Genomic DNA, 72,089 nt, shown 5'->3' on the forward strand with positions numbered 1-72,089 from the left:
ATTAAAGGGTAATATCGGTCTGCAACTAGGACTGTTGATACACCCTCTCTCTTTGACCATATGCTGTGAGCCTGTTTGGGCTGGAACAATCAATTTTTTCAGCGAGTGGTTGTTAGGGCTATATACTATAAGAGGAGGTTTGGTCTTTATACATACGCTTCATTAGACCGTCTCCTATCCCTGACCACTTGTCTGAGCCTGAACATATGTACCTTGGGCCATATGAGCCAATTTTATACTATATCATTAAAATTTCATTTTAATTCGTTCTAATCAGGCAGTAAATTCAGCGAACGAAATACAATTTTATATAAGCTGCAATTTGTTTATATAGTAAGTTACATTAATATATGAGTGTTTATAAAGATCCATGTACACTATAAGAAGATTTTCAGTTCAGTTAGTGCTTCAGGCAACAGCTAGCTAAACATGTTTCTTCTTATACAGTCCGTCCTTGCCAGTGATGTTTTCTAGGAAATAATGCCGTTATCAGTTATGGCTTTGGATTGTGATACATACACGCAGCTAGCGGATGGACATGTTTATATTCTGCCTTTGTGACTGTTGACTTGACTATCAAACAGTAATAATAACTTTAGTCTACCCCCGAGGAAAATGTGTTATATGTTCATTTTCCCCAGGCTTGCTGCCAAAAGCCCATATCATTTGCATTAAATAAGTGTTGTGTATCTCCAATTTCTCTCTAGGTAATAGAGAGTAAACCAATGATTATTATTTGTTATGTGCTTTAATGCTACTTGCACTATCACTCAACGTTAATTAAACAATCTAAATTATCTTAATGTGCATTCATGTTATACATACATAAGTGTCTAGGCCATCTTTATAACATTCTTGTCTCTAGAAAGACATCAGCTTTGATTAATACGTAATTTTTTGCAATCTATTATCACTCAGATACACTTTCCGTAATAAAAAAAAAAATACAGAGCTATTGATTTCTCAAGTACACATAATGATAGAAGCAAGTGGAGTAGATGCCCAACATAGTCTAGCAATATATTTGCCATATACCTTTGCTGGTGTTGTGCATATTTCTAAATAAAGCATATTTATTTTGATAGAAACCATTGATTACAATTGAATTTATCCATAAACCAGCCCTGCATGGTTTCAGAACACCAAAAATGCCATAAGGTACACAGGTCATGGTGTTTATTCACTACAGTACAGGGGCTTTGTGGATAGCACCGTTGCTTTGCAAAACTGAGGTCCTGTGTTTGCTTCCAACCAAGGGCAACGTCTGGATATTTTTGCATGGGTTTCCTCCCACGCTCACAAAAACTTGCTGCCCCTACTGCGTGAGATATTGAGATTGTGGGCCCCATTGGGGACATGGATTGATGACAATCTGTACAGCACTGCAGAATATGTTAGTGCTATATAAGCAATGGGAAATAAAAAAATACTATCTATTTTTCTGGTTAATAATGATATGCATGGTGGTTTTATACATGATTGAAATGGAGACGTTGGTTATAGTGTTGAATACTATTGGACTTTAAATAACATGAGTTGTGAAACATAAAGGCAATGTTTATTGTGGTAATTAAAATAAAGTTTGATCTTTATGTACCCAAATACCACGTTGTTGTCCTATTCATTTCTAAGCTGTAATAAACTGCTCCACAGTTTTTGCCCTTTGTCCAGAAATTCCTTCCGCTGTCTCTTACTGCTTAATATATTAATACTTCCAGTCGACTCTACTACAGAAAAATGGAATAAATAACAGAGGTCGTCTCCCAGATGTAATAGGGCCTTGCAAAGGAGAAGTTAATATACAATAGTACTTTTCTAAGGCGAATAATGTCTGCCTTGGGCTGTTGAAGCCAAGTGCTCATTAGTGTATGAGATACAGATCAATAAAAGCAGACTCCCTACTCCAAGGTATTGCAGCATTACTGAATAGTCTACTTGAATATGGGTCGAGAGTTAAGTGAGACTCTTGACTAGTATTTAGTGGAAAAAAAATAGCAACAACAACTTACCGCTGCCATTATAAATGAGATTTGTAAAAACATTGGCTGATTCTATATTTAGTGTCTAAAATGTAAATTATGGTTTACATTTCTCTAAAACAAATTGTAGATGTTTGTTCCGGTTGAGGTGTTAGTTAAAGTTTGCAAATAAAAAAAAACAAGACTCTGTGCACAGTTGTTAATAAAACATATAAATTGTTATATGTATGAATGGTCAACAACAACGAGTTAAAGGGAATGTGTCACCTATTTTTTTATTTAGTTATTTTTTTTAATTATATTTAAAAATATATATATATCTTCCACTAAGTAAAAAAATCACTTTGATTCCGCCCATTTAACACTTTAAATGCCGCAGTCAATCGCGATCGAGGCATTTAAATGATTAGAGTCATGGGGGCGCCACATCAAACATGCCATTGCGCCCCTCGTGACGTGATAGTGAAAATAATACCATATTTCTTCTGCAGTAGCCGGCAATAACAACTGATTGCTGGAAATTTTAGCTGCTGATTAAAAATTGGTATCAAAACAGAGAAGACTCTATAAATGTTCACATGTACATGACAGGATAACAGAACCTATGCTAAAGACAAAGTATACAGTAGTCTCCATATTAGGGATATAGGTAGTGCAGTAGCCTGAGGGTGGCGATATCCTATCCAAAAGTGCAAGTGCATGTAATTTGGACAAAACAGTCCTTAAGGGGTTAAGGAGGATAAAATGATAATAAATTGCAAACAACTAATCCATAAATAAAATAAAGATAAGATAATTGACGCACACACAGATATATATATATATATACATATACTAAAAACTGTTATAAGATGTGGGACTTCGACTTCCACTTAACAAAATACAGTAGTCATTTAATAGACAATAAATAGGTAATCTAAATTACATTAGTAATTATCAACAACCAAAAAATTATACTTCTAAAGTAAATACAATTGTGAATTATCCAAACACCAATACTTCCACCCTTGAGCTTACATATATGAAAATGCATAAACAGAGATAGATTACCATTATTTGAACTTTCTTAAACCAGACTACAAGGGTGTAAACAGTACATTGAATCCATGTATGAAAATGAAATAAAATATTAAAATGTATAAAATGTTTTAGATGCCAGATGTATCTTAACGTTAAATACATTTGAACAATGAATTCACAATAAATGTAACTGTCTCTTTTGCCAGCAGTGTATAACACGGACAACTGTAGGTCACTAAGCAGTTCAGTACATGCTTTTTATTTTGATTGGATTTGCAATGTAAGTTACTGTAATATGTCAAATTAAAATGCTAAAAAAATTAGCTTTTTAAAAAATGTCTGCCAAATGCTTTCTGAATGAAGGACACACTATGAAATTAGAGACAAATTTCCAAACATCCATTTAAAATGTGTTGGGAACATTTAGCAACAAAATAACATTGAGAAATCTTAATGTCACAAGTTGTTGTATAAGGGCTTTATCACTCCTTGAATCGCGCTTGCTGAAATTAAAATAAAGGTCATTTTAGTCCTGTACAGCTATACAAGAGATATGACACTCCAGTATTGAGTGAAAATCTCTGGAAGGATTTCTGGCAATTTCATACACTTTTGTGCTATGGCTGTGTACAAGCCTTTTGCTTCTATTAATGTCATGTGAGAGAAAAGATTTACAGTCATTTATTGACACGCTTTATTCCCTTTATTAATACATTTGTTGGTAAAGTGTCTTATTTTACTATACTATAAACATAGAACTAGAATGGATATACATTATGTTCTAAAGCAAACACTAAGGCCTCGTTTACATCAGAATTGGGTTCCATTTGGGGCTTCCGTTCATCCATTCCGTCAGAGGAACAGATGAACGGAAAGCCAAACAGAAACCATAGTTTCAATTTACATTACCGTTGATTTCAATAGTAAAGCTTTGGTTGCAAATGTTTTCCATTTGTTTCCGTTCCGTAAGGTCGCAATTGCGATCGGGTCCCATAGCCAGGGGGCTCGTAGCTCCGCACTGCATCTGTTAAAAGTCACTATAGTAACTGGGGCCTATGTAATAAACTGTGCGTGCCTCTTGTTACTATAGTAACAGTATAATTACCCTCCTCGTTCCCAGCGCAGCAGAGGTCCCGATGTTTTTTACGTCAGGACATCACAACGCTGAGCTCCGAGCAAAACGTTGAAACCCCCAGTTGGCGTCAGGACCTTCACTGCACCTGGAGCCGACGAACAGCAGGGTAAGTATAACATTACTGTCTGCTGGGACCCTGTATCTAAGCCTACCATGTGGTAGGCTTAGATACAGGGCCCATCAGACAGGTTCACACATGGTGTGATCGTTCTGCTGGGCCCTGTATCTAAGCCTACCTTGTGGCAGGCTTAGATACAGGGTCCAACAGACAGTATCACACATGGGCCCTGTATCTAACCCTACCACTTTTAGATACAGGGCCCATCAGACAGTATCACATATGGGCCCTGTATCTAAGCTTAGCTTGCAGTAGGCTTAGAAACAGGGCCCATTTGTGATACTGTCTGATGGACCCTGTATCTAAAAGTCGTCATCGAAGTAGTCCTCGAATCCGACGAGGTCCAACAACCGAACCTGTAAAAAAACACAAACACACAAAAAAAACCATATCAGTTGATATACTGAATTGGATGAATGTAGATATGGTCCAAGCTAAATTAAATAAAATAAATGTGCACAAGGCCCTGGGACCAGATGGGATACACCCTAGAATTCTTAAAGAGCTTAGTTCAGTTATTTCTGTCCCCCTTTTCATAATATTCAGAGAATCTCTAGTGACTGGAATAGTGCCAAGGGACTGGCGCAGGGCAAATGTGGTGCCTATTTTCAAAAAGGGCTCTAGGTCATCCCCGGGTAATTATAGACCAGTAAGCTTAACATCCATCGTGGGGAAAATGTTTGAGGGGCTATTGAGGGACTATATACAGGATTATGTGACAAAAAATAGTATTATAAGTGACAGCCAGCACGGTTTTACTAAGGACAGAAGTTGTCAAACTAACCTAATCTGTTTTTATGAAGAGGTGAGCAGAAGCCTAGACAGAGGGGCCGCTGTGGATTTAGTGTTTTTGGACTTTGCAAAGGCATTTGACACTGTCCCCCATAGATGCCTAATGGGTAAATTAAGGACTATAGGTTTAGAAAATATAGTTTGTAATTGGATTGAGAATTGGCTCAAGGACCGTATCCAGAGAGTTGTGGTCAATGATTCCTACTTTGAATGGTCCCCGGTAATAAGTGGTGTACCCCAGGGTTAAGTGCTGGGACCACTATTATTCAACTTATTTATTAATGATATAGAGGATGGGATTATTAGCACTATTTCTATTTTTGCAGATGACACCAAGCTATGTAATATAGTTCAGTCTATGGAAGATGTTCATGAATTGCAGTCAGATTTAAACAAACGAAGTGTTTGGGCGTCCACTTGGCAGATGAAGTTTAATGTAGATAAATGTAAAGTTATGCATCTGGGTACCAACAACCTGCATGCATCATATGTCCTAGGGGGAGCTACACTGGCGGATTCACTTGTTGAGAAGGATCTGGGTGTACTTGTAAATCATAAACTAAATAACAGCATGCAGTGTCAATCAGCTGCTTCAAAGGCCAGCAGGATATTGTCGTGTATTAAAAGAGGCATGGACTCACGGGACAGGGATGTAATATTGCCACTTTACAAAGCATTAGTGAGGCCTCATCTAGAATATGCAGTTCAGTTCTGGGCTCCAGTTCATAGAAAGGATGCCCTGGAGTTGGAAAAAATACAAAGAAGAGCAACGAAGCTAATTAGGGGCATGGAGAATTTAAGTTATGAGGAAAGATTAAAAGAATTAAACCTATTTAGCCTTGAAAAAAGACGACTAAGGGGGAACATGATTAACTTATATAAATATATTAATGGCACATACAAAAAATATGGTGAAATCATATTCCTTGTAAAACCCCCTCAAAAAACAAGGGGGCACTCCCTCCGTCTGGAGAAAAAAAGGTTCAACCTGCAGAGGCGACAAGCCTTCTTTACCGTGAGAACTGTGAATCTATGGAATAGCCTACCGCAGGAGCTGGTCACAGCAGGGACAGTAGATGGCTTTAAAAAAGGGTTAGATAATTTCCTAGAACAAAAAAGTATTAGCTCCTATGTGTAGAAATTTTTCCTTCCCTTTTCCCGTCCCTTGGTTGAACTTGATGGACATGTGTCTTTTTTCAGCCGTACTAACTATGTAACTATGTAACGCATTAGCAACATTTGTGGTAGGCTTAGATGCAGTGCCCATGATTGATCCTGACTGCTGGGTCCTGTATCTAAGCCTACCTTGTTACCAAATTTTTTTGTATTCGTGTTTGTGTTTTTTTTACAGGTTCGGGGACTTTGTCGGATTCGAGGACTACTTCAATGACGGCTTTTTTTATTTTCAATAAAATGGTTAACGAGGATTGTGTGTTTTTTTTTATTTCAATAAAATATTTTTTCCATTTTTATGCCCCTGTATTTTTTTAAACTTTATTACTACAGCCTTAGTAATGGCCGCTGGCTGATTGACAGCATCCACTACTAAGGCAGGGCTTAGTGTTAGCTGGTGCAGTTCTAGAGTACCCACCACCACCAGGGGTACTGGGAAGAGCTCGGGGACTCCGCTCCTAGAGGGAACCCTTGACGTCACTGTTCATATATGGACATACCAATAATCCAAAATTTTAAGTAAGAGCAGAACAGACCTCACAAGGGTCGATTGGTTGCCAGCCTCCAGGAATCCGACTTGTGAATCCCTCAAATGTAAACGAATCAAAGAGAAGAGGCAGCACTCCAGATGGATGATGTCATAAAGCATTTTTTATTCACCCATATGTGAAAAGGATACAACGTTTCAGCTGCTCAATGCAGCCTTTGTCAGGCTTGAGAAAGGCTGCATTGAGCAGCTGAAACGTTGCATCCTTTTCACATATGGGTGATTAAAAAATGCTTTTTGACATCTTCCATCTGGAGTGCTGCCTCTTCTCTTTGATTCAAATATGGACAGAGATGTCAGGGCCTCCCTCTAGGAGCGGAATCCCCGGCCAGAGCAATCTGATCGGCAACACTCTCGTCAGGGACTCCGCTCCTAGAGGGAGCCCCTGATGTCACTGTCCATATATGGACAGAGATGTCAGGAACTCCCACTAGGAGCGGAATCCAAGACCAAAGCACTGTGTCCAGGAATTCCGCTCCTAGAGGGAGCTTAGGTAGCACTATCTACAGGAGGGGGATCTAGTACTATCTACAGGGAGTGGTACTATCTACAGGGAGGTTGGTGCTATTTACAGGGGGTGGTGCTATCTGAAGGGGCTGGCGCTAATTACAGGGAAGATGGTGCTATCTACAGGGGGATGGTCCTATCTACAGGGGGATGGTCCTATCTACAGGGGGATGGTGCTATCTACAGGGGGTGGTGCTATATATAGGGTGTGTGGCACTATCTACATGGGCACTGTGGCACTTATCTACTGTGGGAACTGTGGCACTATGTGGGCACTGGTGCACTGTCTAAAGTGGGCACTGGCACTATCTACAGTGGGCAATGTGACACTATCTACAGGTGGATTGCGGCACTATCCACATGGGCACTGTGGTGTTTTCAGGGTATTGGGACAAAAAAAAACCTTATGAATAAAATTCATAATTTTTTTTAACGCCCATGAAAAACAGATGACAAATGGCGGTTAAAAAGATCAGATGCCTGTAAGATTTATGCATATTTTGAGACACACTGATGCAAAACAGTCATGAAAAACTGACAGTTGATCCATTGTTAATTGCTCTTTTTTCACGTCATGTGATTATAGCCTTTATAGCCTTATAGCTGTTAAGGATCTGCCAGGCACAGCTTCTGTATCCACACCCATAGGTAATCAGTCTGCACCTGCTTCTATGTCTGTGAGACTGACTCAATCTTCCACCACTCAGGATGGCAGGCTTAGGAGTGGGAGAGCCTATCACAGTCTGGCCAGACGGAGCTAGCTCCCGCCCTCTGTCTATTTATACCTGCCTTTCCTGTTCCTCCTTGCTTGTGATTCTTCTCTGTTGGTTTCCTGGCCCTGCTGCAGCTTCTGTACTATTTGACCCTGCTTCATATGACCCTGGCTTACTGACTACTCTTCTGCTCTGCATTTGGTACCTCGTACACTCCTGGTTTGACTCGGCTTGTTCACTACTCTCCTGCTCTGTGTTTGGCACCTCATACTCTCCTGGTTTGACTCGGCTCGTTTTCTACTCTTGTTGCTCACGGTGTTGCCGTGGGCAACTGCCCCGTTTCCCTTTGTTCTGTGTTTCCTTGTCTGGTTGTCTGTCGTGCACTTACTGAGTGTAGGGACCGTCGCCCAGTTGTACCCCGTCGCCTAGGGCGGGTCGTTGCAAGTAGGCAGGGAATGAGTGGCGGGTAGATTAGGGCTCACTTGTCTGTTTCTCTATGCCTGTCATTACATAATCACAAGCCCATATACCTACTCTACCCTGGTCCCTCACACCACTATGGACCCCCTGGAGACCCTGGTTCAGCAAATGCAGGGTCTCTCCCTACAGGTCCAGGCACTGGCTCAGAGGGTCAACCAGCCTGATGCTACCATGGTAGTGCCCCTCACCTCACCTCTTGAACCCCACCTCAAGTTGCCTGACCGGTTCTCAGGGGACCGGAAGACTTTTCTCTCCTTTCGGGAGAGTTGTAGGCTCTATTTTCGTTTAAAGCCACACTCCTCAGGTTCTGAGAGCCAGCGGGTGGGTATAATTATGTCCCGGCTCCAGGAAGGGCCCCAAGAATGGGCCTTCTCCTTGGCTCCTGACGCCCCTGAACTTTCCTCCGTTGATCTTTTATTTTCTGCTCTCTGACTCATTTATGACGAGACTGACAGGACTGCCTTTGCCGAGAGTCAGCTGGTGACCTTACGTCAGGGTAAGAGACCTGTTGAGGAGTATTGCTCTGACTTTAGGAAGTGGTGCGTAGCTTCTCGTGGAATGACCCTGCCTTAAGGTGCCAGTTTAGGTTGGGTCTGTCGAACGCCCTGAAAGACCTGCTAGTTAGCTATCCCTCTTCTGACTCCCTAGACCAGGTTATGGCTTTAGCGGTACGACTTGACCGACGTCTCAGGGAACGACAACGTGAACGTTTATGTGTTTTCTCCTCTGACTCCCCCATGATGCCTCCCGAGGTACCGTTGCTTCGTTCTTCCACGGAAGACTCGGAGGTACCCTAGCAACTCGGGGCCTCCGCGTCCCCCCAACAACGTAGAGAGTTCCGCAGGAAGAATGGTCTCTGCTTCTATTGTGGGGATGACAAGCATCAAGTGAACACCTGTCCTAGGCATAAGAATAAGCAGTCGGAAAACTTCCGCGCCTAAGTGAGCATCGGGGAGGTCACTTGGGCGCACAGGTATTTCCCGTAAATATGAAACGTAATAAAATCTTGCTTCCCTTTCAGGTCTCTTTTGGTGGTAGGTCTACTACCGGCAGTGCCTTCGTGGATTCAGGGTCTTCTGCTAATATCATGTCTGTGGAATTTGCTATGTCTCTAGCTATGCCTTCGATTGATTTGCCTAAACCTGTCCCGGTAGTGGGTATCAACTCCACTCCTCTTGCTAATGGTTATTTTACACAGCATACCCCTGTTTTTGAACTCCTTGTTGGCTCCATGCATTTGGAGCAGTGTTCTGTACTGTTGATGCAGGGATTATCATCCGATTTGGTTTTAGGCCTTCCCTGGTTGCAGTTGCATAATCCCACATTTGACTGGAATACTGGGGATCTTACCAAATGGGGTAATGAATGCTTGACGTCATGTTTTTCTGTTAATTCTATTTCTCCCCCTGAGGAGGTGAACACGCTACCTGAGTTTGTTCAGGACTTCGCTAATGTTTTCTCTAAGGAGGCCTCCGAAGTGTTTCCTCCTCATAGAGAATACGATTGCGCTATCGATTTGGTACCAGGAGCTAAGCTCCCTAAGGGTAGGATATTTAATCTCTCTTGTCCCAAACGTGAAGCCATGAGAGAGTATATCCAGGAATGCCTGGCCAAGGGTTACATTCGCCCCTCTACTTCTCCGGTAGGTGCTGGCTTCTTCTTCGTGGGGAAGAAGGATGGTGGTCTTAGGCCATGCATTGACTACCGTAACTTGAATAAGGTCACTGTAAGGAACCAGTATCCTCTTCCTTTGATTCCTGATCTCTTTAATCAGGTTCAGGGGGCCCAATGGTTCTCTAAGTTTGATCTACGGGGGGGCATATAAGCTTATCCACATCAAAGAGGGGGATGAGTGGAAGACTGCGTTTAACACGCCCGAAGGTCATTTCGAATACCTCGTCATGCCCTTTGGGATGTGTAATGCTCCCGCGGTCTTCCAGAATTTCATAAATGAGATTTTAAGAGATTACCTGGGGGTATTTCTTGTAGTGTACCTTGATGACATACTTGTGTTTTCCAAGGACTGGTCCTCCCACATTGAGCATGTCAGGAAGGTGCTCCAGGTCCTTCGGGAAAACAAACTGTTTGCGAAGACCAAAAAATGTGTGTTTGGGGTGCAGGAGATACCATTTTTGGGTCAAATCCTCACTCCTGATGAATTCCGCATGGACCCCGCCAAGGTCCAGGCTGTGGCGGAATGGGTCCAACCTGCCTCCCTGAAGGCGTTACAGTGCTTCTTGGGGCTCGCTAATTATTACAGGAGATTTATTGCTAACTTCTCGGTCATCGCTAAGCCTCTTACGGACCTCACTCGCAAGGGTGCTGATCTCCAACACTGGCCTCCTGAGGCTGTCCAGGCTTTTGAGGCCCTTAACAAGTGCTTTATCTCGGCCCTGGTGTTGGTTCAGCCCAATCGTGGAGGTTGACGCGTCCGAGGTGGGAGTGGGGGCTGTCTTGTCCCAGGGTACCAGGTCCCTCACCCATCTCCGTCCCTGTGCCTACTTCTCCAGGAATTTTCGCCCACTGAGAATAACTATGATATTGGCAACCGCGAACTCTTAGCCATTAAATGGGCATTTGAAGAGTGGCGCCACTTCCTGGAGGGGGCTAGGCACCAGGTAACGGTCCTTACCGACCACAAGAATCTGGTTTTCCTAGAATCGGCCCGGAGGCTAAACCCGAGACAAGCTCGATGGGCGTTATTTTTTACCAGATTCAATTTTTTGGTTACCTATAGGGCTGGGTCTAAAAATATTAAGGCTGATGCACTGTTGCGTAGCTTCATTGCCAGCCCTCCTTCGGAGGAAGATCCTGCTTGTATTTTGCCTCCAGGTATAATCATTTCCTCCATTGATTCTTATTTAGTCTCCGAAATTGCGGCTGATCAAGGTTCAGCCCCCGGGAACCTTCCTGAGAACAAGCTGTTTGTTCCCCTGCAATTCCAGCTAAGGGTACTTAGGGAAAATCATGACTCCGCACTATCTGGTCATCCAGGCATCCTGGGTACCAAGCACCTCATTGCCTGAAACTATTGGTGGCCTGGGTTGCCTAAAGACGTTAAGGCCTACGTCGCCGCTTGTGAGGTTTGTGCTAGGTCCAAGACTCCCAGGTCCCGACCAGCGGGCTTACTATGTTCTTTGCCCATTCCCCAGAGACCTTGGACACATATCTCCATGGATTTTTTCACCGATTTGCCTCCATCTCAAGGCAAGTCGGTGGTGTGGGTTGTAGTAGACCGCTTCAGTAAGATGTGCCACTTTGTGCCCCTCAAAAAACTACCCAATGCTAAAACGTTAGCTACCTTGTTTGTAAAAGACATCCTGCGTCTCCATGGGGTCCCTGTCAATATTGTTTCTGACAGAGGGGTACAATTTGTTTCTTTGTTTTGGAGAGCCTTCTGTAAAAAGTTGGAGATTGATCTGTCCTTCTCCTCTGCCTTCCATCCTGAAACTAATGGCCAAACTGAGAGGACTAATCAGTCTCTAGAACAATATTTAAGGTGTTTTATCTCTGACTGTCAATATGATTGGGTCTCATTCATTCCCCTCGCTGAATTTTCCCTTAATAACCGGGTCAGTAACTCGTCAGGGGTCTCCCCATTTTTCTGTAATTTTGGGTTTAATCCACGGTTCTCCTCCGTTTCACCTGGTAGTTCAAACAATCCCGAGGTAGAGGTCGTTCATCGGGAACTGTGCACAGTCTGGACCCAGGTTCAGAAGAACCTAGAGGCTTCCCAGAGCATACAAAAAACTCAGGCAGATAGAAGACATTCTGCTAACTACTTGTTTATGGTCGGGGATCTGGTGTGGCTATCGTCTAAGAACTTGCGCCTTAAAGTCCCGTCCAAGAAGTTTGCTCCCCGGTTTATAGGGCCGTACAAGGTCATTGAATTCCTCAATCCTGTCTCCTTCCGACTGGAGTTGCCCCCATCTTTTCGAGCACACGACGTGTTTCATGCCTCCCTCCTTAAACGCTGCTCCCCGTCCTTCGCTCCCTCGAGGAAACCTCCTGTCCCCGTTCTCACCCCTGAGGGGGTAGAATTCGAGGTGGCCAAGATTGTGGACAGCAAGATGGTCCAAGGCTCCCTCCAGTACCTGGTCCATTGGAGAGGATACGGGCCTGAGGAGAGGACTTGGGTACCCGCCCGGGATGTTCACGCTGGGGTATTGGTCAGGAGGTTCCACCTACGTTTCCCCAATAAACTAGGTCCATCTAGAAAGGGTCCGGTGGCCCCTCATAAAAGGGGGGGTACTGTTAAGGATCTGCCAGGCACAGCTTCTGTATCCACGCCCATAGGTAATCAGTCTGCACCTGCTTCTATGTCTGTGAGACTGACTCCATCTTCCACCACTCAGGATGGCAGGCTTAGGAGTGGGAGAGCCTATCACAGTCTGGCCAGTCGGAGCTAGCTCCCGCCCTCTGTCTATTTATACCTGCCTTTCCTGTTCCTCCTTGCTTGTGATTCTTCTCTGTTGGTTTCCTGGCCCTGCTGCAGCTTCTGTACTATTTGACCCTGCTTCATATGACCCTGGCTTACTGACTACTCTTCTGCTCTGCGTTTGGTACCTCGTGCACTCCTGGTTTGACTCGGCTTGTTCACTACTCTCCTGCTCTGCGTTTGGCACCTCGTACTCTCCTGGTTTGACTCGGCTCGTTTTCTACTCTTGCTGCTCACGGTGTTGCCGTGGGCAACTGCCCCGTTTCCCTTTGTTCTGTGTTTCCTTGTCTGGTTGTCTTTCGTGCACTTACTGAGTGTAGGGACCGTCACCCAGTTGTACCCCGTCGCCTAGGGCGGGTTGTTGCAAGTAGGCAGGGACTGAGTGGCGGGTAGATTAGGGCTCACTTGTCTGTTTCCCTATCCCTGTCATTACAATAGCCTTCTCCATTCTCCCAGGCTGACGCAGAGAGAAGAAGACTAATTATGGCAGAGCTGCAACAGTATGTATATATATATATAACAACCATAGAACAGAGTAATGGCACCAGGACTTCAGAGTAGATGAAATAGGTTGGATTTATTCCCAGAACCCTTCTCAAGCTACTCAGTATTGAAGTTTGTGAACTGAGTCATCCCCTGGTAACGAGCACATGGCCTAACGTATGGTTTGTTGGAGTGCTTTGTTCATTTGCTTTTGGACTGTGTATATATATATATATATATATATATATATATATATGTATAAAAATTACCCAAAAAGGGTTTTTTCACGTTTTTCATGATTTGTCTGTTCATAATAAAAAATTTTACAAAATGGAATTAATTAAACTAATCTAGATAATAAAAGACTCATAAGTCTTGTAAAAAAACAAAAAACAAAGTAAAAACAGTTGTGATATTCAAAGAGGTTGAAAATATATTATCGTTTGAAGATGTGCATATCAGGGGGCGGGGCCAACAGCTGAACTGCATGGATGCCCGCCGCTGAGCTCTGCACACTCATTAACCTCCTATTTAAGCATTTGCAAGCCTGCTTTATCACACCATGGTGAAATATGGTGGGGGAAAGATCAGAGACCAAGTTGGACAGCAAAAGGCCACAGGATCACAAGGGGACCTTGACAAATATGTAAAACAACAACCCATGGCAGAGACCGCCTGAGATTCCAAGATGGCGCCAGCAGCCGCAGCGAGCCGAGAAGACGCGCGCTTGGAGGCTTCTGAAGGTGAGAGTGAACCGGAGAAGATAATAGAGATCTCCCTCTCCCCAGGTCATTCTTCAAACAAGTTCTTCACAAAGCGCTTTAACCATTAGTCAGAGAACTGACTGACATTAACCCTATCATTACCAAGGGTCATTGATACCCCTGTGTCCTGGTCAAATTTTCCATTTCTGTTATGCACTTCTTTAAACGATAATATCTTTACAACTGCTTTGAATATCCTAACTGTTTTACTTTGTTTATTTTACAAGACTTGTCAGGCTTTCATTTTCTAGATTAGTTTAATGAATTCCATGTTTTACATTTTTATTATGAGCCGAAAAATCACTAAAATGTCAAAAAAATACACTTTTGTAATTTTATTTATATAGTTATCTGTTATTTATCTGTGTGTGTGTGTGTGTGTGTGTGTGTGTGTGTGTGTGTGTGTGTGTGTGTGTCTGCATGTATACATATATACATACATACATATATATACATATATATACAATACCGTTCAAAAGTTTGGGGTCACCCAGACAATTTTGTGTTTTCCATGAAAACTCACACTTATATTTATCAAATGAGTTGCAAAATGACTAGAAAATATAGTCAAGACATTGACAAGGTTAGAAATAATGATTTTTATTTGAAATAATAATTTTCTCCTTCAAACTTTGCTTTCGTCAAAGAATGCTCCAGTTGTAGCAATTACAGCATTGATGACCTTTGGCATTCTAGCTGTTAATTTGCTGAGGTAATCGGGAGAAATTTCACCCCATGCTTCCAGATGGCCCTCCCACAAGTTGGATTGGCTTGATGGACACTTCTTGCGTACCATACGGTCAAGCTGCTCCCACAACAGCTCTATGGGGTTGAGATCTGGTGACTGCGCTGGCCACTCCATTACAGATAGAATACCAGCTGCCTGCTTCTTCCCTAAATAGTTCTTGCATAATTTGGAGGTGTGCTTTGGGTCATTGTCCTGTTGTAGGATGAAATTGGCTCCAATCAAGCGCTGTCCACAGGGTATGGCATGGCGTTGCAAAATGGAGTGATAGCCTACCGTATTCAAAATCCCTGTTACCTTGTACAAATCTCCTACTTTACCAGCACCAAAGCAACCCCAGAACATCACATTACCTCCACCATGCTTGACAGATGGCGTCAGGCAATCTTCCAGCATATTTTCAGTTGTTCTGTGTCTCACAAATGTTCTTCTGTGTGATCCAAACACCTCAAACTTCGATTCGTCTGTCCATAACACTTTTTTTCCAATCTTCCTCTGTCCAATGTCTGTGTGCTTTTGCCCATATTAATCTTTTCCTTTTATTAGCCAGTCTCAGAGATGACTTTTTCTTTGCCACTCTGCCCTGAAGGCCAGAATCCCGGAGTCGCCTCTTCACTTAGACGTTGACACTGGCGTTTTGCGGGTACTATTTAATGAAGCTGCAAGTTGAGGACCTGTGAGGCGTCTATTTCTCAAACTATAGACTCTAATGTACTTGTCTTGTTGCTCAGTTGTGCAGCGGGGCCTCCCACTTCTCTTTCTACTCTGGTTAGAGCCTGTTTGTGCTGTCCTCTGAAGGGAGTAGTACAGACCGTTGTAGGAAATCTTCAGTTTCTTGGCAATTTCTCGCATGGAATAGCCTTCATTTCTAAGAACAAGAATAGACTGTCAAGTTTCACATGAAAGCTCTCTTTTTCTAGCCATTTTGAGAGTTTAACCGAACCCACAAATGTAATGCTCCAGATTCTCAACTAGCTCAAAGGAAGGTCAGTTTTATAGCTCCTCTAAACAGCAAAACTGTTTACAGCGGTGCTAACATAATTGCACCAGGGTTTTCAAGGGTTTTCTAATCATCCATTAGCCTTCTAACACAGTTAGCAAACACAATGTACCATTAGAACACTGGGTGATGGTTGCTGGAAATGGGCCTCTATACACCTATGTAGATATTGCATTAAAAACCAGACGTTTGGAGCTAGAATAGTCATTTAGCACATTAACAATGTATAGAGTGTATTTCTGATTAATTTAATGTTATCTTCATTGAAAAAAACTGTGCTTTTCTTTCAAAAATAAGGAAATTTCTAAGTGACCCTAAACTTTTGAACGGTAGTGTATATATATATATATATATATATATATATATATATACAGAAACTGTTGCAGCTCTGTAACAGTTATCCTTCTTCACTCTCCCCTCACAGGGGATACAGGAGTTAGAAGAATAAAGAGTTAAAACAAAACTATCAGTACCTAATCTGCCCAGATTACGAGCACACTGGCACTGTTATCTCTGGGTAGAAGCCGAGGGAGGGAGAAGGAGGGGGAGGTTCTGACACACGGGGAGAGAGCAGGGGCAGAGAAATAAGTGCAGACTTCTCCATAGTGAACAGCGCTGCACTTGTAAGTTTAGTTTCATAAAAAAAAACATGTTTGTCTTCTGAAACGAAGTCAAAGAGGTGACGGCACTTGTAAAGAGAGCCGACATATAAATTAGTGCAAAGCTGCTCACGCTGAAGCAGCTTCTGCACTCGTTAAACCCTGATGTACGCTGCAAATGTCTATATACGTATAAAGCCTTATGGCAGTCGTGAAGGGGTTAAAGAGGAATTTAGACAAATAGGCCAAAAAGTGGAATTGATAGAAAACACTCAGGCCTCACTGCTGAAGTACAATATTGCAGCTTCTCATAGTTTCTCAGCCTGCCAGGATTATTTAAACTCCTTATGCACTGCTATTAAAGATCAGGAGAATAGGGGACGAAGGATCAATCTCTGCATTTGCGGTATTCCATGGGCGGTAACCTCAGATGACATTTTCATTATTGAAAGGGCGCATAGGTCACTAAGACCACAGCCTAATCCCTATGATCCCCCACGCGATGTGATATGTTGCTTACTTAATTTTCGCGACAAGAATTGATCCTGACTAAAGCGAGGGACTGCGCCCCTCTCACATATGAAGGAATGCTGATTATCAAGACCTTGCCTCAGTTACCCTGCAAAAATGGAGGCAAATGAAACCATTGACTGACTGGCTACGGAACAACAAAACAGCTTACTGCTGGACATTTCCTTTTGCCATTTCATTTATTCACCGAGGACATAGACTTTCCATCTCCAAACGTCCGGATGTCACAGCTGTATACCAACATTTGGACATAGCGCCTCTCCCTATAGAAAATTGGGACATGGTCCGTGATTTGGCTTCCCTACCGATGATACCACCAGCCATGCCGTGGGAGTCCGTGACCACTCCAAAGCAACAACGAATGAAGAAACGAGCTAACCGCCTTACTCCAAGACAAATTATCTAGGAGGGGACCTGAGGGGACATGAGACTTGGCCTGTTTTACGTCTTTGGTGCTGAAGAACACCCTAGAGAAATATTAAAAAAATTAACAGAGACCCAAGCAACTGGCAGGGATGATTGGAATAGACAAACAGATAAATGTGCGGAGCACAAAGAAGTCCCCTGCTATAGAAATATTGTATTAATTAAAATATAACTTTTATTGTTTAGTTTAGAAACAGGTTGTAGCAGATAAAGTAAATAATTGTACAATAGTAGATTGAATTAAAATTGTCAAAGACGGTTAATCTAACATTTGAGATCTGGTGTGTATTGGATCTCAGGAGTGAAGTGTGGCAGGCATGGGCGGCAGCTGCAGAACACCCTAGAGGACCCATTTCCACCTCTGTACTGTGACACGTAACTACCTGAATTGTGGTTTGATAATCTCTTGTTCTCTGGTCTCTCTTTCTCAAACCCTGTTGCTTTCCAGTTTCACAGCTCCCCCTGTCTCATAAATATTTTCCTTCGCTTTCGCTGTCCTATGATATTGTTACTGGATAAGCTGTTGTAAAGTTTTATTTATATCGGACAGCATCAAATAATTGATAGATAAAAATCGGACCTCTCATAACATTATCCCTGTGATTAAAACATCAAGTGGATATCTAATCAATTCCTCTAAAAATATTGCTGAGCAGTTTCGACTTTTGTATAATGACTTATATAACCTGAAAAATGGCACTAGCCCTGATTTGTCTTCAGACAGGCAACTTAAAATGGAATATTTTTTGCATTCTTTACAACTATCGACGCTTTACTTAAAACAATCTGAAATTCTTGCCAAACCCTTTACACTACAAGAACTAGAATCTGCAGTCAAAAACACGCCAATTGAAAAGAGCCCAGGACCAGATGGCTTTCCGATTTTATATTATTCCACCTTTAAACAAAACATACTCACGTATAGTTTACGCGTCTGTAACTTAGCATTGCAAGGATGCCCTCTCAAGCAGTACATGACTCACGCATACATCTCCTTGCAGAAGAGCATAAATCTCCATTGGTGATGTTAGGAACAGACTGTAATGTAGGGGTAGGGAGACAGACAAGTGAGCCCTAATCTACCCGCCACTCAGTCCCTGCCTACTTGCACAATGAGATTGACTGCTGATTCCCTGTTTGACTGGAGCTCACAACAACTCACATTTCTAGGGGTCAAGATCGATAATAATTTGCCCCATTTATATTGTTTCAATTATGCCCCATTACTACACGCTTTAAATTCCTCAATTGGGGAGTTGGATATCCCAGTCCTCTCATGGTTTGGGAGAAAGAACATGATTATGTCACTAAGAATCCTTACCTGTTACAGGTCCTACCTATACCTGTACCCAAGACCTTTTACCTTGCTTTAAAGAAATAGATTGCCCAATTTATTTGGCTAGGTAAGAAAGCGAGAATTGCCCAGTCCATATTATCTAGACCCAAAGAGATGGGAGGAATTGGTCTTCCAGATCCTGAGATATACTTCAGAGCTATTTATCTCTCTTGAGTCATTGATTGGGTTAGAACACTGATGCGGAAGTCCTGGATAGCGGTTGAGAAACACTTAGTTCCAATGTCATTACGAGCTTTACTTTTTATACCTACCCAACATATTTGTGACAAATCCATAACAACCCGCTGACTAATGCCACTTTGTCTACTTGGCACTGGTTTATTAATTTTGGAAACACCCAGTTACATCCCTCTCTATTGACACAGGTTCGGGATCTGGTGGAAAGTGCCCCCCCGGCACTGAGTGATAGCACCCCAGGGCAGACAAAAATGTCTCTACTAAGTTTCTATTACACACTTAATAGATACACAAGGAAAACTATTTTCTTTATCTGAACTGGTGCAGAGCACTGGCGTAGCTATAGGGGTCGCAGCAGTCGCAATTGCGACCAGGCCCAGAAGCCAGGGGGGCCCACGGCCCCCCGCACCACATCAATAAAAAGTTACTATAGTAACTCGGGCCGCGGGCCCCTGTTACTATAGTAACATACTTTTACTTACCTTCCTGGTTCCGGATCGCAGCGGAGGTCCTGACGTCAAGCGCTGTGTGCAGCGCATGACGTCACGGCGCTATGCGCCGCGCACAGCATCGAGACGTCAGAACTCCCGCCGCGGCTGAAGAGGAAGGTAAGGTTAGCCCTGACTGGCGGGGTCCAACTCCCGGGACCCGCCAATCAGCTGTTTTGAAGGGGCCGCAGCACTCGTACGAGAGCTGCTCCCCTTCATTCCGGTCACTTCATTCCGGTCACACTGTGAATCCGTGTCGGCGATTCACAGTGTGAGCGAGTAGTGAAATGAAGGGGAGCAGCTCTTGTACGAGTGCTGTGGCCCCTTCAAAACAGCTGATTTGCGGGTCCCGGGCGACACATCAGCTATTGATGGCCTATCCTGTGGATAGGCCATCAATGTTTAGGGACTGCACAACCCCTAAGCCTACGATGTATCAGGCTTAGGGGGCCCCTGAGACAGGATCACAGATTGTGTGATCCTGTCTGATGGGCCCTGTATCTAAGCCAATCACATGGTAGGCTTAAATACATGGCCCATGTGTGATCCTGTCTGCTTGGCCCTGTATCTAAGCCAATCACATGGTAGACTTAGATACATGGCCCATGTGTGATCCTGTCTAATGGGCCCTGTATATAAGCCTACCACACTGTAGGCTTAGATACATGGCCCATGCATGATCCTGTCTGCTGGGCCCTGTATCTAAGCCAATCACATGGTAGGCTTAGATACATGGCCCATGCGTGATCCTGTCTGCTGGGCCCTGTATCTAAGCCTACCACACTGTAGGTTTAGATACAGGGCCCCAGCACAAAGTAATCTTATACTGTATAAGATTACTGTCTGCTGGACCCTGTATCTAAGCCTACGTTGTGGTAGGCTTAGATACAGGGTCCCACAGACAGTATCACACATGGGCCCTGTATCTAAGCCTAACACATGTGTTACTAAAAAATTTTTGTGTGTTTTCTTACAGGTTCGGTCATTGGACTACGGCGGATTCCAGGACTAATTCGATGACAGCTTTTTTTTATTATCAATAAAATGGTTAATGAGGGTTGTGTGGTTTTTTTTTTATTTCAATAAAATATTTTTTCTATGTCTGTGTTTTTTTTTAAACTATATTACTACCGCCTTAGTAATGGCCGCCGGCTGATTGACAGCATCCATTGCTAAGGCGGGGCTTAGTGTTAGCCGATGCAGAGGCGAACACTAACCCCCTTTATTACCCCGGTACCCACCGCCACCAGGGGTGCTGGGAAGAGCCGGGTACGATCCAGTACCTGACCATCTGAAGTGATGGTCGGCCACTGGGGTGGCCGCAGGCTGGTATTATCAGGAGGGGAAAGGCCAAAAACAGTGGCCCTTCCCACCCTGGTGATGCTAGGCTGCTGCTGCTATATTGTATCTGGCTGGTTATGGAAAATGGGGGGGACCCCACGTCATTTAAAAATAAAAAATAAAAAAAATAATTGGAAAGAACGATGTGGGGTCCCCCCCAATTTTCATAACCAGCCAGATACAACACAGCACCAGCAGGCAGCATTACAAGGGTGGGAAGGGCCACTGTTTTTGGCCTTCCCCAGCCTAATACTACCAGCCTGCGGCCACCCCGGTGCCTGCCCGTCACTGCAGATGGTCGTGTACTGGTTCGTACCCGGCTCTTTCCAGCATCCCTGGTGGCGGTGGGTACCGTGGTAATAATGGTGGTTAGTGTAGCCTCTGCACCCGCTAACATTAAGCCCCGCCTTATTAATGGAGGTTGTCAATCAGCCGGCGGCCATTACTAAGGCGGTGATAATAAAGTTTAAAAAGATACAAGCACATAGAAAAAATATTTTATTGAAATAAAAAAACACAACCCTCATTAACCATTTTATTGAAAATAAAAAAACGCCGTCATTGAAGTCCTCGAATCCGAAGTCCAACGACCGAACCTGTAAAAAAACACAAATGCACAAAAATAATCAGTAACACATAAAGAAGCAAAATTATTATTCTCACCTATTCTGGGTCCAGCGCTGGAGCCGCAATGTCAGCGAGCTTGGCCCTGTATCTAATCCAATCATGTGTGATACTGTCTGCTGAGCTGTGTATCTAATCCAATCATGTGTGATACTGTCTGCTGGGCCCTGTATCTAATCGTATCTTGTGTGATACTGTCTGCTGAGCCACTGTATCTAATCCTATCATGTGTGATACTGCCTTCTGAGCCACTGTATCTAATCCTCTCATGTGTGGTACTGTCTGCTGGGCCACTGTATCTAATCCTATCATGTGTGATACTGCCTTCTGAGCCACTGTATCTAATCCTATCATGTGTGATACTGTCTGCTGAGCCTCTGTATCTAATCCTATCATGTGTGATACTGTCTGCTGAGCCACTGTATCTAATCCTATCATGTGTGATACTGTCTGCTGAGCCACTGTATCTAATCCTATCATGTGTGATACTGTCTGCTGGGCCCTATATCTAATCCTATCATGTGTGATACAGTCTGCTGGGCCACTGCATCTAATCCTAGTATGTGTGATACTGTCTGCTCAGCCACTGTATCTAATCCTATCATGTGTGATACTGTCTTCTAAGCCACTGTATCTAATCCTATCATGTGTGATACTGTCTGCTAAGCCACTGTATCTAATCCTATCATGTGTGATACTGTCTGCTGAGCCAATGTTTCTAATCCTATCCATAGTTTATAGGGTCGTAGTGCTATAGATATGCTATGCTGTCTCCTATACACAAATTTTTTTGGGCGGACACATATGTATTGGGGCTATTTCCCCTGACATTTTAAGCCCTGAGGGTATGTTCACACGGCAGCGTCTGTTACGGCTGAAATTACGGTGCTGTTTTCAGGAGAAAACAGCACCGTAATTTCATCCGTAAAGGCATGTGCAGGCGTCTTTCGATGCGTCCATTACGAACGTAATTGGAGCTGTTTTTCTATGGAGTCCATGGCTCCATTTACGTCTGAAGAAGTGACAGGCACTTCTTTGACGCGGGCGTCTTTTTTACGCGCCGCCTTTTGACAGCGGCGCGTAAACAAAAATTACCGTTGGCACAGAACATCGTTAGACCCATTTAAATGAATGGGCAGATGTTTGCCAACACTTTTGAGCCGCATTTTCGGACGTAATTCAATGCTAAAACGCCCGAATTACGTCCGTAAATAGGGTGTGTGAACCCAGCCTTAGTGATGCCCCCGGCTGCTAGTGCTGCATTGTTGGGTCACTTAGGAGACCCAGCGATGCAGCTGAAAGCTGCGGACCATCGGCCATGAGAAGTTTGCGGGGGGGGGCCAGTAAGAATTTTTGCATCGGGGCCCATGAGCCTTTAGCTACGCCCCTGGTGCTGAGATTACATATTCCACCCCAACATGTACCTATTCTAACTTCCGTTAGTGACCGACAATACGCCTTTCCAAGGCGGCCATCAATGGGCTTTATTCTGATGCATACGCCTTTTCACGACGCTGCATCAGAATAAATAAACAGAGCAGGGAGCCTTTAAATCTCCCTGCTCTCAGCTACCACAGGTAGCTGAGGGCTGGGGTTATCCCTGCTCGAATGGGTGAAATCGATATCAGTATCGATCTCACTCGTTTAACCCCTCAGATGTGGCGCTCAATGGCGCACATCTAAGTGGTTTTGGAGAAAGGGAGGGAGCTCCCTCTCTCTCCCAGCGACACCCGACGATAATGTTGTCGAGTTTCTGTGTCTTCTATGGCAGCCGGGGGCCTAATAAAGGCCCCCAGGTCTGCCTGTAGTAAATGCCTGCTAGGCCATGCCAGAGGCCTAGCAGATGCCTGTCCGTTTTAAATGGACAGGCAGTAATACACTGCAATTCAAAAGTATTGCAGTGTATTATAAAAGCGATCAGATGATCACATATTAAAGTCCCCTAGTGGGACTAGTAAAATATGGTGGTATCGCCGTGTCCGTAACAACCTCAACTATAAAGCTATTACATTATTTAACCCGCTCGGTGAACGGAAGCAATGGAAAAACTGCTGTTTTCTGTGAATCCTGCCTTAAAAAAATGTGATAAAAAGTGTTTAAAAAGTCAAATCTACTCCAAAATGGTACCAATAAAAACGAAAAGTCGTCCCACAAAAAAAAGCCCTCATACAGCTACATCAGCAGAACAATAAAAAAGTTATGGCTCTTCAAACATGGAGACACAAAAACAAATAATTTTGAAAAAAAAGTGCTTTTTCTGTGTAAAAGTAGTAAAAATACAAAATCTATACAAATTTGGTCTCGTTGCAATCGTAACAACCCGCTGAATAAAGTTATCATGTTATTTATACCACACGGTAAACGGTGTAGCTTTAGGATGCAAAAAATTGTGGCGAAATTTCAGGTTTTTTTCTATTCCCCCCAGTTAATAAAAGTTCATAAATAAATTATATGTACCCCAAAATGGTGCTATTAAAAAAATACAACTTGTCCCGCAAAAAACAAGACCTTATACAGCTATGTCGACTCAAAAATAAAAAAGGTGTAGCTCTTAGAATGCGACGATGGAAAAATGAAAAAAATAGCTTGGTCATTAAGGTTTAAAATAGGGTGGTCATTAAAGGGTTAAGAACTTATATGATAAAGGCCTGTAAATTATACTTGCTTACTTTCCTGGTTTGAAAATATGCTTATAAGAACCATGTATCCAGTAAAACTCATATCTTCCCTATGTAAGAGATAGTCCTCTCCTTCCACACTCTCCTCTCCCCCCGTTTATCCAGACGTGGGAAAATGATCGGGGTGAGAAATTGACAGAACAAGAAATTTTAACCGTTCTCTGCACTCCACATAAGTCCTCTAAGTGTGTGAGAACACAATAACATAGTTATAAAATTCTAACTCGTTGGTACAAAACTCCAGACAAAATTCCACGTTTTGCTAAAGATATACCCAATCGTTGTTGGAGATGTTTGGAGGGAGAGGGCTCTTTTTACCACATCTGGTGGTCATGTAAGAAATGACAACAGTGGTGGACAGAAATCTTTGAAAACTGTAGCCTTGTTTGCGGAACTGATCTCTCTCCTCATCCTAAGTTGGCAGTGCTCTACATTTTTCCTAAAGGTCTGAAGAAACAAACTTCACTTTTGTTTAGACAGTTGCTGATAGTGGCTAGACTGCTCATACCGCGTTATTGACTATCCGAGAGTATACCTCCTCTGGAGCAAAGGATCAATAGGGTTGCTAATGTTCAATAACAAACATTAGTTGAATTGTATTTTTGGTTTGGAGATACACCAACTGAAACTACATCATATATAAATCCATAATATACTCTGTATCAGAATCAACACTACTGCCTCTTTAGACACAGGGTACATTTGTCTCTCCTGGACATTTCCTTTTAACCCCTAAAGTCAGGAAACTTCTGACAATATAATAATTTCTTATAGTTTATCTGGTAATATACTGGGACAGAGCTATGTGTTTTATTTAATTAACTGATTGGAACTGGAGCCCTGGAACATCTAAACTGCTGTATATGCAAGATCAGTGGATAGCCCATCCAGCAGTTGGAATATTGTTTATGCATTTCTCTTTTTTATGTTGTTATTTTTTTTGTGTATTCTGTGCAGACACCACCGTCATAGCATTCTGTAAACAGGTCAGTGAGCAGAACAAAATGATGTGACATGATTTAGAATAAAAAGCTTTTTCAAGGCAAATTTTGCACATTTCTGATTTAACCCCAATAATTCTTCTGCTTAATACAATAGATGTGATCGTACTGATCTGTTTTGCTTTCTTTGTCTTTTTTATTTGTTTATAACGTCCCAAACTTATAATAGACAATAATCAAACTCCATTGGACCATCAGAGTTACAGTAGAGAGGTGATTAAAATCATGTTTAATTTAACATGCTACAAATGCCACTCTTGTGATGCAAGCAACACAGCTGTCATCAACCTAATGAAAAATGTGTGCACTATTTCTATTTCAGCTAAACATCTTTCACTGAATCATCATCCTTCCAGAAGGCTGAACATGCACACTAGAGAATACATTGCTTACAGGCTATATAGTCGAATGTGAATTTCAAATGTCTCTGCCATTAAGCAGCTACAATGGAATGAAGCATTTCAGAGCGGAAAGGTTCTCATTGTTCATATATAATGTGAAAATAAACAAATTGAATATCACTAATATTGTCAAATATCAAATCGATATAATAGATTTAATATGTGTAATACTTGCTAACCAACAAAATGATGATTAGATTGCACAATCTAAGTCCATATGTAAAAGTATACATACACTTAGGCCCCAAGCACAATGCAGAGCCGTGGGTACAGAGTCCACACTGCTTCCTAGTAGAGATGTCTGGCCTTCGTGTGCTGCCGTACAGGTTCCGTTGGGTGCCGTATGTTCCAAGTTATTCTCCAGTAGAAGCAAAATCTCTGTAAGTACGACATTGGATGAGGCATGTAAAAAAAAAAATTCTGTTGGATTCATATAGGGTCTGACAGAAAGAACTCTGTATTCCATATGGAATCGAAAGCATATGTAAGTACAGTAAAGGCCCAACATACATGAATGGGAGCCCTATTAAGGCTTCGTACAACTCGGAGCCCTAATACGGCCATGTGCATGAGGCTTTATACTGAATTACCATGGTCAAATTAGACTTGAACTTCTGATATGTGACATCACCAGCACAATGATCTTAACCCTTTCAGGACTGAGCTCATTTTGGCCTACAGGACCAGCCCCATTTTTTCAAATCTGACGTGTCAATTTATGTGGTAATAGCTCTGGAATGCTTTTGCCTATCCAAGCGATTCTGAGATGGTTTTCTCATGACATATTGTACTTTATGCTAGTGGAAAAATTTGGTCACTAAATTAATTGCTTATTTGTGAAAAACACCAAAATTTCGAGAAAATGTGCAATAATTATGATTTTTCTAAATTTAAATGTATCTGCTTGTAAAACAGATAGTAATACCACACAAAATAGTTACTATTTCACAAATTCCATTTGTCTACTTTATATTTGCATTGTTTTTTTAACATTATTTTATTTTCTAGGACGTTACAAGGCTTAGAACTTTAGCAGCAATTTCTCACATTTTCAAGAAAATTTCAAAAGGCTATTTTTACAGGGAACAGTTCAGTTCTGATGCGGCTTTGAGGGCCTTATGTACTAGATAGACCCCATAAATCACCCCATTTTAAAAACTGCACCTCTCAAAGTATTCAAAACAGCATTCAGAATTTTCTTAACTCTTTAGGCGCTTCACAGGAATTAAAGCAACGTAGAGGGGAAATTGACAAATTTAATATTTTTCCCTAAAATTCATCTGTAATAAAAAAAAATCTGTAATACAGAAGGTTTTACCAGAGAAATGCAACTCAATATTTATTGCAAAGACAGAGAATCTAAAATAAATCCTTGTACGGATCACAAATGTATACATTGAGTATATATATATATATATTTTTAATACACTGATGGTATGCACAATTACTGTAACTCAATGTAGCTCCAACATGGGCACTAACACAACATCCGCACCCCTTGAGAAAGCCACAGGCGAAACGCGCGTCGGGGCGCTCTTCTATACCGCTGGGTCACATTTAATCTCCCATACATGGGTAAGTGCATATATCGGACTTAAATTTGGCTCTATGCCATTCTTTCAAGGCACCAATTACTTTTCAGTTACTATAGGCCTTTTTGAGTTAGGCACATTGTCCTTCTTTACACAACTTACATTTTAAAATTACTCCTATTTTGATGCACCCCATGTTGGAGCTACATTGAGTTACAGTAATTGTGCATACCATCAGGGTATTAAAAATATATATATATATACTCAATGTATACATTTGTGATCCGTACAAGGATTTATTTTAGATTCTCTGTCTTTGTCATTTAATGTATTTTATGTTATCAATAAAGATGCTTAGTTTTTTCATATGTTGATATGTATGGACTCTTTTTTTCTCTTGTTTATCATATATTGTTAGAGTCCTTATCTCCAATTATTCACATGGGTGGTTGAGTGTTGTCTCCCACCTTTACACGTATTTGTCCTGTGAGACATCCTGTTTAATCAATATTTATTGCCCAGATTCTGCAGTTTTTAGAAATATCCCACATGTGGCTCTAGTGTGATAATTGACTGAAACACCGTCCTCAGAAGCAAAGGATCACCTAGTGGATTTTGGGGCCTCCTTTTTTTAGAATATATTTTAGGCACCATGTCAGGTTTGAAGAGGTCTTGTAGTGCCAAAACAGTGGAAATCCCCCAAAAGTGACACGGTTTTGGAAACTACACACCTCAAGGAATTTATCTAGGGGAACAGTTAGCATCTTGACCCCACAGTTTTTTTGCTATATTTATTGGAGTTTGTCTGTGAAAGTGAAAATCTACTTTTTTTCTGAAAAAATATAAAAAAAAATAATATTTGCAAGGAATACAGAATAAAAAGCACACCAAAAATTGTAAAGCTACTTCTCCCGATTACGGCAATACCCCATATGTGGTACTAAACTGCTGTTTGGACCCACGGCAGAGCTCAGAGTGGAAGGAGCGCCATTTGGATTTTGAAGGGCAGATTTTGCTGGATTGGTTTTCAGTGCCATGTCGCGTTTGCAACACCCTGGAGGGAGCAAAACAGTGGAAACCCCCCGAAAGTGACCCCATTTTGGAGACTACACCCATCAAGGAATTTTTCTAGGGGTATAGTTAACATTTTGACCCCACAGTTTTTTTGGTGAATTTAGTGGAATTAGGCCGTGAAAATGAAAATCTACTTTTTTCTGAAAAAAACATAGAAATGTATAATTTTTACAATGAATACAGGAGAAAAATCACCCCAAAATTTGAATATATTTTAGGCTTTGTCCGGTTTGAAGAGGTCTTGTGATGCCAAAACAGTGGAAACACCCACAAAAATACACCATTTGGCAAACTACACCTGTAAAGGATCTGCCAGGCACAACTTCTGTGTATACGCCCATGGGTAATCAGTCTGCACCTGGTTCTATGTCTCTGAGACTGACTCCATCTTCCACCACTCAGGATGGCAGGCTTAGGAGTGGGAGAGCCTATCGCAGCCTGGCCAGACGGAGCTAGCTCCCGCCCTCTGTCTATTTATACCTGCCTTTCCTGTTCCTCCTTTGCTTGTGATTCTTCTCGTGTGGTTTCCTGGCCTTGCTGCAGCTCCTAGCTATTTGACCTTGCTTCATACTGACCCCGGCTTACTGACTACTCTCCTGCTCTGCGTTTGGTACCTCGTACATTCCTGGTTTGACTCGGCTCGTTCACCTCTCTTGTTGCTCACGGTGTTGCCGTGGGCAACTGCCCCATTTCCCTTTGCTTGTGTCCCCTTGTCTGTTTGTCTGTCGTGCACCTACTGAGCGTAGGGACCGTCGCCCAGTTGTACCCCGTCGCCTAGGGCGGGTCGTTGCAAGTAGGCAGGGACTGAGTGGTGGGTAGATTAGGGCTCACTGTCTGTTTCCCTACCCCCCTGCCATTACAACACCCCTCAAGGAATTTATCAAGGGGTATAGTGGGCATTTTGACCCCAAAGTTTTTCTGCTGAATTTAGTGGAATCTACATTTTTCCCAATAAACTTAGAAATTGTAAATTTTTACAAGGCATAAAAGAGAAAAAAATCCCCATTTGAAGAGCAATTTCACCGGATTACAGCAATATATCATATGTGTGATAAACTGCTGTTTGGACACATGGCAGGTCTCAGAAAAGAAGGAGTGCCATTTGGCTTTTTGATCTCAAGTTTTGCTGCAATGATTTTCGGGTGCCATGTCGCATTAGCAAAGCCCCTGAGGGACCAAATCAGTGCATCTAAGGGGTTAATGGCAGGGATCGGAGCTAGCTGCCATTACAGCTCGGTGCCAGCTGTAACATACAGACTATTACGTCACATAGCGTTAAGGGGTTAAACATAAAATTTACTTGGGTGCTGTTGGTCTCCTGGGCTGCTGGTTGCAGTGGCACTGGTTGCCATGCGAGACTGCACTTTATAGCGTAGGGAACCACTTTAAAGAGGTTGCCTTGAAGTGGCTAGTGGGCTCATACAGTTTGATCAAAATGTAAACTAAGAACCCCATGTTTATACATTTTTTAATTTTGACGATCCGCAATGGATCAAGTATAGCATAGTGGATGTGCTGTCCAGGTTTTCTTCTCCCCCATTTTGATGTAAAAGGCAGAAAAAGTGAGAACACAGAGGTGCAAATAGGTTATTGAAGGGAGAATTTTCCTTTCTAGCTCAGTCAGCTGCTAAAACAAGTGGTGTGTCAGTCTGTTCAGAGTTATCTGTGCAGGTACATTTGTTTGGGCACCTTCTTAAATATACATTATCCATGATATTGCTCAAATTGAAGGGCCTGCTTTATGGCACATAGTTACATGTTTATGGCCCAACTTTATTGGAGGCACAATACATGGCCCTATTGTATATGGGGCACTTAGAGGGCCATCATCTATGTGTTACAATTTTATCTGGGGCACTATCTGCAATATGGCACTATTTACTATAGGATACTATCTGTAAGTTGCTATTTATTGTGAAACACTGTCCGTATGGCGATATTTACTGTTAGTATTTTTACGGCGGCCACTAATGAGCTTTATTCTGATGGAGTAGGCTTTTTACGGCGCTGCATCGGAATAAGTAAACAAGGCAGGGAGCAGTTAAATCTCCCTGCTCTTAGCTACCTTTGGGAGCAGAGGGCTGGGAGCAGGCCTGCTCGAACGGGCGAGATCGATATCAGTATAGATCAGGCTCGTTTAACCCCTCAGATGGGGCGCTCAATAGCGAGCGCTGCATCTGAGTGGTTTTGGAGGGTGGGGGCTCCCTCTCTCACCCCACAAGCACCCTGCGATAAGATCGCAGTGTGCCGGTGTCTTCTATGGCAGCCGGAGTCCTAATAAAGGCCCCCAGGTCTGCCTCTAGTTAATGCCTGCTAGGTCTAGCAGATGCCTGTCCGTTTTGCACGGACAGGCAGTAATACACTGCAATGTATTATAAAAAGCGATCAGATAATCACATAGCGAAGTCCCCTAGTGGGACTAATAAAAAAGTTAAAAAAAAGTTTAATAAAAGTTTATAATAAATAAATAAAAATACAAAGTAAAAAAAATTGAAAACCCACTTTTTCCCCTTACAAAATGCTTTTTTATGAAAAAAAAGTCCGTAACGACCCTAGCTATAAAGCTATTACATTAGTTAACCCACTCCATGAACGCCGTAACAAATAAAATAAAAAACAATGCAAGAATCGCTGTTTTCTGTGCACCCTGCCTTAAAATTTTTTTTACAAAAAGTCGCATGTACTCTAAAATGGTACCAATAAAAGTCATCCACATAAAAAGCCCTCATACAACTGCATTGACGGAAATATAGAAGCACAAAAACAAATAGCTAAAAAAATTATTGTTTTTATTATGTAAAAGTAGTAAAACATAAGAAAACGAATACATTTGATATCGTTGCAATCATAACAATCTGCTGAATAAAGTTATTGTGTCATTTATACCACTCCGTAAATGGTGTAAATATAGGACGCAAAAAAATGTGGCAAAATTGCTGGGTTTTTTCTATTCCCCCCAAATAAAATTTAATAGAAGTTAATTAATAAATTATATGTATTCCAAAATGGTGCTATTAAAAAATACTATTTGGCCCGCAAAAACAAAACCTTATACAGCTATGGCGATGCAAAAATAAAAAAAGCTACAGCTCTTTGAATGAGACTCTGGAAAAATGTAAAAAATTGCTTGTTTATCAAGGCCTAAAATAGGCTAGTCCCTAAGGGGTTAAATGGGGCACCATGTGTGTGAAACTATTAATTATGGGGCTTTATCTGCATCATGTTATTTATTGTGGGGAACTTTGGGGCACTTCTGTATGTGTATGGCACTACTATGAGGCATTATTTGGGGACACTGAGCAGCACAGCAGACATTATAAGGGATAACAGCAGGATGGCACTAGTAGGGTCAATGCACATGATGCGTATTACATGTGGATTTGCCGCACATATTTGTGTGCAGGACAACTGCAGCGTAATACAGTACCAGCATAGACAATGAGATTCCAGGAAATATCATGTACACGCTGCAGTATTTTTCTGTGAAGAGGGCGTGAATATGTTGAGAAAGCACGGAGCCAAAAATTTCTATGTGGCAAAGTCTGCAGAGGGGAGTTATGTATCACCTATAGGAGATAGAAAACACAGCGCCACATAGTGTAGATTACCCGGGCAACAGAGGTGCAAATACCAAATGTCCAAATTGGTGCTCACCTAGGGTATGTGGACGACAAACAGTTGAGAGAATGGTTGCTGCTGCTGCCAGGACTCTGCGCCGGTGTTCCAGGGAAAACCGCAGAAGGTGTGCTGATGATGCAGAAAAAAAGAGTCTCCAGGGGCGCTGCTGCATAGGTAGGTGGGTGGGTAAAAACCCGTTCCCAGCAGGACGCAGGCAGGTCAAAAAATGCTGCAGAAGGAGTGTGCATACTCCTTCTGCAGCATTTTTTGACCTGCCTGCGTCCTGCTGGGAACGGGTTTTTACCCACCCACCTACCTATGCAGCAGCGCCCCTGGAGACTCTTTTTTTCTGCATCATCAGTATCACCTATAAAGAGTGCATCAGAGTATGTTGTCAATAAAAACTTCAATTTTATTGCATCAGAGTATGTTGTCAATAATAACTTCAATTTTATTTCATTTTAAATAAAAAATACAGCATCATCACATTCATATTCCCAATGCTATTTATAGTACCTGAGTATAGTAATACCTGAATGCAATTATAACTATGTCCCTGCTGTGTAAACTAATATCCTCTAAAAGGAGTCCTATATTGTTTGCAAGTTTACGGAAATATACAATGCATTCGAAAAGTCTTCAGGCCCTTTATATTTTTTCCCTATTTTGGGGGCGGAGCATAACCGCACGGCGTGATGGCAGCTTAAGAACAGAGCTCCTTCACAACACATGGTCAGAACCCTAGCTACAGCAGCCCACGAGCTATAAAGATGGTCATGAAAGACAAGCTTAGAGAGCAATCAGGTACCCCCAAATCTGGAAGAGCACAGGTGGAGATGCAGAAATATCTGCACATAATGCCTGCAGCGTCTCCGGCCAGGAAACTTCAAATGGCGCCGGATCTCACTAACGAACAAGCGCCCAAATCTGATGCAGAGAGCGGAGGAGAACATTCGGAGGTGGGCGATGATTATGACCCTGCTCCTGTGTCCAGAGGATTTATTAAAAGGACTCTATACAAAGCCCTAACTCCTATCACGAAGGAACTTTCCAATATAAGATCTGACCTGCGACAAGAATGGAAGCACTAGACTCTGCACAAAACGACATGAGAGACTTCCATGAAAACGTGAGAGATGTACTCCACTCGTAACAAGACCAGATAAAGTAAGCTTTTTTGAGGGTGGAAGTTCAGGAAAATAGGAGTAGGAGAAAGAACATTAGATTAAGATGTGTGACAGAATCATTTGCACACGAAGTCCTACCGAAAATAGCCCATGATATATTTACCGCCTTACTGGGGTTGGACAGCAATGCAATGGTTAAAAACGAACGGATTCACAGAGCACTGAGGACTAAAACGTGCCCTAATGATCTTCCACGAGACATCCTATGTGGCCTCCTGAGCTACACAGATACATCGTCAATTCTCAAAGCAGCAAGGGTTCAAGGAGAATTGAAATTTGTAGGATCCACAATATATATTTACCAGGACTTTGCGCCCTCCACCTTACTCAAGTGCAAAGTCTTCAAACCGCTCCTAGATGTATTAAGAGCCAACAAAACACAGTTCCATTGGTTTTTACCATTTGGATTAGCGATTCAGAAAGGAGGACGCCAACTTACAATACGTAAACCTGAGGATTTGGAACAAGCTTGGGATGCACTGGAGATCCCACCTATTTATATACCACGACCTGCAGAGACGTGCAGAGAAGTGACAGGAATCTGAATACACATCACGTCCTGGCTGGAGGTAATGTATATTCATTGTCATAACACTGCAGTAATGTTAGTGTGTGTGTATGAGGCTGCAGATAGCGATATAGCTATATCGCTAGTGCAGTGTAAATGAATGGAGAGAAGTGTATGACGCTGATTGGTCACTGATTGGTCAGCATCATACACTTCTCTCCACAACGCCCACTTGGTCAAAAAGTAAAACACGCCCAGTTGTCCATTAAGAAACCCCATTAGCATAAAGCTAATAAAGATCATAACTCCGTCAAAAATGATAGTTTTTCTGTAATGGCAGGAAGGAGGTGATGGGAAAGTGAGCCCTAATCTACCCACCGCCCTGTCCCTGCCTACTTGCAACGACCCGCCCTAGGCGACGGGGTACAACTGGGCGGCGGTCCCTACGCTGTCTAAGTGCACGGGAAAACAAACAGGGAACACGCAAGGGAAGGGGCAGTAGCCACGGAACGCCACGAGGAAACGGAGCGGTGAATGAATAGTCAGGACCAGGATGAAGTGAGTATACAAAAGTGGGTACGGAGACAGAAGCAGGCCAGGGGCAAAGCAAAGCAGGTAAGCGGAACTGCAGCAAGGCAGAAGCACGGCAGAAGCAGGCTGGAGCAAGCAGCAGTGAGGCCAGGAATCCAGAAGAATTACAAGCACTGAGGAAGAGAACAGGGCAGGTAATAAAGGACAGGGGGCGGAGCTAACTCCGACTGACCAGGCCGCGATAGGCTCTCCCACTCCTGAGCCTGCCACCCTGGTTGGTGGGAGATGGTGTCAGTCGAACAGGTCTGGCCTCAGGTGTGGATTGATTAATCCCAGGAGTATACCTAGACGTAGTACCTGGCAGATCCCTAACAGTACTCCCCCTTTTATGAGGGGCCACCGGACCCTTACTAAGAGGACCCGGTTTAGTGGGGAAGAGAAGGTGGAACCTCCTGATCAATACCCCAGCGTGAACATCACGGGCAGGTACCCAAGTCCTCTCCTCCGGCCCGTATCCTCTCCAATGGACCAGGTACTGGAGGGAGCCCTGGACCATCCTACTGTCCATAATCTTGGCCACCTCGAATTCCACCCCCTCAGGGGTGAGAACGGGAACAGGAGGTATCCTCGAGGGGGACCAGGACGGGGAGCAGTGTTTAAGGAGGGAGGCATGGAAGACGTCATGTATGCGAAAGGATGGGGGCAGCTCCAGACGGAAGGATACAGGGTTGAGGACTTCAATGATCTTATAAGGTCCAATAAATCGGGGAGCAAACTTCCTGGACGGGACCTTAAGGCGCAAGTTCCTGGACGACAACCAGACCAAATCCCCGACGACAAACCGGGGGTTAGCAGAACGTCTACTATCCGCCTGAATCTTTTGTGCGCTCTGGGACGCCTCTAGGTTCTTCTGAACCTGGGCCCAGACAGTGCACAGTTCCCGATGAACATCCTCTACCTCAGGATTATTGGAACAACCAGGGGAGACGGAGGAGAACCTTGGGTTAAACCCGAAATTACAGAAAAACGGGGAGACCCCTGACGAGTTACTGACCCGGTTATTCAGGGAAAATTCAGCAAGGGGAAGGAATGAGACCCAATCGAATTGACAGTCAGAGATGAAACACCTTAAATATTGTTCCAGGGATTGGTTAGTCCTTTCCGTTTGGCCATTAGTTTCGGGATGGAAGGCGGAGGAGAAGGACAGATCAATCTCCAACTTTTTACAAAAAGCTCTCCAAAATAAGGAAACAAATTGTACCCCTCTATCAGAAACGATATTGACTGGGGCCCCATGGAGACGCAGGATGTGTTTCACAAACAAAGAAGCTAACGTCTTGGCGTTAGGTAGCTTCTTAAGGGGCACAAAGTGGCACATCTTGCTGAAGCGGTCGACTACCACCCACACCACCGACTTGCCCTGAGATGGAGGCAAATCGGTGATAAAATCCATGGAGATATGGGTCCAAGGTCTCTGGGGAATGGGCAAGGAACGTAGTAGGCCCGCAGGTCGGGACCTAGGGGTTTTGGACCTAGCGCAAACCTCACAAGCGGCGACGTAAGCCCTAACGTCTTTAGGCAACCCAGGCCACCAATAGTTTCTGGTAATGAGGTGTTTGGTACCCAAGATGCCAGGATGACCAGATAGAGCGGAGTCATGGTTTTCCCTGAGTACCCTCAGCCGGTATTGCAGGGGAACAAACAGTTTGTCCCCAGGGACGTTCCCGGGAGCTGCACCCTGATCAGCCGCGATATCAGAAGCTAAATCAGAATCCGTGGCAGAGACGATTATACCAGGGGGTAAAATACAAGCAGGATCCTTCTCGGAAGGAGGATTGGCCATGAAACTACGTGACAGAGCATCAGCCTTAATATTCTTGGACCCAGCCCTATAGGTAACCAAGAAATTAAATCTGGTAAAGAATAGTGCCCACCGAGCTTGTCTAGGATTAAGCCTCCGGGCCGATTCTAGGAAAACCAGATTCTTGTTATCCGTAAGGACCGTTACCTGGTGTCTGGCCCCCTCCAGGAAGTGCCGCCACTCCTCAAAAGCCCATTTAATGGCTAGAAGTTCGCGGTTGCCAATATCATAGTTACTCTCCGTGGGCAAAAACTTCCTAGAGAAGTAAGCACAGGGGCGGAGATGGGTGAGGGAGCTGGTACCCTGGGACAAGACGGCCCCCACTCCCACCTCGGATGCGTCAACCTCCACAATAAATGGCTCCTCTTGGTTGGGCTGAATCAGCACGGGGGCCGAGATAAAGCACTTCTTGAGGGTCTCAAAGGCCTGGACGGCCTCAAGGGGCCAATGGAGGACATCAGCACCCTTGCGGGTAAGGTCCGTAAGAGGCTTAGCGACGACCGAGAAGTTGGCAATAAATCTCCTGTAATAGTTGGCGAACCCTAAAAAACACTGTAACGCCTTAAGGGAGGCAGGTTGGACCCATTCCGCCACAGCCTGAACCTTGGCAGGGTCCATGCGGAATTCATGAGGAGTGAGGATTTGCCCTAAAAATGGTATCTCCTGTACCCCAAAGACACATTTTTCAGTCTTAGCAAACAGATTATTCTCCCGAAGGACCTGGAGCACCTTCCTGACATGCTCCACGTGTGAGGACCAGTCCTTGGAAAACACCAGTATGTCATCAAGGTACACAACAAGAAAATTACCCAGGTACTCTCAGGATTTCATTAATAAAATTCTGGAAGACAGCAGGGGCATTACACAACCCAAAGGGCATGACCAGGTATTCAAAATGACCCTCGGGTGTGTTGAACGCAGTTTTCCACTCATCCCCCTCTTTGATGCGGATAAGGTTATATGCCCCCCGTAGATCGAACTTAGAAAACCATTGGGCTCCCTGAACCTGATTAAAAAGATCCGGAATCAAAGGAAGTGGGTACTGGTTCCTTACGGTGACCTTATTCAGGTTTCGATAATCAATGCACGGCCTAAGACCACCATCCTTTTTGCCCACGAAGAAGAAGCCAGCACCTACAGGGGAAGTCGAGGGGTGAATGAAACCCTTGGCCAGGCATTCTTGGATATACACCCTCATAGCTTCACGTTCAGGACATGAAAGATTAAATATCCTACCCTTAGGAAGCTTGGCACCAGGCACCAAATCGATAGCGCAATCGTAATCTCTATGGGGGGGCAACACCTCGGAGGCCTCCTTAGAAAACACATCGGTGAAGTCCTGAACAAACTCAGGAAGCGTGTTTACCTCCTCCCGGGGAGAAATAGAGTTAACAGAAAGACATGACATAAGACATTCACTACCCCATTTGGTAAGCTCCCCAGTATTCCAATCAAACGTGGGATTATGCAACTGTAACCAGGGAAGACCTAATACCAGATCAGACGATAATCCCTGCATCACCAGTACAGAGCACTGCTCCAAATGCATCGAGCCAACCAGGGGTTCAAAAACAGGAGTATGCTGAGTAAAATAACCATTAGCAAGGGGAGTTGAGTCGACACCTACTACAGGGATAGGATAAGGTAAATCAATACAAGGCATCTTTAGAGACATAGCAAATTCCACAGACATGATATTAGCAGATGAGCCAGAATCCACGAAAGCACTGCCCGTGGCAGACCGGCCAGCAAACGAGACCTGAAAGGGAAGTAAAATTGTATTGCGTTTCACATTAACGGGAAATACCTGTGCGCCCAAGTGACCTCCCCGATGATCACTTAGGCGCGGAAGTTTTCCGGCTTCTTATTCTTGCGCCTGGGACAGGTGTTCAGTAGATGCTTGTCGTCCCCACAGTAGAAGCAGAGACCATTCATTCTGCGAAACTCCCTACGTTGTCGAGGGGACATGGAGGCCCCGAGTTGCATAGGTACCTCCGAGTCCTCCGTGGAGGGGCGAGGAGAAGGGACCTCGGGGGGGAAAAGTCAGAGGGGAGCACATTGAAGCGTTCTAGCTGACGTTCCCTGAGACGTCGGTCAAGTCGTACTGCTAGGGCCATAACCTGGTCAAGGGAGTCAGACGAGGGGTAGCTAACCAGCAGATCCTTCAGGGCGTCAGATAATCCTAACCTAAACTGGCACCTTAGGGCCGGATCGTTCCACTGAGAAGCTACGCACCACTTCCTAAAATCAGAACAGTATTCCTCAACCGGTCTCCTACCCTGACGTAAGGTCACCAGCTGACTCTCGGCTAAAGCAGTCCTGTCAGTCTCGTCGTAAATGAGTCCGAGGGCAGAGAAAAAACGATCAACAGAGGAAAGTTCAGGGGCGTCAGGAGCCAAGGAGAAGGCTCTTGGGGCCCTTCCTGGAGTCGGGATATGATGATACCCACCCGCTGGTTCTCGGAACCTGAGGAGTGGGGCTTTAGGCGGAAATACAGTCTGCAACTCTCCCGGAAGGAGAGAAACGTCTTACGGTCCCCTGAGAACCGGTCAGGTAACTTGAGGTCGGGTTCTAGAGGTGAGGTGAGGGGTACTACTAAAGCAGCGTCACCCTGGTTGACCCTCTGGGCCAGGGCCTGGACCTGTAGGGAGAGGCCCTGCATCTGCTGGGTCAGGGTCTCAAGGGGGTCCATGATAGCGTCAGCGTAGGAGAAATGGTAGACTAGGTAAGGGCTTGTAATTATGTAATGGCAGGAAGGAGGTGATGGGAAAGTGAGCCCTAATCTACCCACCGCCCTGTCCCTGCCTACTTGCAACGACCCGCCCTAGGCGACGGGGTACAACTGGGCGGCGGTCCCTACGCTGTCTAAGTGCATGGGAAAACAAACAGGGAACACACAAGGGAAGGGGCAGTAGCCACGGAACGCCACGAGGAAACGGAGCGGTGAATGAATAGTCCGGACCAGGATGAAGTGAATATACCAAAGTGGGCACGGAGACAGAAGCAGGCCAGGGGCAAAGCAAAGCAGGTAAGCGGAACTGCAGCAAGGCAGAAGCACGGCAGAAGCAGGCTGGAGCAAGCAGCAGTGAGGCCAGGAATCCAGAAGAATTACAAGCACTGAGGAAGAGAACAGGGCAGGTAATAAAGGACAGGGGGCGGAGCTAACTCCGACTGACCAGGCCGCGATAGGCTCTCCCACTCCTGAGCCTGCCACCCTGGTTGGTGGGAGATGGTGTCAGTCGAACAGGTCTGGCCTCAGGTGTGGATTGATTAATCCCAGGAGTATACCTAGACGTAGTACCTGGCAGATCCCTAACATTTTCTAAATAAAAAACACTGCTGTAATCTACATTACAGCGCCGATCACATCATGTACAATATAGGCCACTTATAATGTGGGGACAGAGCCTCTTTAAGGTTCTGACTGGTGAACGGTTAATGCCAGTTACACAACTGTTGTCATCTGTTATCTTCACCCCATTCTCTCTCAAATCTCTTATGAAGATAAATAATTACACCTTACCACTAAGATGAATGTGGAGGGACTTATCTTTTTAGAATTTCTGGAAGTCATGCTACACCTCCGGATGTACCACATCTTGTTGATTGTTATGCTTTTCCCTCCCCTCCCCTCTACAATGTACCAGTCACTGATATTGTGAATAGTGTGCTTTACTTTGTATGTAGCAATGACTGATCTCAAAATCACTTCCTGCAATGTAAGAGGTATGAATACTCCACGTAAATGGTACCAAATTGACAAACAACTCAAGAAAGACAATTCCTCTATTACTCTTCTGCAAGAAACTCATTATAAACATAATAAAGCACCGTCGATATTGCGTAGTGCTTTTCATACAGTCATTCATTGCACTCACTCGACTGCTAGTAGAGGTGTGAGTATATTAATTAACAGAAATGCTCCAGTCAAACTCCTTTCAGAAAAGAAAGATCCAGAAGGTCGTTATCTCTTTATTAAAACCACTATTGGGAATGTTCTATTCTCAATAGCCGACATATATGCACCAAATTGTAACCAGGTACAGTGCATTATTCAGACCTTAAAAGGTGTCAAACTGTTTGCTGAAGGGGTTAAAATTGTGGGAGGAGATTTCAATGTGCCACTAAACCCCCTAATTGATTCCACTAGCAAGACCCATTCTTCATAGGGAACTATAGAAAAATTACAAAAAAACATTTGCTCACCTACATATAAAACGACACATGGAGATTGCTCCATCCTACAACCAGAGATTTTTCATATTTCTCTCCCGCACATCAAACGTACAATAGGTTAGACTACCTTTTTCTCTTAACTAGGTCCACACCTATGATACAATCCGCAGGTATAGGGAATATACTACTTTCAGACCATGCCCCGTCTTTGTCTCACTGAAGGTAGAGAACATCCTGAGGGGAGATATGCAGTGGAGGCTGAACAATACAATACTAAGCGATTCTACATACTCACCTATTATACAAGCACTAGTTTTCTTATAACTCGTCTCCAGAGATCTCTCATGCCATCCTATGGGAAGTGCATACAATAGCTATTAGGGGAGAACTCATATCTATATGCATGCATGTCAAAAAAACAACGATCTGCCCAATTTAACTCCTTGTTCTCTAGGATTTCATCTTTTGAGACTTTACACAAATGCACAAAAGCTACTTCTGCTCAGGAAGAACTGACGAGTCTTAGAGCGGAAATAAAGAGCATTTTAAATATCAGATCAGCTAACATCTTTCACCTCACTAAATATAAACATTACGCACATGGAGAAAGAGGAAACAAAATGGTGGCGCCGTTACTTAAAAAACAACAAGAAGAATCATTTATACCTGAAATTCATTGACTGGTACCATTGCTAGGGAAACCAGAGATGCATTTAAAAGCTTCTATCATGACTTCTACAACCTTCAAAATGGTTCCGGTGAGTCCACTGCACCAATTACAATTGAAAAGAAAACGGAATGTTTCTTAAATAAGCTCAATCTACCCCAACTAACAACAGAAGATACATTTTCCCTAACTAAACCTTTCACTGGAAAATAACTTTGTAAATTTCTCAATACAATCTGGCAAAAGTCCAGGCCCGGACGGCTATCCTATCCAGTACTATAAATTATTTAATGCTACTTTGCTACCTCACTTCATGTCTCTATGCAATTCACTGTTGAAAGGCTCTTCTTTGACTTCACAGTCCTTAGGGGCTCACATCAATGTTCTGCCAAAATATGATAAAGACCCCAAGCTCTGTAGTAGCTATTGGCCTATCTCGTTACTGAATTGGTGGGTGAAGGCATTAGCTTTCAGACTGGGTGAGATATTGACTAAAATCATTATACACAAGCAAACTGGTTTAGTCAGGGAGCACCATGGAAAGATAACACAATATGTATTATTAGATTGATACAACTTGCAAGTTCCTAGAATGTACCAATGGTCCTTCTCAGCACTCATGCCTTTGACAGAGTCAGTTGGCCCTACATGATTGCCACTTTGTCAAAATTTGGCATTCCTGAGGAGTTCATTCAGGCCATACTGACAATCTATCATCGACCCAGTGCTAAAATTAGAGTGACCGGCACACTCTCAGAGCCCTTTAATATTTCAAATGGCTGCCCCCTTTCCCCTTCACTTTTTGTGATGGTGATGAAAACCCTGATACAGAGGATCAGACAAGATGATAGCACAACCGGTCTAAATATCAGTCAATTTACCCATGAGAAGGCTATATCCAGGGCCGCATCTGCCATGAGGCGAGGTGAGGCAGCGGCGCCACCGAGCTAAAAACGGGTGGCGGCATATTGTGGCAGGGCCAGGGGGGATGCGTGGGGAAGGCAGGGGAGAATACTTTACCTAGCAGACGTGCAGCACGATAGGCGCATGTCTGCTAGTACACTCCCCCTCTTTGACGCGCCACGAGAGAGGAGCATAGGGAACCTGGAGGACTGCAGGAGGAGCGGCCGAACGCTCTCTCCTGAAGAAAAGAAAAGCAGCTGGTAAGTAATGAGTTGAGGACAGGAGGCTGAGTCGTTGATAAAGACTAGAGCGGCAGAGTGCCAATTACTGCGCTCAGCCTCCTGCCCTCACTAATTTAAAAGTGATGGGCTGCTACCATACTGACAAGAGGGGGGCATCTGACTGACTGCATTGGGCAGCCTTAGAGGTGTGCGACATGGTGCTGCATCCTCCCACCATGTAGGGGGCGCAACTGTGCAGGCCGTGCTTTGGACTCTATATTCTCTGCTCCTCGTTACACACACTGAGGAAGCAGAGGAAGCAAGTGCAGAGCCGAGGAGGAAGCTCCGCCCACAGTCCGACCTGCAAGAAACCTGTGCAGCTGGAGAGATGGTAAGTTCCTGTGAGTGTGTGTGGGTGTATATATGTATACATGCCTTGTGTCTGACTGTCTGTCTATGTGTGTGTATATATTTGTCTCTATATGTATACATGCTTTGTCTGTGTGTGTATATATATATATATATGTGGCTGTATATGTATACATGCCTTGTGTATGTGTGTGTGTGTGTGTGTGTGTGTGTGTGTGTGTGTGTGTGTGTGTGTGTGTGTGTGTGTGTGAATGTGTGTGTGTGTGTGTGTATATAAGTGTCTCTATATGTATACATGGTGTGTGTGTGTGTGTGTGTGTGTGTATGTGTGTGTGTGTATATATGTGTCTGTATATGTATACATGCCTTTTGTCTGTCTGTATGTGTGTGTGTGTGTGTGTGTGTGTGTGTGTGTGTGTGTGTATATGTGTCTGTATATGTATACATGCCTTGGGTCCGTCTATGTGTGTATATATGTGTTGGTATGTGTATACATGCCTTGTGTCTGTCTGTCTGTGAATTTGTGTGTGTGTGTATATGTGTCTGTATATGTATACATGCATTCTGTCTGTCTGTATATGTGTGTGTGTGTGTATATATATGTGTGTCTGTATATGTGTGTGTGTATATATATGTGTCTGTATATGTTAACATGCTTTATGTCTGTGTGTGTGTGTGTGTGTGTGTGTGTGTGTGTATATATATATGTGTATATTTGCCTGTATTTGTAGAGGGCAGCAATAGAGTCCCCCGCACAGTGCGCCATCCAACCTAAGGCCGGCCGGTAATATAATTTAAAAAAAAACAGACATAAGAAAACATTTTTTATTGAAATAAAAACTCCCCCGCACAACCCTCTTTCACCATTTTATAAAAAAAAAAAAACGTACATTATCGAAGTAGTCCAACTAATCTATGACTAAGGCTGGGTTCACACGACCTATTTTCAGGCGTAAACGAGGCGTATTATGCCTCGTTTTACGTCTGAAAATACGGCTCCAATACGTCGGCAAACATCTGCCCATTCATTTGAATGGGTTTGCCGACATACTGTGCCGACGACCTGTCATTTACTCGTCGTCGTTTGACAGATGTCAAACGACGATGCGTAAAATGACTGCCTCGACAAAAGAAGTGCAGGACACTTCTTTGGACGTTTTTGGAGCCGTTTTCTCATAGACTCCAATGAAAACAGCTCCAAAAACGGACGTAAAAAACGCCGCGAAAACGCCGCGAAAAACGCGAGTTGCTCAAAAAACGTTTGAAAATCAGGGGCTGTTTTCCCTTGAAAACAGCTCCGTATTTTCAGACGTTTTTGATCACTACGTGTGCACATACCCTTAGTCTAAATGGTCCAGCCGAACATAGCAAAAAAAAAAAAGTTAGCAGTATTACAAATATAAAACCTATACTTTTTTCTCCCTGCGCCACAATAGAAACTAGAGGTCAAGGAAAAATAATTTCCCTTCATGTAACTCTGCTTCCTGTCAACTGAAAAGTTAGCCGCCAGAGGGTAAAAATGTTTCCCCTTTGTGGAGTACAAGAAAGTCTAATTCCCAGATGAGGCTTTCTTGTACTCATCGGGGAAACATTTTTACTTCTGACAGATGATTTTTCCGTTAACAGGTGACAGAGTTCAATAGGGGGGTGTTAGGGGGAGGAGGGGGGAAAATATGGTCTGTTCATAGTTTGTGTTTTTTCCACCCCTGCCCTAGATTTCAATCCTATATCCGACCCTGTGTGCAGAATATCACAAGTTCACAACAGAACTTGCAGCGGAGAAGCGCACGCCCCTGTGGACCACGATACAGAGAGCGCGTCTAACGAGTGAGTATGGCAACTCTGCACCTCTCCTCAGCCTCCACATGTTATTGGATGAGAGGAGGAGGAGAAGGGCGGACTGTGGCTGATAACATTCACTACTGGTATATATTTATATGTGCGGTATATTCACTGCTGCTATATATGGATCTGTGCGGTATATACACTGCTGGTACATATTTATTTATAGGTTGTGCGCAGTTTATTATTTGCTTTGCTACTGTTCCATATGCCTTTTTTTCTAAATATAAATTTTTGCCCCTTGCAGTTAAAGGGGTTGTTCCAAGATTAAATGTTATACCCTGTCTACAGGACAGGACATAACATGCTGATCGGTGGGGGTCTGACCACTGGGACCCCCACTGATAACTGGAACGGTGGTCCCTTGTACCCCTGAGTAACTGGAGCGGCAGGGTGTATGCTTGACCTGCAGCGTCATTAACTCAGGGGTACGAGGGACCCCCACTGATCAGCATGTTATGTCCTGTCCTGTAGACAGGGGATAACATTTAATCTTGGAACAACCCCTTCAAAGAGGCTCTGTCACCAGATTTTGCAACCCCTATCTCCTATTGCAGCAGATCGGCGCTGCAATGTAGATACGAGTACATTTTTTTTTAAAAACGAGCATTTTTGGCCAAGTTATGACCATTTTTATATTTATGCAAATGAGGCTTTCTAAAGTACAACTGGGCGTGTTTAAAGTAAAAGTACAACTAGGCGTGTATTATGTGCGTACATCTGGGCGTTTTTACTTCTTTTACTAGCTGGGCGTTGTGAATAGAAGTGTATGATGCTGACGAATCGGCATCATCCTCTTCTCTTCACAACGCCCAGCTTCTGGCAGTGCACAGACACACAGCGTGTTCTCGAGAGATCACGCTGTGACGTCACTCACTTCCTGCCCCAGGTCCTGCATCGTGTCGGACGAGCGAGGACACATCGGCACCAGAGGCTACAGTTGATTCTGCAGCAGCATCAGCGTTTGCAGGTAAGTAGCTACATCGACTTACCTGCAAACGCCGATGCTGCTGCAGAATCAAATGTAGCCTCTGGTGCCGATGTGTCCTCGCTCGTCCGACACGATGCAGGACCTGGGGCAGGAAGTGAGTGACGTCACAGCGTGATCTCGCAAGGACACGCTGTGTGTCTGTGAAGTGCCAGAAGCTGGGTGGTAACGAAGAGAAGTGGATGATGCTGATTCGTCAGCATCATACACTCCCATTCACAACGCCCAGCTAGTAAAAGAAGTAAAAACGCCCAGATGTACGCACACAATACACGCCCACTTGTACATAACTTTAAACACGCCCAGTTGTACTTTAGAAAGCCTCATTTGCATAAATATAAAAATGGTCATAACTTGGCCAAAAACGCTCGTTTTAAAAAAAACAAAAAAACTTTACTCTTATCTACATTGCAGCGCCGATCTGCTGCAATAGGAGATAGGGGTTGCAAAATCTGGTGACAGAGCCTCTTTAAGACCTGAACATGCAGTGAATAGTTTTCAGATTATATTACTGGCTCGATGATCACATTCATTCCTAGTCTGGTCTGTGCAGTTTCGGTTTACAAATATTACGGATTGGTAGTTCAGATCCAACAGACGTGGACAGAAAGAAAGTTCAACATGCGTTACTATACTGATTGCAAAGTGCCGCATGTGTTACTATACTGACTGTAAAGTGCCGCATGTGTTACTATACTGACTGTAAAGTGCCGCATGTGTTACTATACTGACTGCAAAGTGCCGCATGTGTTACTATACTGACTGTAAAGTGCCGCATGTGTTACTATACTGACTGTAAAGTGCCACATGTGTTACTATACTGACTGTAAAGTGCCGCATGTGTTACTATACTGACTGTAAAGTGCAGCGTGCGTTACTATACTGACTGTAAAGTGCCGCATGTGTTACTATACTGACTGTAAAGTGCCGCATGTGTTACTATACTGACTGTAAAGTGCAGCGTGCGTTACTATACTGACTGTAAAGTGCCGCATGTGTTACTATACTGACTGTAAAGTGCCGCATGTGTTACTATACTGACTATAAAGTGCCGCATGTGTTACTATACTGACTGTAAAGTGCAGCGTGTGTTACTATACTGACTATAAAGTGCCGCATGTGTTACTATACTGACTGTAAAGTGCCGCATGTGTTATTATACTGACTGTAAAGAGCAGCGTGCGTTACTATACTGACTGTAAAGTGCCGCATGTGTTACTATACTGACTGTAAAGTGCCGCATGTGTTACTATACTGACTGTAAAGTGCCGCATGTGTTACTATACTGACTGTAAAGAGCCATTAAAGGAGCCCTGACACAAGTTTGAACACTGACATTGTTCTTTCATTTTTGTGTTTGAATTTTGGATACACGTTGCCCTGGTCATTTTACTAGTATTTATAGCTGGGGCAATATAGGGATATTTACTACACAATTGCCTGTAGCATTATGAGACCTTGCAGTTTATAACAATGATGTTCAATAAGGGCCTGTTCACATCACCGTTCGATTCCGTTCCGTAGTCGACTCCGCTATTGATTCCGTCGGAAAACCGGAAACCAGCCGGAATGGTGACGAACGGAAGCCATTAGCGATGTTTCCATCAACATTGAGATCAATGGTGACTGAAACGGAAGCTGTGCTGTCACTTTCACTTTCCGTTGCGGGGTTCACCCGACAGAACCTCGGAACAGAAGCGAACGGTGATGTGAACAGGCCCTAATGTATTTTTTTGTTCACACAGCTTTAATTGTTTTGTTTCGTTTTACAAGTTGTTTCTTACTTACAATTTTTTTTTTTATTTGTGTGGAGGGGGGGGGGGCGCCATTTCCATTTTCGCCTCAGGCAGCAGAAAAGCTAGAATCGGCCCTGGCTACATCATTTATTACTACTAGTAACTAATCCCTTTACCTCCCTCAAAAATATCACACAAGCGTTCACAGAATTTGGCCTCCTATCAAATTTTAAAATAAACTTTAGCAAATCTGGAATTCTCAACATATCGGTAAAATTGCAATCCCTTGTGGAACTTAAACAAAACTCCCCATATAGATGACCTTCTACTTCGATCAAATATCTAGGCATTATAGCATCTAACAACCCCTTTCTCTTTTATAAGCTTAACTAGTATAGAAAACCTGTTACATGGGTTTGCTAGCAAAAAGGAATGATGATAAGTATTTGTAAAGTATATGATAAAAAAATATAAGTGTATTTTAAAACCTAATTACCAAAATTTGAAACCTAAGAAAAATGCGGAAGCATTTGCTGAATAATAAATTATTCACCCAGGGTAAAGGACGTGGATCTCCTTCCGTTTGTTACCCTATAATGTAGTAGATGTTACCTGCAGTCCCATGTAACACCACAGATAACACAGTGATAACTCTCTGAGTACAGATAATGTAGATGTTACCTGCAGTCCTATGTAACTCCACAGATAACACACAGTGATAACTCTGAGTACAGATAATGTAGTAGATGCACACACACAAATATATACACATACAGATACATATATAGGCACTGAGAAACACAAATACACATATACACATACTTGAACTTATACACAAACATAAACACAGAGACACACAGACAAATAGAGGCATAAACAACAGACAGACTGAGCACTCACATCTCCTTCCTCACAGGCTTCTTGCAGGTCGAGCTGTTGACGGAGCTAACTGTGCCTCGGACACCACGTCCTTGCCAAATATATATATGATTATATTCCTTTGCTGAAGTCAATTAAAAAACAACTAGATTCCCTAAAGCTCCCCTTCATGTCTTGGATAGGGAGGAAGAACCTTCTTAAGACTTTCATAGTTCCTCAAATATTGTATTTTTTTTTTTTAGATACAGTTGCTGTATTCTGCATACAGAGCAGCTGTTTGTAGCGCTAAATGTTCCGCAGTACTGATGGGTTCAGTGACGGTGGGTCCTGTGTGTCTCTGACATGCAGGATTCACCCATAATCTATCACATCTAAGCTCATAACATAGATGTGATAGATTAAAGGTGGACCCTGTGGGTCAGAGACACGCAGGACCCACTGACACTTAACCCATCTGTATAGAGAATACAGGGCAGCTTTATCTAAAAAAGTAAAACAAATTTTTAGTAAAGACTAACATGCTACACCAAACACACGTGTGTATGTATATATATATATATATATATATATATATATATATATATGCCCCTCAAAGGTGTACATAGACTTTAATTGAAGCACCTTTGGCAGTGATACACAGCCTCCAGTCTTCTTGGGTATGATGCCACAAGGTTTGCACACCTGGATTTGGGGATTTTCTGTCATTCTTCTCTGCAGATCCTCTCAAGCTCTGTCAGGTTTGATGGGGACCGTCGTTGGACAGACATTTTCAGGTCTCTTCATAGATGTTCGATTGTGTTCAAGGCAGGACTCTGGCTGGGCTACTCAAGCACATTCACAGATTTGTCCCTAAGTCCCTCCTGTGTTGTCTTGGCTGTGTGCTTTGGGTCATTGTCATGTTGAAAGGTAAACCTTTGGCCCAGTCTGAGGTCCAGAGTACTCTGGATCAGGTTTTCATTAAGAATATGTCTGTACTTTGCTCCATTCATCTTTCCCTCAACCCTGACCCGTCTCCCATGTCCCAGCCGCTGAAAAACACTCCCACAGCATGATGCTGCCACCACCATGCTTCACTATAGGGATGGTATTGGGAAGATGATGAGCAGAGCCTGGTTTCCTTCAGACACAACGCTTAGAATTGAGGCCAAAAAGTTCAATCTGGGTTTAATCACACCACAGAATCTTGTTTCTCACAGTCTGAGAGTCCTTTAGGTGCTTATTTTACAATCTCCAGGCAGGCTTTCATGTGTCTTTTAGTGAAGAGAGGCTTCTTTCTGGCCACTCTGCCATAAAGCTCGGATTGGTGGAGTGCTGCAGTGATGGTTGACCTTCTGGAAGTTTCTCCCATCTGTACACAGGATCTTTGGAGCTCAGCCAGAGTGACTATTGGGTTCTTGGTTACCTCTCTTACTAAGGCACTTCTCCCCCGATTACTTAGTTTGGTGGGGCGGCCAGCTCTAGGAAGAGTCCTGATTGTTCCAAACTTCTTCCATTTAAGAATTACAGATGCCACTGTGCTCTTGGGAACTTTCAGTGCGGCAGAATATTTTTTGTACCTCTCTCCAGATCTGTGGCGCAACATAATCCTGTCTCTGAGCTCTACATGCAGTTCTTTCCTCCTCATGACTTGGTTTTTGCTCTGATATGCATGGTCAGCTGTCAGTCCACAGGTGGACTCCAATAAAGGTGTAGAAACATTTCAAGGATGATCTAGAGAAATGGGAGACCCCCAGAGCTAAATTTCAAATGTCATAGCAAAAGGTTTGAATACTTATGCAAAAATTTGCAAAAATGTCTAAAATTCTGTTTTCACTTTTTCATTATAGGGTATTGTGCACAGAATGATGGGGAACAAACTTGAATTTTCATTGTATTACCACAGGGCCTGAACATAACAAAGTGTGGGGGGAAAAAGTGAAAGGGTCTGAAGACTTTCTAAATGCACTGTAAAGTCATAAATAACTTACACCAGCTGGATCTGCAGTGCAGGTTAGGTGAGGTGAGTCATAGCTGGAAAACGTTGTCCTGGTGGTCTGGGCCAGATGGAGATGATGGGGAAACCGAGTGACCCCAATCAGAGAAGACTACCTGTAAATCACTTACAATAGTTTTGTGGAAATCACTTCTCAGAAGTCATGTACTTTTTCTTAAAAAAGAAAAGAAAAAAGATTAGAAAACAATACATATATATATATATATATATATATATATATATATATATATATATATACAGTGTCAACATCTACAGTGAAGAGGCGACTCCGGGATCCTGGCCTTCAGGGCAGAGTGGCAAAGAAAAAGCCATATCTGAGACTGGCTAATAAAAGGAAAAGATTAATATGGTTAAAAGCACACAGACATTGGACAGAGGAAGATTGGAAAAAAGTGTTACGGACAGACGAATCGAAGTTTGAGGTGTTTGGATCACACAGAAGAACAATTGTGAGACGCAGAACAACTGAAAAGATGCTGGAAGAGTGCCTGACGCCAACAGTCAAGCATGGTGGAGGTAATGTGATGGTCTGCGGTTGCTTTGGTGCTGGTAAAGTGGGAGATTTGTACAAGGTAAAAGGGATTTTGAATAAGGGAGGCTATCACTCCATTTTGCAACGCCATGCCATACCCTGTGGACAGCGCTTGATTGGAGCCAATTTCATCCTACAACAGGACAATGACCCAAAGCACACCTCCAAATGATGCAAGAACTATTTAGGGAAGAAGCAGGCAGCTGGTATTCTATCTGTAATGGAGTGGCCAGCGCAGTCACCAGATCTCAACCCCATAGAGCTGTTGTGGGAGCAGCTTGACCGTATGGTACGCAAGAAGTGCCCATCAAGCCAATCCAACTTGTGGGAGGGCCTTGTGGAAGCATGGGGTTAAATTTCTCCCGATTACCTCAGCAAATTAACAGCTAGAATGCCAAAGGTCTGCAATGCTGTAATTGCTGCAAATGGAGCATTCTTTGACGAAAGCAAAGTTTGAAGGAGAAAATTATTATTTCAAATAAAAATCATTATTTCTAACCTTGTCAATGTCTTGACTATATTTTCTAGTCATTTTGCAACTCATTTGATAAATATAAGTGTGAGTTTTCATGGAAAACACAAAATTGTCTGGGTGACCCCAAACTTTTGAACGGTAGTGTATATTTATATATATATATATATATATATATATATATATATATATATATATATATATATATATATATATATATACATGTTTAGTGCTATCCCAGAGCATTGCTTGTGGTAATACTTCGATATTACCGTAATTAAAATTGCAGCTTTCTCTAAGCCCCATTGTTGTTCAAAGTGGATATCCGATGAACTCATTTGGAATAACCTAATCTTCACATTTTGCTCATCTTCCTGCTCAAGCTCATCAATAATTTGCCATCTGACATTATACTGTACATCCTCAAAGAAGTGATAAGCCACAGTCACCTCTCTCCTATTCCTCCTGATTGAACTGTGTAGCACATACATAATTAAGAATGGAAGCTTGGTGTCAAGTGGTGTCAATGTCAGTTGTTTTGGAACGCCTCAGCTACAAAAATATGAGGACTACATTTACTATTACTCAATGTAAGTCAACTACTTATTCAAACATTTAATGTTGAAAATTGCCTTTGCAAACGACTCATTTGTTCTTTTGTCTTTATAGGGTGAAACAATAGTGGTCCCGTGCAGATCCCAGGGGCATTTGATTTATGATATTAGTCCAATTTGAATGTAAGACATTTATAATTACTCTTTGGATATCTTAACCAACTTTGTATCCTGTAGTAAGAAGACATGTGAGATGTAGTGCAGACATAATGGAGATGGGTACCAGTAAAGGAAATTTCCAGAGATTTCTTGCCTGACATTAAGACAGTAGTGATTCCGGAATCAACATTTCAGAAAAGGGGAGTTCACATGGCGTTTTCTGTCAGACAGAACAAATCTGCCTCCGAAGGCATTTCTTGTATTTTGCTTGTATTATGTTTTTTGTAAGTTGTTGAATCTAACGCAAAAACCACGGCCAAAATCGACACAATCGCTCAAAAGGAACACCGCAGGTTTTTTCTGCCTCCCATTGAGGTAGAAAAACGATTGTAGAAAGAGCATGCCAAAAGACGCACGAAAAAAAAAGTCTCTACCTCAAATTTAAATCAATAAGGTGTGATTTAAGGATTTTTTTGACAACGATTCCAGCGCGATTTCCGCTTCAAAATCAGTACCAAAAAACGCTGCGCTAACTAGCCCTAAAAGTTCTGGAGTGTTCTGTTTGTTTAAATGATCAGTTAGGGGCCTTTCACATATGTCTGTTGTCCCTATCAGTTTCCGTCTGGAGTGTTGCAGAAAAGCCAGAGGGAAACTGATGCTAGAATGGATCCCATAGCTTTTTATGGGATCTGTTCTGGCACATGGGACATAAGTTGTACGGCGCCGGACCTGTGCAGGAGCCGGATCCAAAAACGTTACCTGCAGAGATTTTTGGACAGCTCCCATTGTGAAAAAGACTGATGGCAACTGATACATTTTTGCATCAGTTTTGGCAACAGTTGTAACTACTTGAGAGACAAAAAAACTGATGCTGATGCAACTGATATATGTGAACTCACCCTGAGATTGCTGTAAAAGAGTTGTAAATCCCAGCTGTTACAGGCGTCACATGCAACAAGGGTTGTAGCAGAGCTGTATTATGTAACATTATTCTCTATATTGTGACTACTGAATGAGACTGTCTGTAACGCTATCGACCACCTATTCTATACCTTGCTCTTCTGTTGGGCACAGTAATAAACACCAACTCCATTTATATATTTATAACATTAACAATAAACCTTTGAAGTATTATTTAGATATGTAATAAAGTGTCGTTGGACACTTAAAGTCAAGAGTGAGGTATGAGCTGCTGCTCGCTCCGCCCATTTTCCGATAGCTCCACCCACTCTTCACAGATTGACAGATGTCCTCCTATGCAGAGTAATAAGGAAACATCTGTCAATCAGTGGGAACTGCATGTGACTGCACCCTTAAACTTACATATCCCTGTTTAACATTACTTAGTGTTCTATAGAACATGCCTGTAAAATTGTTCCTATAATCTAAAAAAGGATGAATCAAAGCAGCTTACTTTCTACCATCTAAATCTATAAAATCCCATGCAGTTTGTTAAAACATTTGAAAAGTTATTTTAATATTTTATTTATTTATATCTATTAATTTTTTACATTACTTTTTTTGTAGCTGAGGTTTTTTTTGTTTTGATTTTTTATAATATCATTTTTCATTGTTGTTGAATTACATAACAAAATATTATATATAAGACAGAGAGAGAGAGAGAGAGAGAGAGAGAGAGAGTAGTTTTGTTAATGCATTCACTATTTTAAACAAGGATTATCTGCGGTCTAAAGTAAATGTGAAAGCTTTACTGTTTTAAGGCATACTTTTTAACTGTAGTGTAAGCTCTGATAATGATGTCTGGTTTGTAATGGCTTCATGAATAAGCACAGCTGCCTAATGGTATGTCATGTAACTGTTTTGTGCTGCATTGGCTGTTCATTGTGATGATTTACGGACCCTATACAGAAGTACACAGAGTATCCACAGGGCCATGTTTTCTATTTTTCCATGTTTTACATGTTGTACATTTGTCAATTTGAAGATTTCTGTTTATGGAATACGTGTCTGCAGGTCTGTGATATACATTTTTCAAAGTGAGGATTTCCGTTTACGGAATTTTTTTATACTTGACAATAAAGTACTATTCTATTCTCTATTCTATTGAAACTATTTGGTGCTTCTCATTTTAAGGAAGAACACTTCCATAATCCAGCATTTGATGATGCATGCCAAAAATTGTAACTCACAGATTCACATGGAATCTGTTTAAAAGACCTCTGTGTGCCTTTATTAAAATTGGAGTCACGTGGATATTTAGTACAGTATGGGGCCCATAGTAGGCAGTCTAATATGGATCTCAAATATGTTCAGGAGTTCGTTCACATATATCAGTTGCATAAATATCAGTTTTTTTTTACTCCCAAGTGATTACAACTGATGCAAAAACTGATGCAAAAATGGATCAGTTGCCATCAGGCTTTTTCACAATTTTTACTACAGAATCATAAGTTGTCATTGGTTGTCGTTAGTTTTTACATCCGCTTTTAACATCAGTTTTTACCACAACGGTCCACCAAAAAAGTCGTCTAGGGTCTGAAAATGTGCCAATTTTATCAGAGTGGTGCATAGCTTGTGATAGATTGGATACATGATGGATAAGATACATGTTGTGTACCATGTAAGGGCTCTCCTTCTCTGCTCCGGCTTTGGCGCTACACAGAAGTCTGACACACGCATTGTAATATTCAGTGCTGTCCACTGACCTCACCTCAGATCAGATCTTCAAAGCAGCATTGTGAGCCTGCATAGACGCCAAACACTAGCCCTAACTTCAGGGAGTAGCTCGTTTTTGGGGACTTTACAGCTACCCAATCCCACCCAGCATCTCCTAACCACCCACACAACACTGGGATTGCTGTTCTTTCTATTCACACAGCAGGGTCCGGGTATCAGCTGTTAAAAACGTCCATCTAGGTTTGTTTTTGACGGCTGTTTTGCATCTGTTTTATATCCGTTCCGTGTCTGTGTTTCCGTTTTTGATTATTTTTTTAAAACTATGAATTTCACATGTAGATAATTGCCCTCTGTAGATAATGCTGCAGTTCCCTCTGTATATAGTGCCACTCACCCCCTGTAGATAATGCCAGAGTTTCCTCTGTAGATAGCGCCATCCCCACTGTATGTAGCGCTACCCCCTTCCCCTGTACATAGTGCCACTGTATCTCCCTCTAGCAGCGTAATCCCTGGCCAGAGCATTGCTGATGCTGTGGCCAGGGATTCTCTCCAGGAGGAGCCCCTAATGCCACAGTCCATATATGGACAGTGACCTCAGCGATTACTTTTAGAAGCCAAATTTCCAGCCAGAGTGTTGCCGACGCTCTGCTGGCAGGGGATTCTGCTCCAGGAGTAGCCCCTGACGGTACTGTTCATATATGGGCTGTGGCATCAAGGCTCCTCTTGAAGGGAATCCCCGGCCACAGCGTCAGCATTTCTCTGGCCGAGGATTCCGCTGCTAGAGGGAGCTACAGTGGCGCTATCTACAGGGGGGTTAGATCTACTGTATATACAGAGCGAGGGTGGCGCTATCTACAGGGGGCATGGGTGGCACTAAATTCTGCTCCTACACCCCGGGCAGTGCATTGGCAATTCTCTGGTCAAAAATTCCCATACTGGTGTGCTACCGGAAGTTTGATGCGGCAGCACCCACTGTTGAAGTTGGGAACAATATATTGAGAAAAATAGATTAAATAGGATACAGGGCCGGATCTCCCAGGGAGCCAGACACAAAAACGTTGTAGGTAATGTTTTTGGATCCGGCTCCTGCACAGGTCCAGCACCGTATGGCAGCACAACGTATGTCCCATGTGCCAGAACTGATCCCATAGAAAGCTATGGGATCCGTTCTTGCATCAGTTTCCCTCCGGCTGTTCCCCAACATGCCAGTGGGAAACTGACAGGTGCAACTGACATATGTGAACTCCCCTAAAAAGCCTAGAGTTAATTTAGTGGGCTTACCTACAATCCTATAAAATGAAAAACATTTATTTTTTTTATAATATAGTGAGTTGTGTCCACAGTCAGGAAATACTGATCTACTCATAATCTGTGTATATTAGAGATAAGCAAAAATTCAAAATTTTGTTTAGCCAGGGTTTTGGAGAATCCAGTTTTCAATTTTGATTTGCTTTGAAAAATCAACTGGCCTATCATAAATAAATATTTAGGAATTTTTCTTTGTACTATTTGTTATCAAGAGACTGATTCTCCTTGTTCACCACCTTTTTTGTATACTTTTGGAAACGGATGGCAAATGTATGTAAACTGTATAATTTTTTTTTTCTTTTTTTTTCTTCATACTACTTATGGTAGGTCAATTTCTTATGTAAGTGCAATATGGGTGTACAGTATACCAGTCAGCTACAATTGTATGGCTTTAGCCGTAATGGACTAGAAGGTGGATCAGATGCCATCAGAAGGAAAGCATGTGAAAAGATGCGTAACTATAAGGAGTGCAAAGGTTGTAGTCACAATGAGGTTGAATGGCCCATCTGTCTCATAAGTGGACCCTAGAGATGTACAGATTTGGCTCAGAATTTCCAAATTTTCGGATTCAGCAAAATCCAAAACTTTTTGGGATACACGGCGCACAAATTGTGACCTTTTAAAGATTAGAAAAAGGGTCGCATGACCATGGGTAGGTTTTCCCATAATCCCTTGTAGGCAAACTTCCCAAAATGAACTGCGTTTATCCCTTCCTCTAGCAAAAAATATTATGAGGGGTATAGGTGGATGACATTACTAAAGCTGGCTTGGCATTAAAGAGCTTGAAAGGATAAACGGGGCACTTGCGATTTGCAGTCAAATTATTCAGACCAAATCAAACCGGGCGGGCGATTAGATCGAATTGGACCCGAAACCCGAGTTCTGGAGATTCTCTCATCTCTAGAGAAAACATATACTATAAATGGTGCATAATGGTTGAGGGGCCAGTTATAGAGTATGCATCAGGTCCAGGAGCTCCAAATTAGGAGGAACGTAAAGGAGACGTTCGGGAAAGTCAAATTGAAGAGTGAGCCTGCAGTGTCCAGCTAAACAAAAAACAACTTAGATATAGTCAGTTCTCATACAATAGGCCTACAGGGGCATTCTTAGTTAACAGTCAACCACCACCAACTAAAAAAAGGGGTGATAGGGCCGAACCACGCAGTCACAGCCTCATCTTGCAGCCTACTAGGCCTAAGCAGATGACCCCTTGCATCAAGGGAGGGGTTCCCTTGGCCCTAACTCTGCTGCTCACACAGAAAAAAAGCCAGCACTCTTGTAAATAGTTGCAATTACGTGCTGTGCCTCCCACATCAGGAAGTATGTTTATAATATTTGTGGCCAAGTACTATCAGCTATGCCAAGTACTATCAGCTATGCCAAGCAAACTCTAAGCTAAAAGTTAAAGTTGAAGTGAGTAATCTTTTTCCATGGCATTCCAGTATGGGATCTGCCATTACACCAAAACCCCCTCCACCATATAACTCCACTCTTACTGTATGTATAACCACAGATAACACTTTTGGATAACTTGATGAGTTGCCAAATGACAAATTCAGCTCTGCTAATTTGTGCAAAGACCATTTAAAGATCAAGTTACTATTACACATAGTTTCTTCTTTTTACTTTGCAGCATTAAAAGGGTATGTGCACACGTAGTGTTTTCAGCCATTTTTCGGGCCGTAAACGTCCCAAAAAACGGCTGGAAAGTAAGAAGCAGAACGCCTACAAACATCTGCCATTGATTTCAATTGGAAATACGGCATTCTGTCCTGACAGGGCGTTTTTTTTACGCCTCTTTAAGTGCATGTCACTTCTTGGGACATTTTTGGAGCCGTTTTTCATTGACTCTATAGAAAAACAGCTCCAAAAACGGCCGTAAAAAACGCTGCGAAAATCGTGAGTGGCTTAAAAAAAATGGCTGAAAATCAGGAGCTGTTTTCCCTGGAAAACTGCTCCGTATTTTCAGACGTTTTTGATTTTGTGTGTACACATACCCTAATAGTTAATAGTGTCAGGCTAATAGCCGAATAAGCTTTACTAGTGAAAAACATGTTTCTAATGCAGAAATCTGCTTTCTTTTGCTACTCGTATTTACAAGTTAAATATACATTATAAAGGGTTTTACTAAACAGGAAGAGACAAATAGCATAAGAAAATATGCCACCCTAGTTAAAATAATTTTTAATCTGTGTTCCAGCCTTTAAGTGTGATGGGAATGAAATTCAGGCAAAAAAAGGTGGAACCATTTAATTTAGCAATGTTTACATTACCTTTCATGTTGCTATCAAATTTGACTATTATTGTACTTCGGGATATTTTAGGATATTTATGGTCACATTTTATATATTTTAACTTGAAAGCTTTCTTTCATATATTTTTCACTTTGATCACATATAAAGAGACAGGGTTTATTGCAATGATCTAAATTATGTTTACCATTTTTAAAGGTGATCTCTGGGACTATAACATTGATGGCCTATCCTTGATAAGGGGGGATCTGACCTCACCGATAAGAACAAAGAAAAAGCTCTTTTCATTGTTTCCATAGGAACAGTGGCTTATCTGAAGAAGTGGCTATGCCTTGTACTTCAGCGCATCCTATTTACTGTGCCTATGTAAGCAATAAAGGGGTGCTTTAATCTGCTGATCAGCAGGGGGCGTGGAGGTTGGACCCCCCAATCAAACATTGATGACCTAACCTAGGGATCGGCCATCAATTTTATAATCGAAGAGCACTCTTTTAAATTTTGAACAACGTGCAAAAGGGAAGTGACCTGGTCAACATACAACTCCCTGAAACTGGGTGCAGCACCACACTGAATATGTTCACTCTTCTAATGTCAATATGATGATATGTAGTCATATGTGCTCTACATTTTTCAATGGAGGACAAGAAACCTGACAATCCCTCTCTCTTTGTACACTGAAATGATCAAAAGTTTCAGATATTTGCACCCTGCACAGGTCTTAGATTGGGGGGTTGCACTGTGTAATACCTTCTATTGATCTCTTTATGGTGTACCATATAGTTCCCAAATCATGCAATCATACAGTGGTACAAATAAACTATTGACATAAGGTACCTGAATAACACTGTCAGATATCTTTCTAAATAAGACTACCCAATCACTTAACTAGGGAATGTAGCTGCCTTTCCATAGGTTTATTTGCCAAGTATGAGTTCAGGGGTTCAAGTTTCAGGTGCCTAAGCCATCAGGGCAGTAGAACCCACTTTAGTAGAAGCAGATAATGCGTCTATGTGACTGCATAGGTTGAACACCCCTAATGCCAGCCCATTTTGCACCTCCTTTTTCTTCATAAAAAGCTGCAAGTGTAGTGGAATCACTGTGGGAGAAAGCAAGAACGCTCCAACACCATCCAAAGAGGAAAAACAAGAATTTATTATAGTCCCAAAGGATAAAAATCGATTTATTAAAATCCGTCTGGGCTCATTAGACATTACCCACCCGAGTCCAATTTCACCTTGTGTCTTCTTGTGGCTACTTTGTGCACTGGAAAATATGTAAATATATAAAATACCTGGTTCCACTCTTTTTATTCCTTTTTTTTGTGTATTCTGTTTTAGAACATGCATTCTTCTTTCTTCTTTGCATAGTGGCTGAACTCCTATGATTTCTGCCTCAAAATGTAACAAATACATTTATTTATACTATTATGATTTATGATCATTAGAATTATCATTATTTGTTTTTTTACATTATCTTTGGCCTAAATCCATTTAGCTAAGTACCCCAATTTTAGGATATGTTTACATCAGCATTCTTTGTTCCGTTTCTTTGATCCGTCATCAGGGCAGAACAAAGAGAAAAATGTAGGCGCCAGATTCGTCACATGACGTAACTTAACAGTGACTAACAGAACCTCTTGACTATAGTGGGTTCTGAATGTTTTTTGTCATGATTTCCGTCATTCTGCTGGACAAAATGGCGATGCATGCAGCACTATTTTGTCCAGCGAAAATGAGAGAATCTGAGACTGAGATCCCTAATGCAGATCTGAACAAAGACTAATTAAATACACTTCACAGACTGGGATTACTTTAGCAGTGCTTGCTCATGGCAAGAAGTGGTCCAGTAGGAAAACATGCATAATGGGTGGTTTATCAACAGTGAAACAGTATAAGTAGCTTAGCACTTGGAAAAAGTAAGGCCCCCATGCGCACGGCTGTGCCCGTAATCACGGCCCGCGATTGCGGGCACGTCCAGCTGCTGATGACCGCCCGCATATTCAGGCTGTGCTCCCATACAAGGTATAGGAGCACGGCCCGTACATCACAAAAAAAGGACATGCTCCATAATTCCCGTCACAGTTCTACGGCACGGACACCCATCCGTAGCGATACGGAAAGGTGTCCGCGGCCAATTGAACTGAATGGGCCCATAATTACGGACCATAATTGCAGTCCGTAATTGCGGTCCGTAATGTGCATGGGGTCTAAGACAATCTTTAACCCCTTCCCGACATTTGACGCATTCATACGCCAAAGTTGGGTAGGGGCAGTATGGAGCGGGCTCACGGAGTGAACCCGCTCTATACGATGCGGGTGTCGGCTGTTTGTTACAGCCGACACTTCAGAGTAAAAACCGGCATCGTGCTCGGGCGTGATCCCGCTCGTCTCGTTAAATGCTGCGGTCAATAGTGACCGCAGCATTTAAATAGTTAGAAAGTGGGGGCGACCCCCTCTAACAGCTCATAGTGCCCCCCACAACGCAATCGTGTGGGGGGGTGATGGTTGCTATGGCTCATAATAGCCTAATAAGGACCCCCAGCTCCGCCATTTTTGTGCACATATTAAGCCCTGCCTCCAGAAGGGCTTAATAGTTGCCTGTCAGAATCACGATATACTGCAATACATTAGTATTGCAGTATATTGTGCAAGCGATCCAACGATTGCTGGTTGAAGTCCCCTAGGGGATAAATAAAAAAAAAAGTAAAAATTAGTTAAATCAAGTGTTTTTATGTGTAAAAAATAAAATATTAAAAGTTAAAACAAAAAACTCTTTTCCCATTTTCCCCCTAGAGCATAGTAAAAAAATAAATAAATAAACATAAATAGTATTGCCACGTCCGTAAAAGTCTGAACTATTACAATATATCATTATTTAACCCGCACGGTGAACACTGTTAAAGGGGGTGGGGTAATAGCGGGATTCACTGGTTAGTGTCACCCACTATTACTACCTCCTTTATAATCAGAGTCACTAGGGTTATGCCTAGTTCCCCTACCTTTTCCTTATACTAACGTCGACCTAATTGCTTTTGCTGCTACTCATGGGAATAAGACCATATAGTAAATAAAGATAATATTTATTAACATACAGTAATCACTCATATATAAAATACAGTAACTAATCACAGTACAGTATGAACACGGTATCACAATCCTAATTATACTGCCACCCACTTACCTAAACATACATATGAATACAGTTACGTTACAACACAATACACATAAGTTACTTGTAATTCTCACACGCTCACTATCTCTGTCCCACTCACTCCTAATATAACTTTTCCTATACACTAAGGGTTAATACGGGATAAGGAGGAACAAGGGGAATGGGTTACTGAGTACCTGGGGATGTGCAGGTCAAGGGTCACTGCAGGGTACTTAGGGCAGCAAAGGTAAACAGGGTTCAGCAAGGGGTTAACTCAGGGAACTTCAGGGACAGCAGGGGCACCAAGTGTTACTCAGGGAAGCAAGGGTTAACCTAGTGACAGTACTCAGGGAGAGTAGGGGTTAACTCAAGGAAGCAAGGGTTAACTTACTCAGGGAGATCAAGGGGTTAACTCAGGGACTCAGAGAAGCAAGGGTTAACTTACTTAGGGAGAGCAAGGGGTTAACTCAGGGACTTAGGGAAGCAAGGGTTAACTTGACAGTACTCAGGGAGAGTCCGGGACAGTACTCAGGGGGATCAAGGGGTTAACGCAGGGAACTTCAGGGACAATAAGGGTTAACACAGGGACTCAGGGAAGCAAGAATTGCAGCAGGAGGAGACAGGGAGGGACAGGGTTAAGTGTAGCTATTGCTACACTTGATACTTAGCGTGACTCGTTGGTGGAGCAGAAGAAGATGCAGAAGTAGGAGTCGTAGCAGGAGACAGCAGCAGGTCGTTGGAGGAGAGAGTCAGGACAGGAGAGGTGAGGGAGGCAGGCAGTCGTCTTCAGCTGCTCCTCGTTGGTGGAGTGGTGAGGACGTCTTCAGCTGCTGAGCGTACCGACGCAGGGCTGTTTAACCCTGTCGGGACGCTCGCAGCGGCGGACGAGTGGTGCTCGCCCCCGGCTAGCATGGGTCGGCATGGTGATAATGTATCACTAGCCGACTCATGAGCGCCCATGCGAGACCATCCGTGCGCGCGGGAGATTTGAAATGGAGACAGGGGATAACCATCTCCTGTCTCCGTGGTTTCCAAACAAAGCAGGGCAATGCTAATTGTCCTGCTTTGTTTATAACCGTATTCCTGATCAGAGCTGTTGTTGTTACAGCCCTGGCTCATGATTCATTATATGTATTATACATACATTTATATATATATGGACACTTCCCTTTACAAACACCGTAAAAAAAAAATTGTAAACGCCAGAATCTCTATTTTTTGGTCACCTAATCTCCCACTAAAAAATGAAATAAAAAGTGATCAAACAGTCGCATGTACACCAAAATTGTATTATTAAAAACTACGGCTTATCCCGCAAAAAAAATAAGCCCTCATACCACTTAATCCACGGAAAAAGAAAAAAGTTATGCCTCTCGAAATTTGGCGACACACAATACATTTTGTTTTTTACACTTAGGTTTTTACTTGTAAAAGTAGTAAAATATAGAAAAAACTATATATATTTGGTATCACCGTATTCGTATTGACCCACAGAATAATGTTAACATGTTGTTTTAATTGCACAGTGAATTCTGTAAAAATGGCGTGCAAAAAACCATGGAGGAATCGCTGCTTTTTTCATTTTCTACCCCACACATTTTTTTTTTCCTGTTTCTTAGCACATTATATGGCTACGAAAAACTACAACTCGTCCTGCAAAAATCAAGCCCTTATAGTACTAAATCGAATAAAAAATAAAGAGGTTATGGCTTTTGGAAGGTGGGGAGGAAAAAACGAAAATGAAAATCTGAAGGGCTGCGGCGGGAAGGGGTTAATACACTGGAGTCTTATGAAGTTTGAACTATATAACTTGTGTTGGCTGCTTATAATATATAATGATTTATAAGTCAAAGCTCTAAAGAACTTATCATCACTAAGTTTTGCTTTCATCTGTTACAAGTTACGTCACTCTACTCAAAAACCCACTTTTATTGTTGAAAATTTGTTGAAAATTTGTATATACTTCATCCACAGCTCAGTTTAGTTGAATAAAAAACTAATTTTGAATATGCTTTAAATATCGATTCTCTGAAAAAACAATTAGTGAAATGTTTTATTTATTTATTTATTTTTTAAATACCTGTGTCTGGAAAATCAATAGGTGTTGAGGGCAAAGCCCGCAAAATCTGCCCCCCACTTTCAGTAAAACAAATTTTGTAGCCTCAACATCCGACCAAAGAGTAAGACTTGATTTTCAGCCTGGAATATTTTTACCATAGGTTTTCTTAGATTTCTTTTGTTCCTTGGTTTGGCAGATCTAGCATGGAACCCATGTTAGATGCAAGATTCCAGTTGGGTATGACAGTGTCCGTCACCCCATGGTCTCCCCAGATAGAATGCAGAAATTCAGTCGATTTGATCTGGTGTTGCTATCCTACTGGAAGCTTATGTCAATAGGAACATAATTTTCTTGGAACATCATTCATTTCAGCATTTGTCCTTTTTGAAGACTGTTCTACAAAAAGAACTTAAGGGCATCTATGTTTTTTAAAATCGGTCTAATAACATGCCGCTTTGAGATTTCTTTTTTTTTAGTGGCATCGTTTAACTGGCAGCGTATAATGTCACATGATGATTCTAAATCTTTTGATTTGGTACAGAGCAACTCATAAGCACTATCATCTCGCGCAAATGTGAACGAAGCCTAAATCAGGTTGGGAAACACATTCTGTGAGGTCTCACACTAGTATTTTGCTTCCCTCCGTTATCTTGGTCCTCCAAGTATAAGCTGAAGGCATACAGGTGCTTTTGACACTTTTAGAAAGAAACAGAGGTCACTTAAACATATGATAAAAAAGTTGCTTTAGGGTCTTTTAGTTGCTCTTTTCTCTTGACCAACTTCCTACTTCCATATTTGCCAATGGCAGTATGCTGCTGGTCATTTCAACAAATGTGAGGGAATATTTATTTCCAAGTTTTTTTTCTCATAGGCACTTCTCAAGTCATAGCCATGAGTATGCCAGTTTCTGAAGACAATACCATCTGTTCTTATTATGATGCCTTTGTGAATTATTCCCCAGATATAGGTGGACAACAGAATACGGGAGACGGAACATTAAATATGGGTTAAAGATATCTAGAAAGATGTCTAAAACCACTTTCCATTACCCAAAAAAATTGGACTATATTATACATTGAAAATGTATAGTCAACTTACCTACTGCCCCGCTCCTGAATGATCCCAACTCCGTACCTGCGTTCCCTTTCCCCATTTTTGCTGCTATCCAATAGACCAGTGCTAATAACGTTGACCCCTGTGTCGGTGCTGTCTCCAGCAGCACCAATGTCATCAGCGCTGGTACATCAGATAGCAGGAATGGAAGCCGAATTGTTCGGGAGTGAGGCAGCAGGTTAAGTGATTATAAATTTCCAATATATGGTAAAAATAAATATTTTTGTGAGGATTGTTTTAAATATTTAGGTATGTATTGGTTTGATCTAAGGAAAAAAATACAGTGAAGGAAATAAGTATTTGATCCCCTGCTGATTTTGTAAGTTTGCCCACTGTCAAAGACATGAACAGTCTAGAATTTTTAGGCTAGGTTAATTTTACCAGTGAGATATAGATTATATATATATAAAAAAAAAAGAAAGAAACTCACATTGTCAAAATTATATATATTTATTTGCATTGTGCACAGAGAAATAAGTATTTGATCCCCTACCAACCATTAAGAGTTCAGCCTCCTCCAGACCAGTTACATGCTCCAAATCAACTTGGTGCCTGCATTAAAGACAGCTGTCTTAAATGGTCACCTGTATAAAAGACTCCTGTCCACAGACTCAATTAATCAGTCTGAGTCTAACCTCTACAACATGGGCAAGACCAAAGAGCTTTCCAAGGATGTCAGGGACAAGATCATAGACCTGCACAAGGCTGGAATGGGCAAAAAAACCATAAGTAAGACGCTGGATGAGGAGACAACTGTTGGTGCAATAGTAAGAAAATGGAAGACATACAAAATGACTGTCAATCGACATCGATCTGGGGCTCCATGCAAAATCTCACCTCGTGGGGTATCCTTGATCCTGAGGAAGGTGAGAGCTCAGCCTAAAACTACACGGGGGTAACTTGTTAATGATCTCAAGGCAGCTGGGACCACAGTCACCAAGAAAACCATTGGTAACACATTACACCGTAATGGATTAAAATCCTGCAGTGCCCGCAAGGTCCCCCTGCTCAAGAAGGCACATGTACAGGCACGTCTGAAGTTTGCAAATGAACATCTGGATGATTCTGAGAGTGATTGGGAGAAGGGGATGTGGTCAGATGAGACTAAAATTGAGCTCTTTGGCATTAACTCAACTCGCCGTGTTTGGAGGAAGAGAAATGCTGCCTATGACCCAAAGAACACCATCCCTACTGTCAAGCATGGAGGTGGAAACATTATGTTTTGGGGGTGTTTCTCTGCTAAGGGCACAGGACTACTTCACCGCATCAATGGGAGAATGGATGGAGCCATGTACCGTAAAATCCTGAGTGACAACCTCCTTCCCTCCACCAGGACATTAAAAATGGCTCGTGGCTGGGTCTTCCAGCACGACAATGACCCGAAACATACAGCCAAGGCAACAAAGGAGTGGCTCAAAAAGAAGCACATTAAGGTCATGGAGTGGCCTAGCCAGTCTCCAGACCTTAATCCCATAGAAAACTTATGGAGGGAGCTGAAGATACGAGTTGCCAAGCGACAGCCTCGAAATCTTAATGATTTACAGATGGTCTGCAAAGAAGAGTGGGCCAAAATTCCATCTAACATGTGTGCAAACCTCATCATCAACTACAAAAAAATGTCTGACTGCTGTGCTTGCCAACAAGGGTTTTGCCACCAAGTATTAAGTCTTGTTTGCCAAAGGGATCAAATACTTATTTCTCTGTGCACAATGCAAATAAATATATATAATTTTGACAATGTGATTTTCTTTTTTTTTTTTTTTATAATCTATCGCTCACTGTTAAAATTAACCTAGCCTAAAAATTCTAGACTGTTCATGTCTTTGACAGTGGGCAAACTTACAAAATCAGCAAGGGATCAAATACTTATTTCCTTCACTGTATATATATATTTATTTATTATATATATTTTTAAGCTATACAGCAAATGGTAAATAATCTGGACAAATGGAAGGATCTTTCTTTGTCTGTTATTGGCAGATGCCATATAAGTAAGATATGTGTTTCCCAAGAATTCTTTACCCAAACCAGATTCTTATTCTATATTGTTAAAATACTTGATTTTTGGATAGCAAAATATACACTTTATGAGCAAAAGTATTGGGACACTTACACATTACACCTACAGAAGCACTTATACCAGGGGCGGGATCCAGCCGGGGTGAAGTTGGAACCCAGAACCGGTCACCTGCACTCAATTGTATCTGCGTCCTTAGGACGTGGATACAATTGATTTGTCTAGAGCTGCCTGATCTTGATTCTGGTCCATCTCAATGAATTAGAATATCATCAAAAAGTTAATTTATTTCAGTAATTCAATTAAAAAAGTGAAACTTATAGATTGATTACACACAGAATGATCTATTTCCAGCATTTTTTATTTTAATGTTGATGATTATGGCTAACAGTTAATGAAAACCCAAAATGTAGTCTCTCAGAAAATAAGAATATTATATAAGCTCAATTTCAAAAATGATTTTTAATACCAAAATGTCATCCTACTGAAAAGTATGTACAGTATATGCCCTCAATAATTGGTTGGGGGTTCCGACTGCTGAGGTGTTATGGAAGCCCAGGTTGCTTTGATAGCAGCCTTCAGCTCGTCTGCATTGTTGGGTCTGGTGTCTCATCTTCGTCTTGACAATACCCTATAGATTCTTTATGGCGTTTAGGTCAGGCGAGTTTTCTGGCCAATCAAGCGCAGTGATACTGTGGTTATTAAAGCAGGTATTGGTACTTTTGGCAGTGTGGGCAGGTGCCAAGTCCTGCTGGAAAATGAAATCAGCATCTCCATGAAGCTTGTCAGCAGATGGAAGCATTAAGTGCTGGAAAATTTCCTGTTAGACGGCTGCGCTGACTCTAGACTTGATATTACACAGTGGACCAACACCAGCAGATGACATGGCTCCCCAAACAATCACTGACTGTGGAAACTTCACACTGGACTGTAAGCAATTTGGATTGAGTGCCTCTCCACTCTTCCTCCAGACTCTGGGACCTTGATTTCCAAATTAAATGCAAAATTGACTTTCGTCTGAAAACAGGACTTTGGACACTCAGCAACAGACCAGCCCGTTTAAAGGCTTAGGAAACCTTTGCAGGTGTTTTGTGTTGATTTGCTGATTAGAGTGTGACACCATGAGATGACAATCTTGAACTTTTATCCAATATTCTAATTTTCTGAGAGACTAAATTTTGGGTTTTCAATAACTGTTAGCCATAATCATCAACATTAAAAGAAAAAAATGCTGGAAATAGATCACTCTGTTTGTAATGAATCTATATAATATATGAGTTTCAATTTTTGAATTAAATTACTAAAATAAATTAACTTTTTGATGATATTCTAATTCATTAAGAAGGACTAGTATGTACTTAGTTTGGTTCTGGTGCTGTATATATGTACTGAGCTTGATTCTGTTGCTGTTGCCAGAGGGATTCCACTCCTACAGGGAGCTACAGTGGGGCTATTTACAGGAAGGGGTGCCATTTACTGTGGGGGTGGCGTTATCTGCAGCTGGGATATTGCTAAATACAGGGGGATGTTGCTATCTACAGGAGGGGTGCTATTTACAGGGGGTGTGGTGCTATCTACAGGGGGTGCTATATACATGGGGTGTGGCACTGTCTACATGGGTACTGTGTGTGGCACTAAGTGGGCATTATTTACAGGGAGAACTGTGGCACTATGTGGGCACTGTGGCCCTTTTTACATTGGGCACTATCTATGTGGGCACTGACACTATTTATGTGGGCAATGTGGTACTATCTACAGTGGTATTGCGTCACTATCTACATGGGCACTGTGGTGTTTTCAGGGGGTTTGGACAAAAATCCCTAACGAATAAAATTCATCCATTTTTTTAACGTCCATGAAAAACGGATGGCAAATGCCGGTTAAAAACAGTCAGACGGCCGGGAAATGGATTAAAATTTTGAGACACATTGATGCAAAACAGCCATAAAAAACTGACAATTGATTTGTTGCTGATTTCCATTTTTGTCACGGTCGTGTGTATATAGCCCTCTTCACTCTCCCCCCACAGCGATCCAGGGTGACGGAGAGAGAATAGGTTTAAGGCCTCATTCACACGGCAGGGTTTCCCGGCCGGGTGCCGGCCGTTCATAAATCGGCCGGCACCCGGCTGCATTAGGAATAATAGACCCCTAATGGGGCTATTCACACGACCGATTTTTTGACGGCCGGGAAAACCGGCCGTCAAAAAATAGGACATGCTCTATCTTCGGCCGGGTACCCGGCCGCCCGGCTCCCATAGAAGTCTATGGGGCCGGGTAATACACGGCCATCACCAGGATGTGTCCCGAGTGATGGCCGGGTTTTCCGGCGCTTGCGCTCTATCTCCTCCTCCTCACAGCACAGAGTGCATGTGAGGAGGAGTTGATGCCATTCTGACGAATGGCATCGCTGTACACTGTGTGGCAGGGCCGGGGTGTACAGCAGGTGGAAGGGAGCGCTGCACTGGCTCCCTTCCCCTGCTTGTTTTAAAAGCGCCCTGGCCCGGCGACACCTTCGATGGCTCCTGGACAGAGCGCTTGATGTCTCTGTCCATATCTGGGCATTGACATCAGGGGAAACTCCTGAAGCGGAATCCCCGAACACATGGGGATTTCCCTTCAGGAGTTGCCGCTGATGTCACTGTCCAGATCTTCCCGGCTCGGCAAGGATGCAAAACTTTATGCAAACCGGCTGGGCAGAATGGCCGATTTTACCGGCCGGCACTCGGGCTCGGGCGCAACCCGTTCGTGTGAATCCCGCCTAATTGTTACAGAGCTCCACAGTGTATGTATATATGTGTACAGATAGATAGATAGATAGATAGATAGATAGATAGATAGATAGATAGATAGATAGATAGATAGATAGATACAGTGGCGTAACTACCGCTGTAGCAGCAGTAGCGGCTGCTACGGGGCCCGCGGCATGAGGGGGCCCATGTCGCCCGCCGGCACGGGCCCCCACCATGGCCGGAGGCTCCGCTAGCAGCCACTACTGCTGCTACTGCGGGACGCCACTGAACACTACGGCAGAGCAGGGAGGTATCTCCCCGCTCTGCCATTAACTGGTTCCCGACCGCTGGCTGTATTTTTACGGCCAGCGGTCCGGGTCCTTAAAACCCGAGCCATAGACTTTCTACGGCTCGGGTTTTAACTTGCTGCCCGCGCGATCGGGCAGCTGAATGTCGGGTCTCCGACTGTCAGTGACTGCCGGGGACCCTGAGGAGAGGATAGAAGCAGCTTTCGCTGCTTCTGTCTTCTCTGATCACTTGTACACAGCGCTCAATGCGCGCTGTGTACAGGAATAGAGACAGCAGCAGCGGCGCTGTCTCTATTCCTCCCGGTGATCATGTGACTGGTCACATGATCGCCGGGTGCCGTTAGTGACAGACTGCTGCTGGGTCTTACTAGACCCAGCACAGCCCTATTAGTGACAATCGTCACTATGAGAGGGCTGATTTCCCCTGTAACTGGGGCTGCTGTGCAGCTCCAGTTACAGTGGAAAAACATGGTGTAAAAGAAAGAAAAAATATATATAAAGTTCCCCAAAGGTCTTCTTTGACCTTTGGGGGACAGACCATAGTAATAAAAAAATAATAAAGTAAGGTGCAAAAAAAATGTAAATAATAAATACACATAAAATACCCACCCCAAAAAAAAAACGTTCCCCCCCGCCAATCATTGTTGTAACTCTAGTGCTGACCCAATTACCCTAATATAGACATGTAATATATAAAAATTTACGGTAGACAATGACTATCACAAATAAAAGGTCTATTTTAGGTCTTATTTTTTTACTATTATTTTCAAACTTTATGAATATAAATTCTAAAATAGCAAAAAAGGTGTGCATAAAAACGATAAAAAATGAAACCTGCATTGTCTACGGAAAAAACGTCGCAAAAATCACGTCCTTAGCCCAACAAATAAAAAAGTTATAGCCATTTAACTAACACGTGCTAAAAACGTCTAAACGGTGTCTGGTCCTGAAGGCACAAAATAGAGCAAAAGACATGTATCCCCTCTCCACAGGATCTCCACAGGACAGGGGATACATGTGTGATCGCTGTAATTGATAGGGAGAACGGGGGACTGAAAGTCCCCTGGAGTTCTCCATCACAAACCTCGGACTTCCGGGGTCTGTGTCGGCAGCTCCGTAGAAATGAATGGAGCGCCGGTCGTGCTTGTGCGCATGCGTGACCCGCGCTCCTTTCACTTTTATTGAGCTGCGCAGACGCCGGAAGTCAGAGGTTAGTCATGGAGAAGTTCAGGAGACTTCCAGTCCCCCGTTCTCCCTATCGCTGCCAGCGATCACTCATGTATCCCCTATCCTGTGGAGATCCTGTGGAGAGGGGATACATGTATTTTGTAGGACACACTGTAGGTCGCATTTTTTTGGGAGGGGGAACGCTGTATGGCGTTCCCTACAGGGGGGGGTGGCTGTATGGCGTTCCCTACAGGGGGGGAGCTGTATGGCATTCCCTACAGGGGGGGGCTGTATGGCGTTCTCTACAGGGGGGGCTTTATGGCGATCCCTACAGGGGGGCTGTATGGCTTTCTCTACAGGGGGGGCTGTATGGCGTTCTCTGTAGGGGGCTGTATGGCGTTATCTACAGGGGGGCTGTATGGCGTTATCTACAGGGGGGCTGTATGGCGTTCTCTACAGGGGGATGTATGGCGCTATCTACAGAGGGGGGTTGTATGGCGTTATCTACAGGGGGGGGCTGTAAAAAAGGCACTATTTCCAAGGGGGGGGGGTTGTGTGACACCCAGGGGAGGGGGGGCCCCATTCAAAAGTTTGCTATGGGGCCCAGTCTTTCCTAGTTACGCCCCTAGATAGATAGATAGATAGATAGATAGATAGATAGATAGATAGATAGATAGATAGATAGATAGATAGATAGATAGATAGATAGATAGATAGATAGATAGATAGATAGATAGATAGGATGGATGGATGGATGGATGGATGGATGGATGGATGGATGGATGGATGGATGGATGGATAGATAGATAGATAGATAGATAGATAGATAGATAGATAGATAGATAGATAGATAGATAGATAGATAGATAGATAGAAATTTATATAAAAAATTACAAAACCGTTTTATCTTTAATTTTTGCGATTTGTCTGCTCATAATAAAAATTAAAAACACTGAATTAATTAAACTAATCTAGAAAATGAAAGCCTCATAAGTCTTGTTTAAAAAAAACAAAGTAAAAATAGTTGTGATATTCAAAGCGGTTACAAAGATATTATTGTTTAAAGAAGTGCATGTCAAAAATGGAAAATTTGACCTGGACACAAGGGCATCAATGACCCCTAGTCATGAAAGGGTTAAGAACTCGGGTATCCTTACTATGAAGAATTGTGGGGAGTAAGTGACAGGTAGGCTGTTAACTTTTTAAAGCATGAAAGAGATTTATGGTTTGAAAGTTGTTATTTTGTCAACATTACAGGCCAAACATTACACCTATTAAAGACTTTTAAATATGGCTCAGGGCTAGGAGATGTGTCATATAAATGAAAAATAGACTTCCAATCAGATATGGACGAAAGTGAAATAGATGTAAGGATAAAAAAAAAAAAGTTTGAACAACAGAACAATCATAAATTCAGAAAACTTGAGAGACTCATTGGGAAATTATACACACGGATTTTCAATAAACCTTTTGGTAAATATACTGTAGGTTGCAAACCAGAATTCTCATAATGTGGGCTTAAGAAAGTCAGATTGGTCCATTGCTTGTGGCAAAGTCCCACTATTAAAAAGTTCTGGGAAGAAGTGGAAAAGCTCACGCAGGGAATAACTAGTTATAAGATAAGAGACAAAATATGGTTATTTCTGTTTCATCATGGCCCAGAAAGCATTATAAAAAGATAGTCAATCTGATATTTTTGGCAGCACATAGGGCTGACATGAATGCCTGGGTGTCAGTACACCTGGAAAAAAATAAGAAATTATATTTTGAAAAAGTTGCTGTTGATTTGTCTCTATTCAGTACTAAGAAAAAAAAAATAAGGTTCTTGATAAGATGAGCTAGATGGTTACCCAAGCTCTATAAAACAAGAGCGGTAGAGCTTATCATGGCTGCCTAAATCTAAGGGAAATCTAAAGAATGAATAAACCGTGGATCCAGAGTAAGGGTTGAGGGGAAAATACATACCAAGGGACAACATTTTCTATTAGTTCAGTATATTACATTCAATTAATTGTAAGAATTGGCATA

The sequence above is a fragment of the Rhinoderma darwinii genome, chromosome 2 (assembly GCF_050947455.1).
Source record: "Rhinoderma darwinii isolate aRhiDar2 chromosome 2, aRhiDar2.hap1, whole genome shotgun sequence".
NCBI classification, from domain to species: Eukaryota; Metazoa; Chordata; class Amphibia; order Anura; family Rhinodermatidae; genus Rhinoderma; species Rhinoderma darwinii.